This window comes from Bos indicus, chromosome 5 (genome assembly GCF_029378745.1).
Source record: "Bos indicus isolate NIAB-ARS_2022 breed Sahiwal x Tharparkar chromosome 5, NIAB-ARS_B.indTharparkar_mat_pri_1.0, whole genome shotgun sequence".
Classification (NCBI taxonomy): Eukaryota; Metazoa; Chordata; class Mammalia; order Artiodactyla; family Bovidae; genus Bos; species Bos indicus.
In genome coordinates, this window is record NC_091764.1 from 105625750 (window position 1) to 105697388 (window position 71639).

A 71639-nucleotide genomic window follows, 5' to 3' on the forward strand; every position below is an offset into this window, starting at 1 on the left:
ACCCGGGGTCTCTGCTGTCCTGAGCGATCTCACCCTAGCAGTGGAAGGAGATCCAGAGACAACCATTCCAGGTCTGAGACCAGAGGTTCAGGCATCGGGGTCCCACATGGGCTGCGAGGAGCTGGTTTTTCTCCTGCGTCACGTACTGGCCCGAGAGCAAGGCAGCCTCATGAGCAGCTCCCCTCCCTCGCCGGCCAAGGGTGTGGACTGAGTGCATCCATGTCCAAGACAGAGGCAATTGTCCCCCTTACGCTCATTTCATCCCAGGCGCTGACAGAGCCTCCTGGGCAGGGCTCCTGGCACCGCCCCGCTGGGGAGCTTCTCCAAGTCACTGCCCGTCCTCATCAAATACAGATTTATGAAGTGTGAGGCTGGAAGAGGCCCCTGGGAGGTCGGGGGACACATGGTCCACAGGCTTCTGGGAGCTCTGTTCTGACCGTGGGCCGCTTCCCAAGACACACTGGCCAAGCAGGTCAGTGTCAAGTTCTCATCTCTCGTTCAATGCCGAGGGGCAGGCTGTTTAACCAGCCGCTCAGCAGCTTCGCATCGCTGGTGGAACCGACCCCTGCATGACACGTAGATGATATTTGTATGTCACCTCCATCAGGAGACCACCAGTTCCACTCTGAGTGTGGGGAGGAAGAGAGCCTTGAATTCACAGAAATGACACCTTCTTTATACCAACAGACACTGGTTTAAGCAGTTATTCTACACCAGCTTTTATTCTGTGTGCTTTACATACCCCTTTGCTCCCTACAGTCATCCCTGAGTGGGTAGGATGGACCCCATTTTTCAGACAAAGTGTTAGTCGCTCAGTCATGTCTGACTCTTTGCAACCCCGTGGACTCTAGCCCACCAGGCTCCTCTGTCCATGGAGTTTTCCAGGCAAGAGTACTGGAGTGGGTTGCCATTTCCTCCTCCAAGGGAACTTCCAGACTCAGGGATCGAACCCAGGTCTCCCACATTGCAGGCAGATTCTTTACCATCTGAGCCACCAGGGAAGCCCCACAGACGAGAAAGCTGTGCCTTAAAGTGAGTAAGTTGCTTGCCCGGATTTGGACGAGGTCTGAGGCCTCCCTCTGGTCCACTGAACCCCAGCTTTAATGGGGTAATAAGTCACCCTGTGGTGCACAAAACCAGGGCAGACCACAGAAAGACTTATCAGTAAATGCTGGAATTAATCTCACAGCACGTGTGTGGGGTTGGGAGGAAGGAGAGAGCGGTGTGGGATGGATCTTTCATGAAGGTCCCCTGGGGAGGGTTGGGGTGTGGGCTGTGCCTCCAAGACAGTAAGATTTATCCAGATGAAGCAGGGAGATGGGTATGAACAGGAAGAACAAGAGTGTGAGGGGGCGTGGCATAGGAGCACCGGAAGAGAAGGTGGGGGACATTTCATTCTCACTCTTTCTACTCAGTGTCCGCATGGCTTGACTTCCAGATGCTTCTGAATCCCTGGGAGATGCTACCCTCTGAAGGGGTCATAGGCAAAAGCCTGCCTCCTGACGCCATTGGGAGACAGGAAGGTAAAGGCGATGGGACCCGAGGATGCTCTGTACTTACCTGCCAGGTTGTTCGACTGTGGTTTTCAACCATCTTTTCAGACCCTGGATTTGGGGGATTTGTAGATGTGAAGGGACTAAGCAGCACCCCCAGAGACTGCCCTTGTCTCCCAGTGACTTTGCAGCCCTGGTTTGCTCCCAGACACACACAGCGGAATTCCCATGTATTCTCACGCGGGCTCGTCCTCTCGCTGTGCCTCCCGTCTATGTCGTGTCTCAGGTCACCTGGGCACCACCTGGACAGGATGCATCCTCAAGGAGCACAATGCTAGTGGCATACGCTGTTCAAACTTCGGGCAGCACACCCGGGTAAAGGCTGGGGTGCATCTGGGCACTATGGCTGAGGATGAGAGCCGTGCCTCCAGCGTGTCTGAGAAACCAGAGTCCCACCGGTGAGGACCAGAGTGAGAGTAGATTGGTTGTTGTTCAGTTGCTCAGTCGTGTTTGACGCTTTATGTTGTGGAATCCGGAGTCGCAAAACACACCTCCGGGGACACTCAAGACAGTGGAGTACAGTTTATTATGCCAGCGGGCCCAAGGGGAATCAGTTCTCAACAAGGATCCTGATGTTTCTGAGAGGCCCAGTTTCATACCACCACCCACCCTGCCCCGCCGACCAGGCTTCCCTGGTGGCTCAGAGGGTTAAGCGTCTGCCTGCTATGTGGGAGACCCAAGTTCAATCCCTGGGTCAGGAAGATTCTCTGGAGAAGGAAATGGCAACCCACTCCAGTATTATTGCCTAGATAACCCCATGGACAGAGGAGCCTGGTAGGCTACAATCCATGGGGTCGCAAAGAATCGGACACGACTGAGCGACTTCACTTACCACTGTGTGACTGGTTACATGTTAACAACCACTTTGCTGTATATGACTGAGTTTTACAACAAGTAGGTGCTAGGAGAACAAGCAATTTAGGCTAAAGGGGGGGAACAATGATGATACATCAAGGGGGGATGGCTCCATGGTTAACCTAACAGGGGCAGCCTGACCTCAGCTACAATCTCCGTTTGTCACCTGCAGGGAGGGAAGTCTCCAGGAGACCTGGTTTCTACTAGCAACAGTTTCGTCACTCTTGGGCAGGGTTCAGGCCCAGTTCACATCCTGTCTTTAAGACGGATGACAGGCTTCAGGATGGAGTCTCTCCTGCTTTCCTCACACTGGCCCCAGCATTCCCCCTTCTTGATGTTCATCTCATCCTTAACGATGGGCATCAGTCATGGGTAGGTGTTGTACACGGGGACTATGTAACTGCAGCAGGGCTGTCGGTCTAGAGGTCACACATCGAGTTATACACTGGAGAATACAAGGCCCCCAAATTAATAATATGATTAACAAAATAATTACAAAAATATTTTCCACCAATCACCTTTGATCCAAGAAAATACTGACATCTAAAAGGGAGGAGACATAGCTTTTACCTGGCTTTTCATGTCCTCTAGAGTGGCTGATATATTGCCAGATAAATCAGGGATATAAACACAACGCTCAGTTTTAATTGGCACAGGTCCCTCCTTGCGTGGCTCTAAGTATCTAAAGCCATCCGATTTTGAATCACTGCCTTTCTCCTCTGTATTTGTTCTTCGTTTAAAGCTTGGAATGCCTTTGTGTTGTCCAGGAGGGCCTATTTCATGAAGTTACTTAGAGCGTGTATTTTAATCATCACAGGCCTTGCCCACTGCACATGTAAATAAGGCAAATTTACTGGGGCTTGTTGCAAGGATGGCTTAATGTTTCCATGAGCAAAGGCAAATCCTAAAGTGCAGCAGCTGACCCAACTGACCGGAAGCCAAGGCCATAAATGCGATCCACACAGCCATTGGGTGCCATTAGGGGCCACCCATTGGATTCCAGGGTTGCACTTTCAGTCTGAGCCAGGCCAGCGAGCTGGTAAATCTGGGCAATAAGTGACCTCTACTACTTGTTCACATTGCTCAGAGGACAAGTATCTCACATATTTTAATTCTTTTGGATCTATGGGACAGTCACCAAATTCAACTTCTTGTTCCTTTTGTTCCCCAACAGATAGGGGCAGGGACAACAGGTTGACCTTTTTCTGGGGTCATTCAAAAATATTCATCCCGTGTCTGCTAAAATTGTTCAAATTACCTGATGGATTGGCCCTTCTTACCGGCCGCTGAGTTCTCATTCTGTTTATTTTTTTAAAGTAAAAGGTATAGGCTTTGGTCACTTTTGCAAGGCTTACATTTACCTCAAATGTTACCCCATGGCCTTCATCAATTTGGTTAAAGTCCAGGTTACACCAAGTAAGAAGTGACAGGTTGTGAGTTACCAAGGAAGCAAACGCCTCTGATTGCTGTCTCAAAAACGAGCAGAGGGAGCTTAAGTCCGCTCTGCATAGGGGAGACACCCACCAAGGAAGTCCATCCATCACTGAGAAAGTCATGGCCCCACAAACCTAACAGTTAGAAGTATTATGAACGTTTGTATACAAGTGGGCCCAGACAGAAACACATTATCCTGAGTTTGCAGTCCCAGTAGGGTCATCGTACCAATCGGGAATAGCAGAATTGTTCACAGTGGCTCCATTCTGAATCCGTGGTCGCCAATGGAAGATGAGTTGGGTCTTCAAAGTTTCCCCTGGGTTAGGATGGGTGGTCCAAAGTCCCTTTTCCTCTGGTGCTGTCTTGAGCTGGATGTGGTGAATCTAGGGAGTAATACCTGCAACTTGCAACTTTAACTGCAGTGGGAGTAGTCAGTACAATTGTGTATGGCCCTTGCCAGGGGTGAGGTGGGGGGTGGTGCATGGACAGCATCTGTTGCTTCCAATCCTTTACCCATACTACATACCCGGTGAGTATGGGTGTACTGTAGTATCTAAAGAAAATGCAGTTTTTTTGAACATAAGGGATGATGTCATGGATCACCTTTCCCAACTGTTCCAGTTGCCGCCAACACCTCCATCCGTCCTCTTTGTAATAAATTTCCCTTTACTTCCTGAATAAGTGGGGGAGGCCTCCCAGACATTATTTCATAGGGGGAGTAACCTGGCAGTGGTCATTCTGATCCTCGTTAACGCTAATGGCAGCACATCCATCCAGGGGGTCCATCCAGGGGGTCACCAGTTCCTTGCACTCATTTTGCCAAAGTCACCTCGATGGTCTGGTTCGTTCTCTCAACCAGTCTTGAGCTTAGTGGCCTGTATGCTGTAAGTAGTTTCCATTTAACATTTACTGCTTTGCAGACTAGTTGGAGTAATTCAGCCACAGATGCGGGCCTATTATCTGAGTCTATACTCAGAGGGAACCCAAACTTGGGAATAATGTCTCTCAGCAAGAATCGGGCCACTTCCTTCGCTTTTTCAGTCTTGGTGGGGTCAGCGTCTACCCATCCCGTAAAAGTGCATCCCATCACCAGCAAATATTTGTATCCTCGGCTTGGCTTTACCTCAGTGAAGTCCACTTCTAGAAGTTTAAACGGAGTGGCCCCTTTAATTGTATTCCAGGAGGCACGGTCTCCTTGGGAGACAGGTTATTCTTGGCACAGTGGCTTGCATCTGCACACAAGGCTATTAGACACAGCATGACAAAATGGCGAGCTAAAACCTTGCTCAGTTCGTGCCCAGGTGGTGTTTTTTTTTTTTCCTTGTCATAGACTGGGGCCGCTTGGGCGGTTAATAGGCTAGACACCACAGGCGTCACCATAAGTTTGGTTGCTACAGTGTCCTGCACGGCTGCTTGCTTTGGCCACTGGGTTGGCCAGACAGTTCCCTTTCGCCTGAGGTGTGTCCGATCACTGGTGGCCCCTACAGTGCATTCCGGCCACTGCAGCGGGTTCCCACACTGCTTCCAACAGCAGCAGAATTTTCTCTTTATTTATTTTTTTTAATCTCTTTGTCAGTTGCAGTTAAGAGCCCCCTTTCCTTATATACGGAGAACGGCTGGTCATAAAGAGCAGTGGGACCAGGATGAATGTGCCCGTCTGACCCTACCTGCGGTTCCACCTAGACTTCCCTAAGAGGCATCTGCAAAACCTCTCTCTCAAGGTTTTTTTGTAGACCTCAGCTGCCTCTGAACACTCCGCTCTCTCTTTTTTCCTTCCTCTGAACTGGGGAGGGAGGGATATAATGCTGGCGCAGTCCCTCCCATCAACTCAAGGAGCCTCCTCCACCAGAGGAGGTGGGGGAGGAAAATGTCCCTCTTTTCTTACTTCCTCCTCCTGCTCTGGGAGTTGCTGTTGTGTTCTCCAGTGTAGGAGAGGAGATGGGAGCTCCTTTTCCTCTGGATCATTATATATATATATTTTTTTTTTTTTCCTTTTCTTTTTCAGTTTTTCTTTCCTGGGTTCTGCCTAAGCCAGCAAAATCTTGCTTTCCTCTTTTTTAAGGTAACAAACCTGGGCCCCAAGGATGTGGGTTTTGCACAATTAGTAGCCCTGAGTCAATGTATGGAAACTGATCTGGGTGGCCTGGCTGCCCGGTTACCACAGAGTACACAGCCCGAACTTGGTCCAGTTTTAGGGTTCCCTCTGAGGGCCATCCTACCCCCAAAGGATGGCCAGTCTATCTCACAAAAGGTTTCCCAGCTTGCTTGGGGCTAACTTTACGCCAGAGTCTCCTCCAAAGCCCTTCGTGAAGTTTTTAACCACGCATCCGAGAATGGCCGGCCTGGACCCTCGTCCGCCCATCCCGCTTTCACTTCCCTTTCATAATACCCCTCGTGCTCTCTTGCTCTCGGCAGCCTGCCAGATCCAGTCAATTAAGGCTTCCATGTACTCTTCTCTGCACATGTCAGATCCTTGCAGAATCCAAGACCGTCTCATCACTGGCTGGTGCAGGCAAATGTGCGTCCAAAGCCACAGTTCCCAATCCGACCCCAAGCAATGCTCGGAGATCCCTGAGTCCCCAAGGAGAACGGGAGGGTGTCACGGCAAAGGGGACAGTCCCTTGGAAACCAAAAGATACGTTGACAAACAATCAGTACAGGCCTAGTTAGCAGAGTACCACTAATTTCAGTAAAGAATTCCCCACCGAGCCGATGAGGACTTAGCCACGTAGACTCATCCAGCCCCAAGGGGTTGATCAGGCCCCTTCTTCCACTATTACAGCGGGACCTACCTGCGTGCTTCCCTTCGGTCGTCCACAGTCTTATGAAGTCCTCCTGGACGGGTGAGTTACTAAAACAACGCTGATCCAGAAGGGGAGGCGCCTTCCCCTCCTGGAGACCCCAGCCGCAGGCGGAGGCTCGATGGGCCTGTCTCTCCAAAGGCTTCCTGGCCAATGCACCAGAAATGCTGTGGAATCCGGAGTTGCAAAACACGCCTCGGAGGACACTCAAGACAGTGGAGTACAGTTTATTATGCCAGTGGGTCCAAGGGGAATCAGTTTCCAACAGGGACCCTGATGTTTCTGAAAGGCCCAGTTTTATACCCCCCACTATGTGACTGGTTACATGTTAGCAACCTCTTTGCTGTATATGATTGAGTTTCACAACAAGTAGGTGCTAGGAAAACAAGCAATTTATGTTAAAGGCGGGGAACAATGATGATACATCAAGGGGGGATGTCTCCACGGTTAATCTCACAGCGGCAGCCTGACCTCAACTACAGTCTCCGTTTATCTGCAGGGAGGGAAGTCTCCAGGAGACCTGGTTTTCACTAGCAACAGTTTCCTCACTCTTGGGCAGGGTTCAGGCCCAGTTCTTAAAGAAGAAGGATGACAGGCTTCAAGATGGAGTCTCTCCTGCTTTCCTCACACATTTGTGAGGCCCCAACATTTGTGACCCCAGGACTGTAGCACACCAGGCTCCTCTAACCTTCAATATCTCCCAGAGTTTACCCAAACTCATGTCCATCGAGTCGGTGGTGCCATCCAACCATCTCATCCTCTGTTGTCCCCTTCTCCCCCTGCCCTCAATCTTTCCCAGCATCGGGGTCTTTTCAAATGAGTCAGCTCTTCGCATCAGGTGGCCAAAGTATTGGAGCTTCAGCTTCAGCATCAGTCCTTTCGATGAATATTCAGGGCTGCTTTCCTTTAGGACTGACTGGTTCGGGTTAAAGGATGCTGAGTCCTTAGCCACCCAGCGCCGGCTCGGACTGGACTTGTGGCTTTCAGCTGCAGCATCACCACTAACCCACGTGGCCAAGTGTCCATGTCACCAGCGCAGCTTCTTAGAATCAGTCCGGAGACTCAGAGCTCCTCCTTTACATTCATCCCGCTTCCTGTCCCCACGACACGCTCGCATGTCACACACATTCAGAAATGGAAAAGGTCAAGCCGCAAATCCTGACCCACTGCTCAGTACCCTCGGAGTTATTTTTAGGTAAGAAAAGACCCTTTTCCTTCTGACTCACGGGCCTGCTGACAAAAACGCTCTGAATGGAGAAGCTAAATGCAAGGGTCATTCCTCGTGCCATTTCTCTTATCAAAGAGGCCCTTGTGGCTGCATCCTTCCCCGCCCTGCCTTTGCCCTAGAGGCAGTTCTGCAGACCAGGGCAGCAAGCCCACATAATCCTCTTTATGTGACCAAGCAGGACCCCATGGGACCTTCCTGGGACAGGCCTTCCCCCAAATCCTCTACTTTAGCTCCTCTCTGAAATACCCAGATAACAGTTGTTGTTGATGACAGTAAAAATCACCATCAAATGGAAGATGCTGCTACTTGATGGTCATGAGCACATAGGCCCAGGCCTCTTGGAGCTTAAAGACTGGTCAAGTTCACCCCTGGGACATCACCTGCTGCCTCACCATCGGCCAATCAGAGAATTGTGCAAGCTCATCCCAGACCCTGTGACACCCCCTCCATCACCAGGCTGTAATAAAGGCTTTCCTGAAACCCTTTGTGGATTTTCAGGTCAAGAGCCAGCCGTCTCCTTGCATGGCCCTGCAGTAAACCTGTCTCTTCTCCAGTCTTCCACGTTTCAGTTGGTTGGACTTCACTATGCATTGGGCACAGGAACTTGAGTTAAGAGTTACCCTCCCACTGCCCCCCACCCCAGCGCCCCCCACTCACCCTCAACACCCGCTTCAGCATATCCATTCATTTCTTAGATGATGTTGCTGGCTGTTCTGCTCCTTTGACTTAGAGTGCCCCATGGATGGAGATTAGGACTATAAAGAGGACAGGAAGCCAAGGTGAGTTGCTGGAAAATTACTGATTTCGTCACTAGTCTCTTAATATTGTCATAGCCCAGGGAGTTTACAAACTGTGCTGGAACCAAACCTCACTTGTTCATGGGAGCCAGAGGGCACGCCCTGCTCTAAACCAAGATTCTGGCTATCTCTGGTCCCTCTCCTGGACCTCGGCCAAATCCAATCCTTAGATCCAATCCAATCCTTAGGTCCGCTATCCCCACACCTGTCCTGTGAGTTTTCTTGTTTGTATGTGACTCACTGGTCCCTCTGTAGCGAGTGGACATGAAGGCATGGAGAGCCATCATGTCTGTGTGTGTGTGTGCTAAGCCTCTTCAGTCATGTCTAACTCTCTGTGACCCCATGAACTGCAACCCACCAGGCTCCTCTGTCCATGAGACACTGGAGTGGGTTGCCATGCCTTCCTCCAGGGGATCTTCCCAACAAAGGGATCAAACTCACGTCCTGCATGTCTCTCGCATCGGCAGTAGATTCTTTAACACTAGTGTGACCTCGGAAGCCTGTCACCATGTCTGGTTGCCCACTATTCATTTTCTAGAAAAGGGACTAGATGATTTTTTAAAGTTTGATACTAGACACCTGAACCTTCTGTGGGTTTCTGTCCTCCACATCCTCTGTCACTGTTGAGAACACATACGTAGTAAGCACCCCAAGCTCTATTTGAAATGATCGCATTTGCCACCAAAATGGCTCCTGTTTTTCTAACAAACTCATACATGTCAATGAGTTCATACAACGTTCATACCAATCCTGGGAGCAGGTGTTACTGTGCTCATTTTACAGATGAGCAAACTGAGTTTCAGAAGAGGCTGAATCTTTTGACCAAAACCACTGGGCTCTTGGGCTTTCCTGATGGCTTATTGCGTAAGGACTCTGCCTGCAATGCAGGAGACCCAGGCTCAGTCCTCGGGTTGGGAAGATCCCCCGGAGAAATGAATGGCAATCCACTCCAGTATTCTTGCCTGGCATATCCCTTGGACAGAGTTGCCTAGAGGGCTACAGTCCATGGGGTCACAAAGAGACAGACACGACTGAGTGACTAACACTTTTTTCCACCGGGTTTTTACATGACACGGAGCATCCTTAATCCCAGGTCTGCTAAGCTCGGGTGAAAGTCCTTCCACCCAGTCACCGTGGAACAGGCACCTGTGGGCGAGGAAATTCTCAGGAGGATGAGTAGCTAGAGTTTCTGGTGGGGAGCCATTGGTGTGCCCCCCAATTACAAAGTCTTCCAAACTCTTCCAGGCAACCCCCACCCCCAACTCGCCTGAGAATCTGTCCCCCATGGTCACCAGGACCCAAGATTTCAGGACTGAAAAGCCCAGGAGCACAGCTGGTGTTCTGCCACCCTCCCTCCTCCACTCCCATGGAAGAGAAATCCAATCTCCCCCGCCCAGTGTTTGGGGTCCTGGGAGCCTCGGCCTGGCAGTGGCCGATGGGATTATCTTTATTGGCCTCCCCGCCATTGTTAAGCCTCTGGGGAAGGGAACCAGATGTCCCCACTGGACCAGCCATTGCCATTGTGTCCAGCAAGGTCCAGCTGTTCCAGGCTCTCTTCACAGAGCATCCCATTTATCTTGGATTTCTTAGTGCCGTATCCAAGCTGCCGGAGGAGAAAAGGATGCTCCATTCCTGACATCAGGGGGAAAATATGAATTGGGAATCCAGGAAATGCTGTGAAGCAATTGTGTTTTCTCCCCAAACGTGCACCACCACCACCCCCTCCCCACTCCCTCCCCTCCCCACGGAACCAGGGAGGCAGGCTTTGTTTGCTTTCCCTGGAGAATGTGATCCAGGCATCTCTCCTTTCAGAAAAGATTTTCCAGCCATTTCTGAAAATCTGCTGCATTTTTGGGTCAATCCCATTAAGAGATCAGCTTTTGGGGTTTAAGTTCCATGTCACTAGAGAATTAGAGTAACACAGCTGGATGGATGACTTAGCTCCGCAGATCTACTAAGGAGAACCTTAGGTCCTGGGAATTATGAGGGACCTTCAGTCACTCAGTTCCTCTTCTGTGCTGCTTGTGTGTGTGCTAAGTCACTACAGTCATGTCCGACTCTGTGAGCCTATGGACTGTAGCCCGCCAGGCTCCTCTGTCCAAGGGATTCTCCAGGCAAGAATACTGGAGTAGGTTTCCATGCTCTCTTCCAGGGGATCTTTCAGACCCAGGGATCGAACCTGTGTCTCTTTATGTCTCCTGCATTGGCAGATGGGTTCTTTACCTCTAGTGCCACCTGGAAAGCCCACTTCCTCTCCCACCCAAGCGTAATTTCATATTTTTTCTTCCAAGCATTGGGATAAGATGCCACTCTAGCTTGAGACTGATCAGGACAGGAAGTGAATTTGTCTCAGATTAACATAGGTGGAGTGTTGAAGAGAAATTCACACTGCTTGGGAATCCTGAGTCCTGTGTTCTAGTCCTGTGTGTCTAGACTTGCTAAGTGAGCTGGGAGCCACTGGTTGCTCATCTCACAAAGATTTTTCATCCCATGCCAATACCAGGTGGGTTCCACAGGGCTTCCCTGGTGACTCAGTCAGTAAAGAATCCACCTGCAATGCAGGAAACCTGGGTTCAGTTCCTGTGTCAGAAAGATCCTCCGCAAGAGGAAATAGCAACCCACTCCAGTACCCTTGCCTGGGAAATTGCAGGACAGAGGAGCCTGGCAGGCTACAGCCCATGGGGTTGCAAGAGTCAAACAGGACTTAGTGACTAAACCTCCACCACCATACAGACATATGTAAGAACTCAATTTTGCATCCCTGGGTTCAAATAGATGGATCAGGGTCTGATGCCTGACCAAGACTGGACCAGTCAGAGTACTTTCCTCAGAAACTTGAGCTTGGCATTTAGAAGGTCCATCGCCCTTAGACTGCCTTCTTAAACTGACAAGAGGTGCCAATGGCAACCATGTTCTTCACCTCAAAACCTGGAGAGCAGAGACAGTCATGCAGAGAGAGAGGAATAAAGCAGATCTAAAGAGAAAAAGAAAAGTCAGCCCTCTGCATTTGTGCATTTTTCTTCAAGAGTTCATTTAATTCTGCTTTAAAGAGTTGATTTATGAGGCATGCTAAAATAAATGTAGAAAAAATGTCACTTGGATGATGTCAAAGTAAAAATCACCAATTACAAAGGGAAAATATTCACATTAGAGAGAAGAAACTCTGTAAACATCACCTTCAGGCAATGATCAAGATTACATCAACAGTAACGGATGTGAGAGTTGGACTATGAAGAAAGCTGAGCGCCAAAGAATTGATGCTTTTGAACTGTGGTGTTGAAGACTCTTGAGAGTCCCTTGGACTGCAAGGAGATCCAACCAGTCCATCCTAAAGGAGATCAGTCCTGGGGGTTCATTGGAAGGACTTATATTGAAGCTGAAACTCCAATACTTTGGCCACCTGATGCGAAGAGTTGACTCATTGGAAAAAACCCTGATGCTGGGAAATATTGGGGGCAGGAGGAGGGGATGACAGAGGATGAGATGGTTGGATGGCATCACTGACTCGATGGGCATGAGTCTGAGTGAACTCCGGGAGTTGGTGATGGACAGGGAGGCCTGACGTGCTGCGATTCATGGGGTCACAAAGAGTCGGACACAACTGAGCGACTGAACTGAACTGAACTGAACAATCCTAAAATGGACTGAGACAATACCCTGTACCTTAACTGTGGACATAATGTGACTTTTAACTTTACCGATTGTTCTGTTTTTGCTGTTTGCTCCCTGCATCTGTAACTGTGTGACTAGATTTGTTTCTAGCCCCATGAAGGCTTTTAAGTTTACAAATGTTTGCTCAAACTCCTGCCACAGAGGCAGCTTCTTCAAATTACCATTTGGGACCCCTGGATCAGAGACCCTCAATGTGAGGGTTAGAAGAATATGTTGCCTCACCAATTTAGGAATGACGCCCCTTTCCCTAGGCAACATAATTTTCCTAAAAGAAAAGGGGCAAATGAGAGGGTAACAGGTGGGAAGACTAGGAGTCTCCAAATGGAGGAAATAGGCTGCAAGTGTCAGACATTTTTTTATCTCTCTCTTAAAGTGGCAGGCGGAAACAAATTACAAGCGTCAGATTTTTGGCTTCCCTGACAGCTCAGTTGTTAAAGAATCCCCCTGCAATGCAGGAGACCCTGGTTCGATTTCTGGGTTGGGAAGATCCCCTGGAGAAGGGATAGGCTACCCACTTGAGTTTTCTTGGGCTTCCCTTGTGGCTCAGCTGGTAAAGAATCCACCCCCAATGCAGGAGACCTGGGTTCGATCCCTGGGTTGGGAAGATCCCCTGGAGAAGGAAAAGGCTACCCACTCCAGTATTCTGGCCTGGAGAATTCCATGGACTGTATAGTCCATGGGGTCGCAAAGTGTCGGACATGACTGAGTGACTTTAAATGTTAAATATAAATGTTAGACAGAAAGGAGAATATGTCATATGCAATGTTATATGTTATATGCAATATAGCATATGACCACCAGGTGGCAACCAAGGCCCTTGTCTAAGACTACACCAGCTTCTCGCGTTTGCTGGAAACTTCTCGCTCAGAGCTCTGTCCAGGGAAGACACTGCAGGCCTTGGTGAGCAGTGGGACATCACCCTAGATAGGACTAGGGACCAGGGTCCAAATGGCATCCTTGTGATGGATGGAAACAAGACTGGAATGAGAAAGTATTTTCTGCAATAACAGTAAACGAAGGATGGCAGTCATTAGCAGCTGCAGCCCTCCAGTGTAAGCTGGCGAGGCCCGAGGGAGCTCAGGGAGAAAACAAAGAATACCTGCCATCCGGCAGCCGTCAGACTGCAGCCGCTGCCCGCCGCTGAGCTCTGAGGAAGCTGAGGATGTGAAAACTGGATCCTGGCCCCAGATCGCTGAGGTGTGTATGAAAGGAATGATTTCTTTGAGGCATCTCTTGCGTCTTTCCATACAAAGAAAAGCACCAAATTCCTTAGCTTGGGCTGTCTGGTTTTGTTTGCTAAGTTATTTTGAAGTTTGACTGTGATCCTATGGTCTGTAGCCCTCCAGGCTCCTCCGTCCATGGGATTCTCCAGGCAAGAATACTGGAGTGGGTTGCCATTTCCTTCTCCAGGGCAATCTTCCCTACCCAGGGATCGAATTCTGGTCTCCTGCATTGCAGGCAGACGCTTTAACCTCTGAGCCACCAGGGAAGAGCTATTCCTCTCATTAGTAAAACCCCAAATATATGTTAGTAAAGACCCCTTTTCTATCATAATTTTGTTTGTGTCTTCCTCTTCTATGAACATAAAAAATACCATTTTTTATATCATCAAAGAAATCAAATTGAAGTCTACTGATCCTCAAAACAAAACACTCCAACCTAGGAGCTGGGCAGAAAGTGGACAGAAGAGCCACATCCTGGATGTGGGGACCAGTGAGCCTTAAGGAAAATGCATCTCATCTCCTGTCCCTGTTCTTCAGGTGGAAAATTCTTATTCCTTAAATAGTTGTCTTGGACGTGATATGAATGACCCTGAAACGAGCAAGTGGTGTCCCCAGCAGCCTGACCCCTTGACCTTCTTCCTTCACCTCCCCACCCCTGACTCCCCGCATCAGAAGGAGGAGTCTTATCAGCCGCCTCTTCTCCAGCTGTAATTTCAGGGGGAGCTGATCCTTCAGGGCCCCATCAGCTTTATCTTGCTTGAAAAGATAGATATGGCAGTGCTAGAAATCAAAACATCTCTCTGGCTGGATCTTGCTGACCAGAACCCAATTATCACTGACCCACCAGCCATGTTAAAAATGATTGTTATTACTGTAGAAATAATTGCATGCCCAGGATCTTAAGAATAGCTATTAATAGATTACAGAAAGACTCAAAATGAGGGCATTTTGCTTCCCCTGCCTCCTGGAAACCACCACTAACTCTGGTTTCTGGGTTTCACCCTCTTGGGGATGAATCGCAGCATAAAATAAAACATTTATGCCTCTATTTCTCGATTTATCAAAATTTGACCAAAAGCTTTGTCCCCACTGTCACAGATGAGGAACTGGGTGAATTCTAAACCACAATGCTTCCCCTCCCCAGCCATCTCTCAGTTTTTATTAGTTATGCTATTTAAAATTTTTTCCTGGTAGTTATCTTTGTGACGTTAAACCCCATGCTTAAAATAATTTCACATTTAAGATACTTTCAAGTATACTTAGAAGCATTATTTTAAGATAAACCTTTACTGCAAGTATGCCTATAATTAGAATTTTATTATTTAGACAGTATCTGTTTAGGTCTCTTTAGGAAAGATGAGGAGTACAATGCATTTAGGTTCTTTCCACCTTCCTCCATCCTTTGAAATCTTAATTTCTTGTGTTATTGTTCTTTCCACATTCAGAGAATGGCACCTGTAGTCCATGCCATCTATCTGAGATCTGAATATGAGTAAAACCCTGGTTTTAAGCCCAGAGATAGGTGGTCTTCAGGCGAGGCATTTACACCTGACCTCCTGTTTGCACTTAGAGATGGAAATAACCACAGGAACAAGGTCAATATCTGGACTTGGTCTCCTGAGGACACTTTAAGATAAGAGTCATGGTGGAGAGAGAGAAACAGGCCAAGCCCCTTGAGTAAAAGATCAAGAGGTCACATATTTCCCATCCTTGGGGCAAAGGGGACCCTGAACTTCTGCAGAAAGGCTCCTTGGGGGTCAAAAAGGAGGAGGTGCCACCCCATAATATGTGATGCCAAGACCCCCCTCCATAGGCCTCTGGACTGGAATCCATGTTAGAAAAAAGTTGTGCACGCATATTGGGGAGGGTTCTAGGGCAGGTCAGGTGTGGAAAAAGAAACCAGATAATTGGTGAAGGGTAAACAAAGACGAGGAAGAACTGTCCTATATAAATGACGTAACTGCTTCTTTACCGCTCCTCCTCACTGTAGGGATGCCCACACCCTTTCTCTCTGTGTGTGCATCTCTGCCTTGCTTCTGTCTTAACTAAACAAACTGTTTCTCTGTGAACTCTTCCCCTTAGGCTGTCTATAATAATAAACTTTGTACCTGGTTTTATGGTTTTTGCCTCTTGAGAAATGCAATTTCAAACCGGGCAAAGGCTACGGGAACTTTGCTTCTAGCCTCTAGCCCTTGCTGACGTGTCTAGTGGTTAGGATTCCTGGCTTTCCTTCACCCAGGCTCCCCAGGTTCAATTCCTGGGCAGGGGTACTAAGATCGCACTTGCTTCAAGCCACTGCTCACTGCTGTACTCACAAGATCAGTTTCTCATCATCAGTATAAATAAGGGTGGATCACATTAATAACAATTTTACAAAGAAAAATCCCCCAAACAGGCTGCTTCCCTCCTTTCTTTTCTTTAGCATCTCTATCTCTCCCCTCGATTAACTGATAACAACTAAAACTTCTGAATCTATCTGCTAATATCATAGAACACTAAGACAAACATCACCTATGGCTGCCAATGCAGGTGATATAAGAAACTCAGGTTCGATCCCTGGGTGGGGAAGATCCCCTGGAGGAGGGCATGGCAACCCACTCCAGTAGTCTTCCCTGGAGAATCCCATGGACAGAAGAGCCTGATGGGCTACAGTCCATGGGGTCACAAAGAGTCGGACATGACTGAGCATGTGCGCGTGTCACACACACACATGCACACACACACACACACACACACACATACACACGAGGAGGACCACGGGTATTATTCTGGCTGCACAGGCCCTGGCGAGTCAGCGCCTTCCTCCTTACTCATTGCTGCTGCTGCTGCTGCTGCTGCTAAGTCACTTCAGTCGTGTCCGACTCTGTGTGACCCCATAGATGGCAGCCCACCAGGCTCCCCCATCCCTGGGATTCTCCAGGCAAGAACACTGGAGTGGGTTGCCATTTCCTTCTCCAATGCATGAAAGTGAAAAGTGAAAGTGAAGTCGCTCATTAAGGGATCTTAAAGTGGAAGCTTGCTCTACATCAGGGGGTTCCCAAGCTCTCTTGTGGTTTTGAATCTTATGGAAGACACTGACACCCCGAGGGCTGAATCCTCGCCCTGGAGTTTCCAAGTCAGCAAGTCTGAGCCCAAGAATTTGCACTTATAACAAGTTCCCAAGTGATATTGATGCTCGCTGCTAGTCCAGGGACCACACTTTGAGAACCACTGAGCTGCAGCAGAAATCTTTATGGCAGAAAGTGAAGAAGAACTAAAGAGCCTCTTGATGAAAGTGAAAGAGGAGAGTGAAAACGTTGGCTTAAAGCTCAACATTCAGAAAACAAAGATCATGGCATCCGGTCCCATCACTTCATGGCAAATAGATGGAGAAATAGTGGCTGACTTTATTTTTCTGGGCTCCATAATCACTGCAGATGGTGACTGCAGCCATGAAATTAAAAGACACTTACTCCTTGGAAGGAAAATTATAACCAACCTAGACAGTATATGGCACCCCACTCCAGTACTCTTGCCTGGAAAACCCCATGGATGGAGGAGCCTGGTAGGCTGCACTCCATGGGGTCGCTAAGAGTCGGACACGACTGAGCGACTTCACTTTCACTTTTCACTTTCATGCATTGGAGAAGGAAATGGCAACCCACTCCAATGTTCTTGCCTGGAGAATCCCAGGGACGGGGGAGCCTGGTGGGCTGCCGTCTATGGGATCGCACAGAGTCAGACATGAATGAAGCGACTTAGCAGCAGCAGCAGCAGACAGTATATTAAAAAGCAGAGCCATTACTTTGTCAACAAATATCCGTCTAGTCAAGGCTATGGTTTTTCCAGTAGTCATGTATGGATGTGAGAGTTGGACTATAAAGAAAGCTGAGCACCAAAGAATTGATGCTTTTGTTTTTGTTTTTTTTTTTTTTGAATTGATGCTTTTGAACTGTGGTGTTGGAGAAGACTCTTGAGAGTCCCTTGGACTGCAAAGAGATCCAACCAGTCCATCCTAAAGGAGATCAGTCCTGGGTGTTCATTGGAAGGACTGATGTTGAAGCTGAAACTCCAATACTTTGGCCACCTGATGCAAAGAGCTGACTCATTTGAAAAGACCTTGATGCTGGGAAAGATTGAAGGAGGGAGGAGAAGTGGATGACAGAGGATGAGATGGTTGGATGGCATCACCGACTCAATGGACGTGAGTTTGGGTAAACTCCAGGAGTTGGTGACAGATAGGGAGGCCTGGCGTGCTGCAGTTCATGGGGTCGCAAGGAGTTGGACACGACTGAGTGACTGAACTGAACTGAGCTGCAGCAGTACTTGTCAAACTTTCATGGGTGTAAAGTCACCGGAGTATCTTATTTCACTTCTGATTCTGACTCAGTAGCTCTGAAATGGTGCTTGGGGTTTACCCGTCCAGCAGGTAACCAGGGGATGCCAACGCTGCTGGTCCTGGGACCTCACATTCAGCACCAAGCCTTGAGAAGTTATATTTCTGTAACCTGCTACCTGTCACCCACACCTATCATAGACAGATGGTAGAGAGAGAGAAAGAGAGAAAGGAACTACCAGAGTTCATCTTTGTGTCTGTTTTCCTGCAGAGAAGCTGTCTAGGCAGCCTGGGTCGCTCACAAGGATGCTGAGCATGTCTGTAAGGAGCCCAACCCACCAGCCCTGGGGGCTAAGAGTTCCTGTGAATAGTCCTGTGGGCATTAAGGACCCCAGGCCCGGTGATGCTGGGAGAAGGAACAGACAGTGTGATGCGGAAATCACGACTGGGATGGGGGAAATGGCCAAGGGCAGAGACGGTGGTCCAGGCTCGAGAAGGCTCAGGAGTACCTAGCCTGCGACCGGGGTAGAATGTCCTGTCCTACCATCAGCCTGCTTCGGAAAAAAAGGAAAGAAAGTAGTTTCTAAAATTGGCCTTTCTTCTCTTGGGAAAGTCAGATTCTTTCCCCACAACCGGCCGTCTGAGGGCGATTATGATGGGGGGAGGGGAGATAAATGCTTCCACGCACCATTACCTCCTGTGATGGATGGCTTTCCCTCCGGGCCTTGCTCCAAGCCAGCTCCTGGCTCAGGCCCAGGCCGTCTGGGAGCCCGGACAGCGCGTTGAGTGGCCAGGGCACCGGGAACCAGCGCCTGGGTTGTGTTCCCAGCTCCAGCCCTGGTTTTCTACTTTTAACTGCCCCTGGCTCTCAGGTGGCACAGAGCGCTTTCGGAGCTCTTCATTCAGGCCTCCATCCCTTTGTCAACCAATATTTCTGGGGGGCGTGCAATATACAGATCATTGTGTCATGCCCTCAAGGAAGGAGACGAGGATCTAAAAACTGTACAGATCCTTCGATCGTGAGACAGAGATATGCTTCATGCTGGTGTTCAGACCTCCCTCAGTGGCCATTCCTGATGACATCTTTATACCAAGGAAGGGACAGGGGAGTGCCTTTTTTAGCCCAGGGAGGAGCATCCAAGATCACAGGATGCCAGCATAGACAGGAGTTTTTGCAACAAAGACCAGTTAGTCAGGACATCAAAAGATTACTGTTACTTAAAGAAAACCGGACATCTCAAGGGATTTAGTTCTTTCTATGTGTGAGAAGATGCAAGAGTCTGGGCTCGCTGAAATCATTTATTTGATATGCACCTTAAACTATCTGGAAAAGACTCTGAATATGAGAAAGATTGAGGACAGAAGGAAAAGAGGGTGAGATGGTTGGATGGCCTCACCGACTCAGTGGGCATGAGTTTGAGCAAACTCTGGGAGATGGTGAAGGACAGGGAAGCCTGGAGTGCTGCAGTCCATGGGGTGGCAAACGGTCGGACAGGACTTAGTAACTGAACACCAACAATTAACTATCTGGTGTTGGTGACCTCTACTTTCTCATCCTGAGTTCCCTGAGGGCCCACCATTGGGTTGGCTATAATATGAAGGCTTGATGGCTGCATCATCCTTTGTTTACTGATACAGCTGGCAATATTTTTCATTCATAATCCATACAAGATTTCAAGGATTATTGAAACCTTAGTAATAGTGGTAATCCTTTATAGTTTATCTTCTTTCATCCAGATGAACTCATTAAGTTTATGAAACACATTACATTTGTTACAAAACAAACCCTGGGATATAAGATACCTCATTACTGTGTATCTAGCTCTTTGCAACCCCAGGGACTGTAGCCCACCAGACTCCTCTGTCCCTGGGATTCTCCAGGCAAGAATAGTGAAATGGGTTGTCATTTCCTTCTCCAGCGAATCTTTCCAACCCAGGGATCAAACTCAGGTCTCCTGTGTCTCCTGCATTGTCAGGTGGGTTCTCTATCTGCTGAGACATCAGGGAGCTATCTTTGAGCCCACACAGTTACTACTCCCCTCCTTATTTTTTAGTAGAAACTGTTCACAAGGATGTTAAGCAATCTCCATATAACTCTGAAAAGTTAGAAATATAATTTCAGCCTTCTGATTACAAATCCAACGGGATTTCCACTCTGCCTTACTGTCTTCCACATATTCTTTGCAGTCTATGAACATGGACAGTAACCACGCCAGAAGGGATAGACCGAGGCATGAAATTCTCTTGAAGGGCTTATAGCACTTCCAGTGACCTTGCAAGAGGGTGAGGGAGAGGGCACATTTGACAGACAATGTCTCCAAACTTAGAGAAAAATACCGCATTTAGTTGCATTGTCACAAATAGCTTATCATCGCTCTGAAGCAATCATGTGACAATAAGTCATCCAAGTATGCTCCGAGAGAGAACTGGGTCTGGGCATCCCAGACCAGTAAGGAACTGAATTGTCTCATTGTGTGGGATGCCCAGGCTGCAAGTCATTGGCCTAAAACTAGACCCAGGCACACCCGCCCTTGCCCTCTCTGGATTCTTTGTTTATGACATTCTCTGATCATCTTTCGTCCCAGCTATTGATGTTGGCTGAAGTCCTGGAAAGCCCTGTGTTCTTCAATGAGGCATGTAAGTCCTGCGTGATGTGTATTTGAGGGGCACTTTTGGCTAAATTAAGCCTCTTTTTAAACTGTATTTGTTGTTGTGTTTAAATCTTTCTTGAAACTAGAAAATAACTTCATGTGTACTCTTAAGGTAGCCACCTTCCTGACTTCAGGAAATGGAAAAATTGTAGTGGTCCCAATGCAAATTTGGCTCCACAGCTTTATTGGATCCACCCAACAAAGTCCATCTACTGACTCCAGGTCATGGTGCAGCGTTTCTTGTAGGTGCTGAGCGAGGAGTCCAGGCAGCTAGAGTTTAAAAGGCCTGAATTCTCTCAAGACTTTCAGGGAAAGGTTTTTAAAGACAGAGTGAGAGATGGGGGTTGTGGGAGTGTGATCAGCTCATGGACCTTCTTCTGACTGGTGGGCAGTGAGGTCACTGGGAGTGAGCATCCACCTCTGGTTCCACCCCATCTGGGGTCTATGCGTTTGTGGACAGTATGCAGTTTGCTTCCCCCACCTGCTAGGGGTTTCAGTGTCTGCAAAACAGCTCACAGGATTTGGCTCAGAATATTATCTATAGCCCTTGAGAAGGAACTAAAGGTCCTTGACTTTCTTCAATGGCTTACCTGTTATTATTGTGTCTTGTTTGACTGTTTTCCCTTTCATTCTGCCTTTTTCTCACTTATCTGATTAAATTTACCTTTTGCAACTCAGGGAAGGTCTAGGAGGCTAAAGTTTTTCTACAGACATGAGGCAGGCAGAGGACATGAGGGGAGGGGTCTGTTCTGGGAAGATCTCATAGGGTCCAGCTTGGTTACAGAGGTATTTGCATTGGGGCTGCTTTGATGACCCAAGGACCTTGAAGATTATAGAAGTAAAGTGAAAAGGAAATCCTGCGTCTCCCTGCCCATCTGCCTCCTGTGCCTTCTTCGGCTCCTAGTCCGAGTTTCTTGCACAGTAGCAGCATCCTCAAAAGCAGTTGATGCTTTTGAACTGTGGTGCTGAAGAAGACTCGTGAGAGTCCTTGGACTGCAAGGAGATCAAACGAATCAATCCTAATGGCAATCAACCCTGAATAATCATTGGAGGGACTGATGCTGAGGCTGAAGCTCCAGTACGTTGGCCACCGGATGCAAAGAGCCGATTCACTGGAAAAATACATTTCCTGATGCTGGGAAAGATTAAAGTCAGGGAAAGGGGACAACAGAGGACAAGATGGTTGAATGGCATCACTGACTCAGTGGACATGAGTTTGAGCAAGCTCCGGGAGATGGTGAAGGACAGGGAAGCCTGGCATGCTGCAGTCCACGGGGTTGCAAAGAGTTGGACACAACTGAGTGACTGAACAATGACTCCATCCACCCCTGCCCCCATTTGACTCTCTCCCACTGCATAAGCTCACAGGAGGAGAACTGGGAAAGCAGGTATGGTCTAGAGGTGATCCAATGAGGAATCGCACTGGGTGAGGCAAAGCTGAACGAAAATGGGATCTATCTGCTCTACTTCCCAGGTAATCGTGACTCATGGGAAAGTGAGCACCATCTGGGTTTTTAAACGTGGAGGAGGAGATGCCCGGGGAAGAGGAGAGGGTTCCTCAGACAGCCCCACGTGTCCCATTCCCAGAGTGAAATTCTTGGACGCATTCTCTTGAAGCAGGGCAGGCGTGCCTGAATTGGAACTCTGGCTCCTCCAGGGACAGCTGCCTGGACCTGTCACAGCACCGGGCACTCAGGCATGTCCCCTCCACGGCTCCCCCAGGACAGTCACACTAGGAAACACTGCCATCTGGTGGGCATTTTGCAGTTTTCCCCCTTTTCCAGGCCCCCTGCCAAGGAATGGGGAGCATCTCAAAACTGCTGAAAGGGGGAGCCTTGGAGCCTCCAAGGTCTTCCAGACCTTCCAAGGCTGGCTATCGTCATAGCCCAAAGCTCTCTAGAGTGTGAGTGTCCAGGGCTACCGCCTGAGGTTCTGGGCTGTGAGATCAGAGTGTCATATACTCAGGCTCTCTCCTGCCACCCTTCCCCATTCCATGATACATCCCACCTCTGTGTCTTCCCCTCTGTGTCTTTGCCTGGGAAGTGCCCTCTTCCCAAGGCTCTGACATAGGGACCGTTTATTCTTTAAGGCACAGCTCACTGTCTCACGGTATCCCAGCCCCCAGCCTTTGCGCCCTCCGATTTGATCCGCCTCACCCTTACACATCCTGCAAGTCATCTTACGTTCCTGTATCCTCTCTCCACGCTGGCACACGGCTCAGCAGTTAGAAGGCGCTCAGTGCAGAAATATCGTATGACATCCCTTATACGTGGAATCTAAAAAGAAATGATACAAATGAACTTACTTATAAAATTGAAACAGACTCACAGACCTAGAGAAATGAACTGGGGTGGAGGGAAGGATGGAGGGGAGGGATATTTAGGGAGTTTGGGATGGGCAGGTACACACTGCTATACTTAAAAAGGACCTACTGTAAAGCATAGGCGACTCTGCTCAATATCAAGTGGCAGCCTGGATGGGAGGGGAATTTGGGGGAGAACGGATCCATGTATATATATGACTGAGTCCCTTCACTGTTCACCTGAAACTATCACAACATTGTTAAAATAAAAATTAAAAAAAGAAGCAGCTCAGTGGATGACTGATGTCCAGCTTACATCCTTCTGGTTACGATAAGCATAGTTCTTGAATTAAACTCTGGCTGCACCCTACTCTTAGTAGCAGAAGAAGAACTGGAGACCCTCTTTAAAAAAAATGTTTAATGAATGAGAGTGTGCATTTTATTTATTTCTTCACCGCATCATGAGGCATATGGGATCTCAGTTCTTCACCCAGGGATTGAACTTACACCCTCTGCACAGGAAGCGTGGAATCTTAACCACTGGACCACCGGGGAAATCCCCAGAGACCCTCTTGATTCCATTTTTAAAGATGAGAGTGCAGGCAGGGGCTTCCCAGGTGGTGCTAGCGGTGAAAAACCTGCCCGCCAGTGCAGGAGACATGAGTTTGATCCCTGGGTGGGGAAGACCCCCTGGAGAAGAGAATGGCAACCCACTCCAGTATTCTTGCTTGGAGAATCCCATGGACAGAGAGGTCTGGCAGCCTACAGTCCGTGGGGTCGCAATGAGTCGGACATGATTGCCAGCTACTTCACGACCACATGTTGACCAATGAGAATTTCTTGATTCCAATGCCCACTTCCAGTCACAGAGTGAGAACTCAATAAATATTTGTCCAAAGGAAAAAAAAAAAAAAAAAGCCTACCTAATGTGGACAACCACATTAGATGAGGGAACGTGGGAGCAGTGAGCCGCCTGTGGAAGGTCCCTGAGCCTCAGTCTGCTCCGTGCTGGGGAGAGTCCACAGGGGACGCCTCTGGGGCTCTCAGCACCAACCCCTCCCATCTCCTCCTAAACAAGCCTTCCTGCGTGCTTGCCCCTCTCTCCATGTCTCTCTTTCTGTCTCTCTCCATCTCTGTCTCCCCCTCTGTCTCTGTCTTCCTTATCTTTCTGTCTCTCTGTCTCTCTCTACATCTCTGTCTCTCCCTGTCTCTTTCTGTCTCTCTGTCTCTCTCTCCCTATCTCAGTCTTCCCTATCTCTGTCTTTCTGTCTCTCTGTCTCTCTCTACATGTCTCTCTCTCCACCTCTGTCTCTGTCTCTCCCTGTCTCTCCTTGTCTCTGGTTCTCTCCTTCCGTCTCTGTCACCCTGGCTTTTCTTTGGAGGACAGGCCATGTTCAGCGAGGTCTCTCTGACAGCTGAGGGTCCCAGGCAGAAAGCCCCACCCTCATCTGTGCAGGCTGAGGCCCCTCTGGTCTGTGTCTGGGAAGAGAGCATGTGGGGCAGTCCTCCCCCACAACCCTGAGAGCCCGGCGGGTGCTCCCCGCCCACTCCTCCCCTGTAAGTAGGTCGCCGCTGCCAGATCCTCGTGAGGCCGGCTGCTGAAGCATCCTCAGGCCAACACAGCCCGGCTGCTCCAGCGCCTGCTGTCTCTGTGCCAGTGAGCAGCCCGGGGCAGTGCAGAGCAGGCTGTCTGCAAGGCCACCTTCAGGCCAGGAGCAGGCAGAGGGGAGGGCGAGAGGAACTCCAGTGCCTGGGGACCTGCTTCAGGCCCCAGAGGCACCATGGTGTCCAGAGACCTCATCCTCAGGTCTTCCTCATCCTCAGATGTGAAAGGAGAGGTTTAACCACAGCTTAAACTGGAGAAAGTCAACTTCCCTCCCATTCCTCCCTGTGGCTCTGCCCAACTCACCCTAACTCCTTGGCTTGGACTCAGCATCTGAGACGTGTTGTCTGCTCAGGGTCAGGGAGCTAGGAGCCCCACAGGCTTCAGGCTTCGAGCTGGGGTCCTGGTACGACTCTCAGAAGGGGCAGAGTTGCATGGGGGGCTCCGCATTTAGGGACCTGGGGTTTGAATGCCACCTGGTCACCCCCTTCCTGCTGGACAGTGTGGACATAATCACAGTTTTCACTTCCGGGGGTTATTCAGAAAATTAGATGAATATGTGAGGATTGTTATTAACATCAACTACCTTATGGGGCTCGCTCAGTTTTAAATTAAATACATGTGACAATGGAAAGCACAGTGTCTGATAAACAAGACTAGTCAACAAGTGTTCATTCCTTTCTCACCCATCTGTTACGTAGTTTGGCCACATTACAATTCCAAGATGATGACAAAGGTGGTGTTATTTCTATGTACTCACGGTCCAAGGCACATAGCAGAAGCTCCATAAACGCTTGATGAAACGGAGAAAAGAAAAAGGAAGAGAAAAGAGAGGAAAGAAAGGCTTGCAATTCTAAAACGTATTTTGAAAGATGAAAACAGAGTCATTTGTCAATCACACTATCAGTGCAATCTATTATTAACACCATATGAAAGAATCACTGTGCATTTTTTAAAAGCTCCATCAAAAGGCAACTCCTTTGTTTCTAGCTGCTGGAAGGATGTGAACCAGGAGGCTCTGATTTCTGTCCCACTGGCTCTGTGATCTGGGTTTCCAGCTCAGCCCTTGGCCTCGGGCCTTGTAAGTCCTATTGCCTGGGGGCAGGAGGGGACCTCCGTCCCCAGGAGGCCCACTCAACCCCAGATGTTCCTGTGCTCATGAGACCAGACACCAGAGGGTGTGAGAAGAGCAAGACTGGCCAGAGGAATCACACACAGGTCAGAACTTGGGAGATAAAGCCTCTGCCTGTCTCCTCACACTGGCTGCAGTCAGCAGGGTTGGCCGGGCCCACCCGCTGAAATAGCGACTGTCTGGAAACTGTCACCCCCATCCCCCGTCACTGCCTGAGTCCTCCAGAACTTACCCCTCCAGAGGCACAGAGTGTCAGGGCAAAAATGACGAAACACCAACTCAGCTTAGAAAGGGCCCGAGTTTTACAAAGACTTCTGCAGAGATGCCCAGCAGACAGGAGCCTCTGGAAAGAAGAGGGTCCCTTCCACCTCACTTTGGGGTCTGCAAACCAAGGCCAGTGTGATTAAACACTCTGGGACAGAGATGGGACCCAAGTCCTGACATTTTCCTTCTAAGTTTAAAGTCACACGATTCCCGTTAACAGTGACAAGAATACACGGAATTTCTGTAGTTCCTCTCCCTTGAAAGACCTCAGAGATTTTAATTCTTAAACATTTTTTAAATATTTATTTCTATTCATGTGTTTATTTGGCTGCTGCTAGGTCTTATTAATAGTTGAGGCATGTGGGATCTAGTTCCCCCACCAGGAATCAAACCCGGGCCCCTTGCATTGGGAGCACAGAGTCTTAAACCCTGGACCAACTAGGGAATTCCCTTAAATATATTTTGATCCTCATACCCTCTCTAGTGACTAGGGAAGGCTACAGCCCCGTATTTTACAGACAAAGAGAACTAAGGCAGGAAATAGGATTTGACCAATTTAAGACTCAAGTATACATACAACTTTTGTATTTTCTGTGCGGCCTTCAAACCACCCTGCACCTCTCTTTAAATGGGGTTTGATGGTGGGATTTTCCACATATTCCATCTTTTCTCACCCATAAACTTTGAGTTCTGAGCCCCTAAAAGGCAGCTCCAGTGAGTTATTTGTTGCCCAAACCTCCAGGTACCTATAGGGGAGGAAACGTTTTCCTTGACTCCATTAGGGTCCTTGGCCGGGTCTGAAAATTGACCTAGTGAGGATAGATAAAGAGTTGACGGCATACAACTTTCATGGAATTTTTACATGTCCATGGGAGCACCCACAAAAGAATGAAGACTCAAAGAATCAACCAGAACAGGAGGCTTCTAGACAAAGAAATGAAGCATTGTAAAGAAATGACAAGGCAGAGGAGTCTGGGCTCGGGTAGCAAATGGTAAACATGTAATGGGAAGAGAGGAGTTTTACAGGGTTTGCATGTGCACATTTCTTGCCCCAAATTCCATCGCAATTGATAAGAATGTCTTCCTCCTTCTGGTCCGAGGAAGGCATTCTTCACACGGGAGATTCCAGATGACCCATTTCAGGGAAGGAGGGAGAGGAGGGAAGGTCAGAGGGTTCCTCCTGCTTCTTGTCTTTTTCTCAGACTCCTTGAGTTTAAGATGTTCAGCATTCCCAAGGGCCCTATTTTGGGGTTGTGTGCCCTGAACCCCATCAGAAGCAAACCAACAACTACAGACATGAAAGATTCAGCCCTTTCAGCCACTGTTCAGATGGGAACTCGTCAAACAGCAAACAAATCATGACACAATGGCTTGAAGAAAGCATATGAGGATAAACTTTCTATAACCCCCCAGCAATTTTCTCTATATTAAAAATCACTATCAGAAAAGGAAGCCCTCCTACTGTGTTGGTGGGAACGTAAGCTGGCATGGCCACTATGGAGAACAGTATGGAGGTTTCTCAGAAAACTAATTAGAGAGGCCATATGATTCTGCAATCCCACTTCTGGGCATACATCTGGACAAAACTGTAATTCAAAAAGATATTGATACGTGCCCCCTATGTTCATAGCAGTACTATTGACAATAGCTAAGGCATGGAAGCAACCTAAGCGTCCATCAACAGAGGAATGGATAAGGAAGATGGGAGATATAGATATATATATGCAGGCTGCATATGTATACATATATATGTATATATGTGTGTGTGTGTATATATATATATATATATATATATATTATGTAGCCATAGAACAGAATGAAATAATAGCATCTGCAGCAACATGGATGGACCTAGAAATGATCATACTAAGTGAAGTAAGTCAGAAAAATAAAGACACACACCACATGAAATCACTTATATGTGGAATCTAAAATACGACACAAATAAACTTACCTACGAAAGAGAAACAGACTCGCAGATACAGAAACCAGACCTGGCGGAGGGGGTTGGAAGAGGGAAGCACTAGGAGTCTGGGGTTAGCAGATGCTAACTATTATACACAGGATGTATAAGCAACAGGTTCTTACTGTATAGCACAGGGAAGTGTATTCAATATCTTGTAATAAACCATAATGGAAGAGAACATGTAAATGAATACATGTAGGTATAACTGAAACATTTTGCCATACAGAAGAAACTAACACAATATTACAAACCAACTATACTTCAATAAGATAATTTTTTTTTTAAAAGATGGGGCTGTATAATTGTCACCCTTGGTCTCTGAGTGACTGGGATGAACAAAGCCTGTGCTGTCCCATGAAGGCCATGTAATATCAATAAGAAAGAAAACTCTGCTTAAAGATCTTGGGATCTGAGGGGTTATCTTGTTTCTGCAGCACAGTCTCACCTATTCTTGCTGACGCATGCTTCCTATGAATGTTTTACTGACCTCACAAATTCACAGCACAGAGAGGGGAACCATAAACTAAAATGCTTCTCGTGTGAACCTGACTTCCTTCTACCTGACTTGGTACTGCTGCAGCTGCTACGAGAAACACCATTCACTGCGGCTCCTGGAGGTGCCATTCCTGTGGAACACGACGTATGCGAGGTAAATAAAGCACTCCACTTTCTGTTTTTACTTCACTGATTTTCAGGTTACTGGAAATAATCCTTTCTATTTGCAAAGCATTTTATAGTTTTAAAAGCGCTTTCATTCAAAACATGTCCTTTATGAAATAGTCACAACCCTGTAGGGCAGATAGCAGTCACTTTATTTTAAAATCAAAGGGGTTGAGAGCCCTATAGTTTAAGGGATTGTGTGAGGGTGCCAGTTAGTAAGCGGTAGAGCTGGATTTGCTCTTTTGTCTGCTGGCTCCCAGTGTGGGACTGAGTCAAGCACGCCCTATTCCTGCAGCTCCTGACTCTGACAGAAGCTTCGTTCTGTTTTCTTGTTGTTGTTCAGTCGCTCTGTCGTGTCCGACTCTTTGACACCCCATGGACTGCAGCACACCAGGCTTCCCTGCCCTTCACAATCTCCCAGAGTTTGCTCAAACTCATGTCCATTGAGTCAGTGATGCCCTCCAACCATCTCATCCTCTGCCCCCCTCTTCTCCTTTTGCCTTCGATCTTTCCCATCAGCAAGGTCTTTTCCAACGAGTTGGCTCTTTGCATCAGGTGGCCAAAGTATTGGCACTTCAGCATCAGTCCTTCCAATGAATATTCATGGTTGATTTCCTTTAGAACTGACTGCTTTGATTTCCTTGCTGTCCAAGGGACTCTCAAGACTCTTCTCCAGCACCACAATTTGAAAGCATCAATTCTTTGGCACTGAGCCTTCTTTATGGTCCAACTCTCAAATCCGTACATTCCTTTTGTTTCCATCTACTGCAAGGAGATCCAACCAGTCCATTCTGAAGGAGATCAGCCCTGGGATTTCTTTGGAAGGAATGATGCTAAAGCTGAAACTCCAGTACTTTGGCCACCTCATGCGAAGAGTTGACTCATTGGAAAAGACTCTGATGCTGGGAGGGATTGGGGGCAGGAGGAGAAGGGGAGGACAGAGGATGAGATGGCTGGATGGCATCACTGACTCGATGGACGTGAATCTGGGTGAACTCTGGGAGTTGGTGATGAACAGGGAGGCCTGGCGTGCTGCGATTCATGGGGTCGCAAAGAGTCGGACACGACTGAGCAACTGAACTGAACTGAACTGAACTAATTCTTATCAGGTCTCTCTTAAGCGCAGGCACTCTGTACTGATCAGCTCCTCATCATTTTTGGTTTTCTGCAATCTGATTGTTCAAAAGACAGTCCGCTGGCAGAAACCATCCATCACACACCCTTAGGGCAGTGGAGCCACCCTGGCTGGTGCGTCCAGAAGAAACTGTCATCCTCTAGCTTGATAAATTAGAGGTTGACTATCTGGTCAGCCCTGAACTCCCAGCACCCTGCCTTGGTTATCAGTCCTGGCCCTGATCTTGAAGCGGCTGACAGCCTGGGCTCTGAGTCATCTCACACTTGGACTTGGCGAAGTGACTCAACTATATGAAGTGTGGGGACAGTGAGGACCATATTACTTCTCACCTCCTCTCCCCAAACCTTCAGGAACTGTTCCTCTTCCATCACACTCCATCTGCTTTTTCTTTCCCCTCCACGTTTCTGTGTCTGCCCCTCTGGGAAATCTTTTGGGTTGATCAGGCTTCTTTCTTTAATAACTGGCTTTAAGCAACTGAAATCTCCCTTTTCTGGGTCCCTGAGCCCTGAGATGTCAGCTGGGCTAGGGCTGAAGGACTCAAAACTTGGAAACCCTCCTCCATCTAGGGTCTTCAAGTTGACATAGAGAGAGGCCTCCTCCACACTCCCCCCACTTAGCACACTGGACCCACGTTGTAAAGTGTAAAGGAAACCACCCGTGTGGTTCCTGTGGTTCCTAATCTCTCCCATGTATACATGAGGTGACGCTTAACTCAGTCTTTGGAAGTAAATGTCATCAGGGGCCCACACTTGTCTTCATGTCACCATAGAGACACACCTGGCAAACAGAGAAGGAGGGCCACGTCCATCTCTCTAGGACCTGCTGCCAGGACCGCAGCTCCCCTGAGGTCCGTGTGCCTGACGCCCATCACTCTCCCAGCAAACCCGAAGTGGTCGGTGCGGCTGATTCTCTTCAAGAATCACGGCCGATGCTGAGTCCCTCTCCTGGGAAACAGACAGCTTTCAGGGTGACCTCTGGGAGACCCAGCTGCTTTGCTGCCCTCAGGAGCTCAATCTCAAGGCTGGAAAGAGCAGCAGGTCAGAGAGGGAGGGAGAGGAGTTACTTGTGAGAGAGGCTGGGACCTGACACCCTTGGCTGCAAAGCTTGCACCTGGACACATCTCTCCTCCAACAACAGAATACAAAGAAACTGCATGGGACTAAAAATAACCATGTGCCTAAACAGTTGGGGCAAATTCTGGACCCAAAAGATACAAAGAGACCCAACAAATGCACTGTCACTTTTGAAGAGCCTGGAGCCAAAACAGGGGATCAGGAGCAAAAGTAGGGTCCTACACAAGCCCCCAGCACACAACACCATCAAGGGGTGGGCAAAGCAACCAAGCCACCCCTCAGGCCTGACCCCTGGACACACCCCTACCCTCACCCAAAAGAAGGAAAGGCTCTCCGCCTCTCAGGAAGTGGATGAGCAAGGGAACCTGCTGTTCATTCTCGCCCTCTGCTGCTGCAGCTGGGGTCCCAGTAAAGGCTGGCCTAAATTTCTTTGCTGGTCTCTAATCAATTTCTATTGATTAAGGAGGCCAAAAACCCTAGTCGGTAACACCCCCAAAGAAGCATCTTCTCCTGCTGCTTCTTTCCTCCTTCTTCCCAAAGCTCCCAAAGCTGGAGTTGGGTCACTGAGTCCTTTGCAGCCAGGGGTGCAAATAGGCAGGTCCTTTGTCCTAAGGTCCCTTTGTAGTTTCCAGTTCCAGCTCTGACCTACATGACCAGGTAAGAATCCTCCCATGATATACCTACCTGGCACAGTTGACCTGTCTTTTGTGTTTTTCCACACATCCAATTTCACATAGATTCGTATGTTCATTTGATCAATGTCTTTCTCCCCATTAGGCTAAGCTGCTTGAAGGCAGAGACCAGCCAGTTTTCCTTACCTGGCAAAGAGTGGGCACTCAATAAATATTTGTCGAATGGATAAATTAATCTTTTCTGCTGACATTGCAGGAGAGAATGAGCTTAAGCTCTGGCAAGAAGGATTAGCTCAGTGCTAGCTCTGGAGCTGGGCTGCTTGGCTGTAAATTCTGACTCTACCATTTACTTCCCATGAGACCTTCTGCAAACATCCCCGATCTGTTCACTGCCTGGTCCCAAACGGCCATAATAGCAGTACCCGCTCCCGCTCGATACAATTGTTTGGAGAGCTGCTTGAGCTAACCCATGTGACTGTTTCAAACAGCTTCTGGGAAACGGAGATGTTCAGTCGACATTCGCTAACTCCAGCCTACCTGCCGATGGTGAGACATGCCTTTGATTTTGCCTTTTGCAAGACACAGGAGAAGCATGATACCTTACACTTATTCAAGGAGGCAGTCTTGAGAGTTAAGACAAAAAAAAAAAAAGATGCTCCAACTATAATTATTCAATGAAGATCCTGGATATCTAGAGATGGTGATCTTGTAACTAGAGCCAAGGGCAGGGTTACCATAATACAGATAATGAAGATTGTTGATGGAATCAGGATGGAAGCTGTGGGGAAACTCTGGTGGTGAATAATTGGCCACAGGGACCTAGGGTCTAAAGAGATTCAGTGGGCATCCCTGGCAAAGCCCATTTTAAAGATATTTTTGCTGTGGGCCATTTTTTAAGTCGTTATTGAATTTGCACAATATTGCTTCTGTTTTATGGATTTTCTGGTTTGTTTCTGGCATACGGGATCTTAGTTCCCTGACCAGGGATCAAACCTGTACGCTCTGCACTGGAAGGCGAAGTCTTAACCGTTGGCCCACCAGGAGAGTCCCAAAGCCCATTTTATTAAAAAAAAAAAAAATCTTCTAGATTTGATGAATTGAGATTTGCCCTTTATCACAAGCTCAGAGCTCGTCCAAGAAAGGAGTGTCCAGGTAAAGCACACGTGGTTAGGAGGACACCCAGCTACCTTTGCTGTGTATCCTGGGCGTGTGACTCAACCTCTCTGAGTTTCAGCTTCCTCATCGGTAAAGTGGGAATGGTAACGGGACACCAGTTTGCCACTGTAAGGATTGAATATATAATAGCCCACAACAACACTCCGTAAGCGTCAGGACTTAAAGGGATCAAAAAACACCCCAGGCTTGGAGCACAAACCTCTCTCGAGTCAATGGACCAACGATGGTCCGTTTTTCCTGAAAGGGAGATCATCTGAAACGAGAGTCTACATAACATCACAGGTCATGGACAGACGTTGGGTCTCATAGTTAAGGACCTAGAATGGTCCAGTTCAGAAGGCTGGTGATGAGGAGGTCTGAGGAAAGACCCTATGAAGGGGCACAGAGTGTGAGACCACCCCAGGGCCCTCAGGTAGGGGTGCCGTCTGGTGGAGCAGGTGGCCATCTCTGGGAGGTCCTTCCTCGCTGGAGTCTTCAGGCCCAGAGCGCACCTGCCCTCCAGCTTCCCAGCTCCAGGTGCACAAGTTTTCACACCATAAGCTCCTTTTCTGCTTGAATCAGACAAATTCAGTTCCCATCACTTGCAACAAAGAGTTGCAACTCCTAATGCAGACTCCCCAGACCTACAGTCAGGACCACTAGGGAGAGGCTCATGAATCTGCATCTTGGGAAGCATCCCAGGTCATTCATACATCCTGCAGTTTGAGACTCCCTGCTCCTCCTGGACTCTGAGACTGCAGCCAGCTCTGATACTCTCTGATGCTGTGGTTCTTTGGTTGTACCAACTCCTGGCCCTGCTCCATGCTGCCTGATCCCTCAGGCAGTCTTCAGAGGCTGAAGCCCTCTCTCTGATGAGGAGAGAACAGGGAAGCAGATGGCCCAGACTCCCCCCAGCCTTCTCCACACGCCACACTCATTTCTGCCCTGAGTGTGTCACCTGACCCTGGGTGCTTGCTTGTATTAATCCATAGTTAGAGACTGGACATCTTCTTTCTTGGTAAAAAGTAACTGCCTTTTCCAGGAGCCCTGACTACATTGTAGGGAGAAAAAATCATGACATACTGACTGTACTTTCTGGACAACTTTCCAGCATGAGATAAGTACGATGTCATGGAATATGGGATGTTGATCTCCCATTAAAAATAAGCACCATCTTGCCACCCAATGGGACAAGGGTAATAAATTCTGTTCTACAGCATCCAAGTTGTTTCTATACTGCTCTAGCATTTTGAGCAAGAGAGCAATGATGTATTGCACCCCTCTCCCCCAGTGATGGCAACACACTGGCATATTTCCCTCCAGTGCAGCATTGTGTTGTGTTTGGCTCTGCGAGCCAAACTGAGCCACCTTGGACATCATGGTGACGCCCTTGGCCTGAGAGAGTCACCCACAGGCCCAGTGGGAGCCAGGAGAGCCCCTGGGAAGGGCAGGACTGCCTTGGCTATGTTGAGGTGGGGGGTCTTCAACAACTGTGCTGAAATGGAGATAAGTGGAGAGGGAGGGGATTGTTCTCAGTCAGTCAGGATGCTGAGCTGTCTCACGCCTCCACCGCTGCACAAGCTCACTGCTGGTTCTCTGTCCCCAGATCTCCTGGGGGACAGTCCTCCTAAAAATACCACTGTCATCAGGTTTATTCTCCCTCCCCAAACCTGCACAGCTGCCCTCCCCCCTCCCCAAGTGTTAGATGGTTTCCAAGCCCCACATGATATGCAAAGCCTACCCGTACCTCAACACCTCAACTCATCTTGAATTTGGCTCTAAACTCAGTTAGTCAGTTCAGTCACTCAGTCACGTCTGACTCTTTGCAACCCCGTGGACTGAAGCAAGCTTCCCTGTCCATCACCAACTCCTGGAGCTTGCTCAAACTCATGGTCAAACTTGAGTCCAAACTCAAACTCGAATCAGTGATGCCGTCTAAGGATCCCACACACCCACTCCAAGGATCATAAACTTTCTGCTCCAGCAAAGTGGGCCATCCTTCTCTTTCCCATGCCTGCCCCGCATACTTACCTGTGGGCTCTCACTACCAGGCTATTTCCTGCTACTCATCTCTACTTTCCCCAATCTGGCCCCTCCCTCCAACTCTCCAAACTCAGCTTTTGTATTCAAGATGCCTCTTCCTTGCTCCACTTTGACCCCCGCCCACATGGATCATCACTCCTCTGGGGTCAACCCTTGACAGCCTCGCCCCCGGCCCAGTGGAAAGGAGCGCTCAGTCTGGAGGCGGAGAGCACAGGTTCAGACCCCACTCTGGCAGTTCTTAGTGGTGTGGTTTCTCCAAATACTGTTGACTCTACAACTGGAAAAGTTATTTCTGCAATCGAGGATCGGGTAATAAGACGTACCCCAGGAGGCATGGCACACAGTAGGCGCCCAGCAAGGGGTGATGAGCAGTAACAATAGCGCTTTGGAGTGTGAAGTCTCATCTGTATAGGGCTGGTGGTGCGCTTGGATTTTGTTTTCACTATGCACCCCTCCCCATGGGGCTTAGCTGCCCTTCTGAGTTCTTGAAAAGGACTCAGAGCCTATTTCCTGTGGTCTCTGGGGGTTTGTGCAGTGAGTTCACTGAGTTTTTTTCCAGGAAAAGAGCTAAAAGAGCTTTGTACTCAACGGACAAGCCAGCTTCACAGAGCCCAGATGAATCCTACTAACAGTCTGAGGATGAACTCAGCCAGTGCTCCTGAGACAGGAAGGCCATTGAGAGTTCCGTCCTCATCAAAAAGCCAAAGCTTTCTCTACTGAGTCGCCTGAGGACACCAGCAGCTTGCTAAGGAAACCACTGTGTTGTCAAAACACATCTTGGCTTGCCCTGTCGGAGGTGTCTGCCGACATCTCAGGGAACAGCAGGGCAAACTCTGGGAACTCAGTGCTGATAAGTGATTTGTAAATGGCATGTAGGCTCCAGGGTGGGGGACCTCGTACATGCAAGTCACCTCTGTTTCCAAGCAATGGAGGCTTATGAAACCTCCAACTTTCACACAGAAGCTCACGTACCATATTCTTAAACTTATAAATAGTAAATATGACTATAAATCCCCTGTCCTTAACATTACCACAGTATAAAAAATTGCCCCTATACTAAAAACAATTTCTTATGTTTTTAAAGACCCATAATTTTTTTAATTGATTGATTAATTCCACATCCCTTATATATGTGGAATCTAAAAAGAAATGATACAAATGAACTTACTTATAGGACAGAAGGAGACTCACAGACTTAGAAACCGAACTTATGATTGCCAGAGGGAAGTATTGAGGGAAGGGATAGTTGGGGAGTTTGGGATGGCCATGTACACGCTGCTGTAATTAAAATGGATCACCAAGGAACTGCTGTATAGCACAGGGAGCTCCGCTTAATGCTATGTGGCAGCCCGGAGGGGAGGGGAGTCTGGGGGAGAATGGATAAATGCATACGTATGGCTGAGTCCCTTTGCTGTCCACTTGGAACTATCACAACATTGTTAATCGGCTCCGTGTTCAGTTGCTTCAGTGGTGTCCAGCTCTTTGTGATGCTATAGACTGTAGTCTGTCTGACTCTTCTGTCCATAAGATTTTCCAGGCAAGAATACTGGAGTGGGTTGCCATGCCCTCCTCCAGGGTTATGCCTCAATATAAAATAGAAGTTAGTTTTGTTTTTTTTTTCTAAAGACCTATGAAACAAAATTGGAAAAAAAAAACATACATTTTTCAGTGTCCATACCATATAAATTCCTCCTGCTGCCCACGGCACGGGGTGGTCCAGGTGTAGTGTCAGGACAGGGTGATCACTAATTCACAGCAGAGACTTAATCCTCGGGTCTGCTCTTGGTATTTTCCCAGAAAAGATGCAATTAACCATGCCTCGCAGAGGGTGGCATCAGAGAAGCCCCTTCAGAGCCCTCTGTGTGGCTCTGCAAAAGCCCAGGTCTGCCCTGGTGGCCTCCAGCTGACCACATCTGGAACCATTTCCCACTGGAAAAAGCCACCCAGATAGAACCGCCTGTCCCCAGGACTGGGCCCAAGGATGTGGCCATGGGGGGCACAGGGAGGGTGGGTCCTGATTATCCAACAAGAAGGGTCAACCTGAGCCAGGGAAGCACCAGCTCAGCAGCGGGCATCACAACCTTTTTTTTTTTTTAATGACACGATATTTCAACAAAATCATCAAAGAAAGTATTAGCAGGTTTGGGAACTCTCTTCAATGTATATTTCAGTCATTCTTGTTATTTAGTTGTAAGTTGCGTCTGTCTCTTTTGTGACCCCATGGACTGTAGCCCACCACCCTCCTCTGTCCATGGGATTTGCCAGGCAAGAATACTGGAGTGGGTTCCTGACCCAGGGATAAAATCCGTGTCTCATACATCGGCAGGTGGATTCTTTACCACTGAGCCACCAGGGAAGCCCCCATGTTTCAGTTAGTCCTGTTTTTATTTTGAATTACAGATCAGAAAGCATCACACTGTTTTCTCTGCTTAGGACTTTACCCATATATTACCCAGTCCTGGGCTAGGGGGTGGAGACCCATATTATATGGACTGGAATTTTTATTATTGTTGTTTAGTGTCTTAGTCGTGTCCATCTCTTGCAACTGTAGTCCACCAGGCTCCTCTGCCCATGAGATTCTCCAGGCAAGAATACTGGAGTGGGTTGCCATTCTCTTCTCCCGGGGATCTTCCTGACCCAGGGATCAAACCCACATCTCCTGCATTTCAAGGGGACTCTTTACTACTGAGCCACTGGGGAAGCCCAGGGAATGGGGTTAAGGACATGGATTAACACCATAGGGGTCCCCTAAAGTTTTACAGGGGCCTAGGCACCAGCATCTAGCATGGCACCTGGTCATCTGGGGACTGAGAAAACCCCCAATGGCCTGATTGCCCCTGGCCCTGCAGGCACCACTGCTGTGGGTCAAGCATCTTGGGGACCCAGTGGTCCCCCTGAAAATGACAGCAGAGAATGATGGAGAGAGACTGTCCCCTACCACTCTTACATCACTTGGGTAACCATTCAATTCATCTTCCAGACGGGGACATTGGGGGAGTGAGACAACTGGAGTGTCAGAAATACCTGATAAAACATCATTGATCAACCGCAAGTATACAGCGGGTATCCTGGCAGGTGAGATGTAGAGTCACCCTATCCTCACCAACATCTTTTGGCCCAGTGACAATTTCCCCAGTCTTCCATTTCTACCCTTCAGTCCATCTTCTCTCAGCTCCTATTCTGGCTCTTTCCTGGTCTCTTAAGTGAAGTGAAAATGTTAGTCGCTTAGCTGTATCTGATTCTTTGTGACCCATGGACTGTTGCCCACCAGGCTCCTCTGTCCATGGAATTCTCCAGGCAAGAATACTGAAGTGGGTAGCCTTTCCCTTCTCCACGGGATCTTCCTGACCAGGGGTCAAACCCAGGTCTCCCGCATCGCAAGTAGATTCTTTACTCTCTGAGCCATCGTCTGAGCCACTCCCCTGAATCCTCACCCACAGAGTGTCTCATCTTTCTACTGCCAGGAGTCCCTGTTCAAGTGAAATGTCATCACCCATTTGGACTATGAAGGCAAGGTGACCTTGGAGCAAAGCAGGGTGACCGCAATTGTCCAATGAAGTCCCGCAGCTCCCTGGCTGCCCCAGAAGTGTCTGTATCAAGGATTTCAGTGCCATCCCCCAGAGGGAGTGTATCTGATTGCACATCCAAACAGCCTGCCAAGGTCTTCACCCAGCTCCCTCCCTACAGCAGCTGCCTCATCAGCACATCACATATGGAGATAATGATGCCAGCCTGTACATCCAGCAGCTTGAGAGGGACCTAATTTCATGGTCCAGGCAAGTCATCAAAGAGGGATCAGTTCAGTCCAAACAGCATTTCCTTGAGTGCCTGCTGTATTCCAGGGCCGATTCTAGGCACTGAGATGATTAGGAAGATGACGAACAAGCCAGTTCCTGCTCTGAGGGAAGAGTGTGAACTGGGGTGGACCAGAGGTTGGGAAGCAACTACCCCATGGGGCAAAGTGTGTTTATGATAAGAGCTCCAGAGAAGGGGACAGTGCCTTGGACTGCACGGGCTGAGGATGGCCCCTTGAGGAGCAGACATTGGAGGTGTACGTTGAAGGATGAGTAGGATTTCAATGGGTGAACGTAAGGCAGGCATTCCAAGAGATAACTGATGGGAAGCCAGGCCATTGGGGTCAGATGCCACCGTGACTCTTTCCAGAGTAGATATGAAGTGCAGGTGTCTTCAGTGGTAGATAAGGTAGACAAAGGAGAGTCTGGAAAGGAAGCTTTAGCATCGCATCCCTGATAGCTCAGTTGGTAAAGAATCCGTCTGCAATGCAGGAGACCCTGGTCCGATTCCTGGATTGGGAATATCTGCTGGAAAAGGGATATGCTACCCACTCCAGTATTCTTGGACTTCCTTTGTGGCTCAGCTGGTAAAGAACCTGCCTGCAATCCAGGAAGACCTGGGTTCGATCCCTAGGTTGGGAAGATCCCCTGGAGAAGGGAAAGGCTACCCACTCCAGTTTTCTGGCCTGGAGAATTCCACAGAGTGTATAGTCCCTGGGGTCACAAAGAGTCGGACATGACTGAGCCACTGTCAGTTTTTTCATGGGAGGACTTCAAAAGTCAGGCTGAAGGGACTGGATTTATTCTGTTTAGGAACACAAGAGTGACTGGACCGTATCAATTGTACTCTGGGGAGATTAATAGGGAAGCCATATGAGTCTGGGCTTCCCTGGTGGCTCAGAAGGTAAAGAATCTGCCTACAGTGTAGGAGACCTGGGTAGGGAAGATCCCTTGGAGAAGGGAATGGCAACCCACTTCAATATTCTTGCCTGAAGAATTCCACGGACAGAAGAGCCTGGCAGGCTGCAGTCCATAGGGTGGCAAAGAATGGAGCGACTAATACTTTCACTTTTCATGTAGAATGGACCAGAGGCAGACAGTGAAAGCAACACAGAGGGATCAAGAGGAGGTAACTATGCCATCTCAGACCATTTCAAATTGGTGTCGAGGGATTTCCCTGGAGGTCCAGTGGTTGAGACTCTGCACTTCCATTGTAGGAGGTGTGGGTTTGATCCCTGGTTGGTGAACTAGGAGCTTGCATGCTGTGAAGCATGGCCAAAATAAAAAACTGGTGTCAAAATGATGTGGACTTTATAGGTGACTTTACTACAACCAAAGAATAATAATAAATAATAATAATAGCATGTCACTAAGGAGAGAAGAATAGACGCATAAACGCTGTCAGCTGTCCAACCTGGACATTCTTGCAACTGGATGCCTTGGCCACCTAAGCACAATTGGGACCACTCGTCTCCATTTCCCAGATGACAGCTTTTTAAAAACGCAAATTGTTACAGGAATAGAAAGTTTAATCAGCTGGGGAGGAACAAACGCAAGTGTGCACGGGCATCTTTTCTGTGTGTGTTTCCTGTGACTGGCATGGGTCACCACGAGGACAGGCATCTTTTCTGTGTGTTTCCTGTGACTGGCATGGGTCACCACGAGGACAGGCATCTTTTCTGTGTGTTTCCTGTGACTGGCATGGGTCACCACGAGGCACCCATCCAGGTTCGAGTCATCTCAATTGTTTACAAAACAAGTCACTGGGCAGCTGTTCGCACTCCTTAGAGCAAACCTGCTGTCTAAATCCTCAGTCTTGGTATTGAAACGATTTGGAAATTTCTGATAAACATGACATTGCAACTGTGTCGCTTCACCAGCTCTCAGAAGTTTCCAAAGAGCAGGTCTTCCAATATAACACGATTTATAGCATCATCAAAACATGAGGCCTCAGACTCCCAAGAGCAGCCCTCATATGCGGCAGAACACAGATCACTGAAAACTGCAGACTTAAGTGAAAGTGAAAGTCACTCAGTCGTGTCCGACTCTTTGTGACCCCGTACAGTCCATGGAATTCTCCAGGCCAGAACGCTGGAGCGGGTAGCCTTTCCCTTAAGAAATAAAGGCAAAGCTCATTTTTTCAATGTCAAACCCAAGGTTCAGCAAGATCACTATCAGGTCTCATTGTGGGATCACCTGGCTTTGATCTATTACCAGCGAGACACGAGGCACCACGTGCTGTGAGCTGGCCACCTAACCAGAGAGACTCAAGGGACAGAGAGACAAGTGACACAGGAGGGCTGCAGGAGTTGACAGAAGGCTCCCGGGGGCAGGAGGGTGGGCAGTGGGGAAGACGTAAGATTAATACGCATTAAATGATGTTCTCCCGTAGTCAAACTTATGGTTACTTACTGGGGGGAGAGATAAAGTGGGAGATTTGGATTGACATGTACATACTGCTGCTGCTGCTGCTGCTGCTGCTAAGTCGCTTCAGTCGTGTCCGACTCTGTGCGACCCCATAGACGGCAGCCCACCAGGCTCCCCCATCCCTGGGATTCTCCAGGCAAGAACACTGGAGTGGGTTGCCATTTCCTTCTCCAATGCATGAAAGTGAAAAGTGAAAGTGAAGTCGTTCAGTTGTGTCCAACTCTTAGCAACCCCATGGACTGCAGCCTACCAGGCTCCTCCATCCATGGGATTTTCCAGGCAAGAGTACTGGAGTGGGGTGCCATTGCCTTCTCCGATGTACACACTACTACATACAAAATAGATAACTAATTAGGACCTGCTATATAACACAGGCTTAGTGTTACTTGCTCAGTTATGTGTAACTCTTTGCAACCCCTGGTAGTATGCCAGGCTCCTCTGTCCATGGGATTCTCCAGGCAAGAATACCAGAATGGATAGTCATTCCCTTCTCCAGGGGATATTCCCAACCCAGGGATCGAACCTGTGTCTCCCTCACTGCTGGCAGATTCTTTACCGTCTGAGCCAACAGAGAAGCCCATACCACAGGCAACTCTATTCAATACTCTGTAACATCCTATATAAGATAAGAATCTTAAAAAGAGCCTATACATATGTATATATGTATATGCATAATTGATTCACTTTGTTGTACAGCAGAAACTTACAGCACATTGCAAATCAACTATACTCCAATTTTAAGAAAATGTTTTTAAATAATGCTCTCTCTCCTTCACTTTGCTTCTGAGATCACTTCTCCCAGGAGTCCTTGTCCAAATAACTCCCTTGGGCTTAGATTAACCCCTCCCCCAAAATCTTTAAGCACAACCACACTTCGAAGGGACATTTCAAGCTGGTTTTCTTTGGCTTTATTTTTAGCTTTGTTACCATTCTCACATTCTTGCACGTGTCTCCTCGTGCATAGGCGGGTGTCACCTGCCCACACCTGTCTCTGAGCATGCTGAGGACAAAATCGGTCTTCTTTCTGTCCCCACTGCAGCATCCAAGACCGGCCGGTTTGTGACAGCAGATGCCAGACCTCTAGAGGAGGCAGAGGCGACTCCCCCGGAACACAGAAGTCTCACAGGCAGGAAGACACAGAGAACACGGGGGTGGGGGTGGGGGGGGGGCAGGGTCAGGGAGGGGGGGAGGCCTGGAGCTGGCCTCGTGGGAGGTCAGCACTTCCCTCCAGCTCCTTCTGAGCCCCATTTCTCCGTGTCTCCCCAGGGAGGGCTCATACACATGGAAGAAAGACCTGGTGCCCACCAGTGAGATCCCAGAAGGAGCAGAGAGTGTGGGCAGACTGAACGGAGACCCTGCTGTCCTCCAGGGCCCTTTGGTCCTGAAAGATCCATGGAGGAGCCACTCGTGGGGTCCAAACCAAGGGCCCCATCCAGTTGCGCGTGCAGCTCCATTCTGAACTTCCTGAACGCTCTGCACACAGAAATTCGGCTTTCCCCCCGGGGTTTCTTCTGGACCCTCTGCAGCCCTTCGTAGCTTTTTCCATTCCTGTTCCTGGTGGTAGAATAGTCAGGAGAAACTCTAGCCTCCAGGGCTTTTGGCTGCCCTGCCCCCACCTCCCGCCCTTCAGTCCACGGCCAAGGATGACTCCTGCTGATTTTTTGGCAAAGGCTCCAAAACATCTGCTGGGTCTCCTGCCCGTTGGCTGAACAACCAAGGGGGTCATCATCTAAGGGCCTTTGCTTGTCCCCTAAAATTTTTTAAAACTCAGATTGGGACCCATTGCCAGCCTTCTAGCAGAAATTCACAAGGCGTCTCCCTTGGGGATGTGGTCCTCTGTGTTTCTTCTGGGGCTGCCACCGGGAAGGCAGAGGCCGGCTCCTGCTCCAAGCTGGTGAGTGGCCCATGGGTGTCTCCAGGGGAAATCTTGGTGTCTCCACCCCCACCAGCGCCTGCCTCCACCCCTCTGCAGGATAACAGACGCAGAGCCCCTGCATCCCCGTCCCCAACTCTTCACCTCCTCTTATGTCTTCCTCCACCTCGAGCATTGTTCATCCTTCTCTAAAGCAGCACGTCACTCTCCCGGTTACAACGCTGTCCAGCTCCTCCTTGGCTCTTGTGTGTTAGTTGCTCAGTCGTGTCTGACTCTTTGCTCTTCCTTCTATTTAAAAGTGACTCAGTGCTCAGTGGTGACCTAAATGGGAAAGAAATCTAAAAAAGGGGGGAAGGGTATATGTATACATATAGCTGACTCACTTTGCTGTACAACAGAAACTAACACAATGTTGTAAAGCGATTATGTGTGTGCTTGGTCGCTCAGTCAAGTCTGACTATGTGAGACGCTATGGACTGTAGCCCACCAGGCTCCTCTGTCCATAGGATTCTCCAGGCAAGAAAACTGGAGTGGGTTGCCATTCCCTGCTCCAAGGGATCTTCCCCACCCAGGGATTGAACCCAGGTCTCCCACATTGCAGGCAGATTCTTTACCAGCTGAGCCACCAGGGAAGCCCATAGCGTGGTGCCTGCCCCTTAGTAAATAATGTTGTCAAATAAAGATTTAACAAATGAATGGAGAGATGAATTAGTGAGCGCTTTAAGGACACTAGATTATAAAGGTTTTTGTTTCCCTCCTGCTTGCTCATGGGCGCTAGGCCATGGCACTCCCACAAGTCCATTGCTCACACGGGTTGACATTCACAGCAAATGCAGGTTGAGTGGAGTCAAATCAAATTGGAGGAGACAGATCAGGGTTTAGTGAGCACGGCTGGACACCCAGGAGGCTCCCCACACCTAGCCACCCAAGTAAAATAGATACAAATGAACTGACATGGCAGGAACCTGCCTCGGGAGGTGGGATGGCCATGGGGAGATGGGGCAGGGGCGGCGGGGGTGGGGGAGGAGGGGAGAGGGGGGAAGTCAGCTTTAATGAGAACAGGGAGCAGACAAATCCAGCCAAGGAGCTGGGGAGACGATTCCAGTCCCAGTGGGCTTTATGGTGACCTTGGTTGAGTAAGGAGCCTCTTCCCTCTGGGCCTCAGTCTGCTCATCTATAAAATGATTAGAACCCACCAGATGATCTGTAACATTCCTTCCTGCCAAAACATCGCCTGCTGCAAAGTCTGACATTAGAAGTCACCGGCCAATTAAAAAGGAAACTGGCAAGTGTCTTGCTCTGTCCGGAGGCCTGTGGCTGGAATGGATTCATACGTTTCCCTCCATGCACATCACACGGGTCCTGTCCCCCGCAAACTCAGGCCCATCTCTACAATAGGAAGAGGCAGCTGAAGAGGGCCAAGGTAAGGAAGGACTGCCTCAAGGCTCCCAGGGTGATGTCACACCCAGGAAAACACGTAGGGCCAAAGGAGGAGGAGGCTATGCCCTGGCCCCTGGGCCCCCTCCACCAGGTGCAGGGGGAGAAGCCGATGCCCAGACCCCTGGGCAGGATGTCCAGCTTGGCATTTTCTTCCTCCTCCCTAGAAATAAAGCTGTCCCACAGCCACTTAGAGAATCCTAATGTTCAAAGGGAGATAGAAATGAGCTCCAGTCTTCGATGGTCTGGGAAACCCCAGCCTGTGATCCCCTTCTTAAGCCAGGGCTGGCATTTGCAAGAAACGCAAGTTCAGTGAAGGAAAATCAAATCAGGGAGCCAGGTCCAGGCTTCACAGCCATGCCTGGATGCCCAGGAGGCGGCCGTGGTGTGACAGATAAATGGTTATGACAGGGAAATACAGCTCTTGAGCTAAGACTGGTTCTAACATTTTTAAATGACTACATGTTCAATGATTATATAAGTATCTACAACAATAGCTTCAATTTTGCCTTTTGGACTACGAAGCTTAAAATAGTCACTATCTGGCTCTTTTCAGAGTTTTTGCCAATCCCTGCTTTAAATAATTGCTGAGTCCTTCTGCCATTGATAAAATCAGGACTCCTACTATGGTCCGCTCCTGGGGAGAGGCAAGTGTGTGCGCATGCTAAGTCATTTCCATCATGTCCCACTCTTTCCAATCTTACGGACTGTAGCCCGCCAGGTACCTCTGTTCGTGGGATGTCCCAGGCAAGAATACTGGAGAGGATTGCCATGCCCTCCTCCCCTGGGAGAGGCACCAGCCTGCAACCCTGGACTCCATCCCCACATGACAATGATGTGGACACGGTGGCCATTCTCCAGCTCACTCCTCCCACCCACTTCCCCCAATCCGAATGTCCTTCTCTCTACCCAGCTACCCTTCAAAGTTTCCAGAGGCCTGTCTCTCTCTATTCCTCTTTGGCCCTCCCACTCCTGACCCATCCCACTTCATTTTGGAATCAGTACAAGGCACTTGATCACCCTCTGTCCTGCATGACTTGATCTGTTGAACACTGATTGCCTCTCCAATGGGACTGGAAGCAGATGAAGGCAAGGACAGCATCTTAATACACATCCCAGGATGCCCAGCATGCAGAGCAGCTGTAGAGCAGATGTTCGCTGCTGAGGTCAGGCCCAAAGGAGAGCACGCCAGGGTCACACTCAGTGTGCATGGGCTGCCATCTCTGGAGGGGGCCCTCTACACCCAGAGAGACACTTTGCTGTGGCTCCTCCCCGCCAGGAAGTGCTTCCATCATTAACAAGAGAATAAGTCACAGCCTAACCCCACAAGAAGATTTCCCAAGGGCTGGTCTTCTGTTTCATTTTCCCTCCAGGGAGTACTCCAGGCAGGGAAGGTCAGGGAGCTGGGGCTTTAAAGCATAAGACTTTTTCTTTCTGAACCTGTCCTTGATTAGGGTTCACCCAGCATATGGGCAGGAGAAGAAAAAGTAGGTGGTAAAAAAAACCAGGGCCACATGCTCTGCAGGAGAGCAGCTGTCCTTAGATAAAGGCACCACACCGGTCCATCCCTGCTGGGCAGGTGTGTGCCAAGTCGCGTCAGTCATGTCCGACTTTTTGCAACCCTACAGACTGTAGCCCGCCAGGCAACTCTGTCTGTGGGATGCTTCAGGCAAGAATACTGGAGTGGGTTGTTGCCATGCCCTCCTCCAGGGCATCTTCCCTACTCAGGGATTGAACTCGAGTCGCCTTCTCTGGCAGGTGAGTTCTTTACCACTAGCGCCACCTGGGAAGCCTGGAGGCTGCCAAGGCTGGTAGATTCTAAACCCAGGGATGGTTTCCTGCTGTGGGAGCCAAGAAGCAACATCTGAATAAAGGTTTGGCCGGGACTATTAGATCTAATCTCCTCCGGAAGGAAAATCAAGGACGGCAGTGAAGGGGAGGGGGGAGAGAGGACAGGAAGAGCCTCCTTGCCTCAGGTGACCTGGGTAAGACTTGACATTCACACTCCTTTCCTGCCAATCACGTAAACAGAGAAACCACCATGATGGTGGGAGTGAAACTGGGGGACCCATTTCCAGAACCATAGCAACAGGTGCACTGAGAAGACAGAGAGATTGAAATACCTTCACTGCCCTTGGGGGCCCTCCCAGTGCCCCAAGATGGGTACCACTAGCCTCGGGGATGCAACAGGGGACTGAGGTCCCTCTGGAACCACCTGCATCCCCTTCGTAAACCTGTGGACAGCGCCCCTCATCCCACACAAAATAGAGACACAACGCTCTCATTCCTGCCCCCTCCATCCCCAAGGTTTTGTATAAGCTTGTACCTTTTACCGGACAATCTAAAGAGCCGTTCAGTCTCTTTGGACCAACACCTGACAGGTACCTGGACTCATCTGAGGCCTGGGTGGCCACAGTTCTCTTTGTGGCTCGATCCTAAAGGAAACGGCCTTCAGGGCAAGGGCGGCGCCTTCTCTTTTATCTTCAAGGGAGAGTGGAACCGAAGGGGTGACCGCATCCCAGCCAGGAAGGGTGCATTAAACCACATCAGTTGGGAAGCCACAGAGGGGTTGGAGGTGAGATGGTGTGGAGGAGAGCTCGGGCAAGAGGCCCCGCTTTTAGGAGGATTGTAAATTATAAATAAACAGCGAGTCCCCACTCGCCCTCCTTGATTTCTGCGTGTAATGTGAAACAACAGAGCCCCAGGCACAGTCCTTCTGCTTCCTTCTCCGATGTGATGTTCACAGTTCCCGGCTGGAAATGACTCCAGGCGGTCACAGACAGGCTTTTACTCCTGCGTGGGCATCTCGTTTAAATCCACAAACCTAAGACATCAATCTCCTAGATCCTCCTCCTCCCCTCCGTCTCCCAAACTTGAATGTGCCCCGCAACTAGCCATCAGGCTCGCTGTGGTCATGGGGGCTATGTGGTTGTGGACCACCAGCCCACCCTGGTGAGGATGCCAAACCACCAGTCTTTGGATTGTTCAGCAGAAAAAAATAAAAACAACAGCAGGAATCAGGAACCCCTGGTGGATAACTAAGCCCAGAGAGACGTTGCAGCCAGCGTTACACCTGCTGCGATGTTTTGTCAGTATCATCCGATGACAAGGGAACAAAGGGATTTGTTGTGAATTTAGAGATTACTCAGGGCAAGGTTACAATCTGTAGAAATCAGCCCTTAATGTGGACAAACAAATCCTTCCAGCCTCTCTCTGCCTCCATCTGCTACAAAGGCAATTCATCCTTCTCTGCTTCACCATGGTTTGGTAGGGTGGGAATATAATAATAAGGTGTTGCCTCCTCCCTCTGTGATTTTCCCATCAGGGCTACACTTTTTCGGAGAGGTCTCCTGTTTGGGAGAACCAAGCTTTTTTCTCAGAGCTGAGAATCATGTTCAGTAGGGCTTAAAACCTGCAGACAAAGGCTGGGAAACCCAGCCCCAGGAGACAGCAGCGGGGCTGCAGGCAGGAGGGAGGAGGGGAGGGTCTGGTCATCGTTTGCCTTTTAACTCCATCCACACACCACGCTGACAGCTGGGTCTAAAGCCATCTGGGAGTGTGTGTGTTCTAACCACCTGAGACAAACAGAATCCACCCCTTTGTTTTCAAGGCACAGAGGGGGCCCAGCAAAGAGATGTCAATGATCAAACCATGAACTTTCCAAGCCCTCCTCCACCCCAGTCAAGTTTGCTCTGACTCCAGAACCATAAACAGTGAGGGACAGACTATTTTTTTTTTAAATTTCCAAAGATACATCAGCTGTGGAAAAACTAACACTTGCCTTAATCGAGTAACATTTTATTTCCTGGGATAAAAATTCAAAAGGATGAATTATCAGAAGTCTTCCTCCTACATCATTAAAATGCTTTTTGAAGAAAGTTACAAGAATTGTTTAAGGCGCACAGAAAAAAGTTAGACTTGCCTTTCTTCCAGAGCATTGCCTGCCTTAGACACGAAGCACCAACACTACATCTCAGAAAAGAGAGGCTTACTGACACAGGAACTAGAACGGCCGGAAGTATCGCAGGAGAACACCACAAAACCCATCTCTTCCATAAATACAACATACGTCTTGAAAATATATCCAAAATATCTCCATCTGAACTGCGGTACAAAAATCCACTCTCCAGCCATAAAAATAATATTTCCCCTTATACACAAATATAATCATCTGTAAAGCAAATCTAGAACACAGAGATGTGAGGAGGGGTTTTACAAAATCCCTGGAGATCTGGGCTATTTAAAGTCATTTTTGTTTGGGTTGTCCCTCTGCTGGGTGTAGGAAACTGGCTACAAAGACGTCCATCTTACAGCGCTCACCATTTCAACAGCTCCTGCGTCATGGAATGTGGTAGTTTTTAAAAATAGGCGACCCTTGGGGTCATGGAAAGAAGAGGAAAAATGAGGGGATCAAGGTGGAGGGGGAGGCAGGAGGGGAGCAGTGAGAGAAGAGGGACAGACCCAGGTACAAGGGTGGGCTTGAAATACTCTGCGGTGTCAAGTAGATCCCCAGGGTCAGAAGGCCTCTGCTGTCCCCAGCCCGTGGCCAGATGTCTGCCTGGGACCCCCTTACAAATCCGTCTCCCGGCTGGTGTCCAGGCAGAGGGCATACAGCGATCTCCGCAAATCCACATTGCTCTTGGCCTTGAGGTTACACTTCTCCAGGGAGCAACTGCCCCTTCGAGAGCCATCCGCGTTTTCCAAGGACCCTGCCACCTTGCAGAGGGACCCCTTGCTCCAGCTGGCCTTTCGCTGGCCCCCGCCCGCCGATCCAGTCCCCTGGCTCTGACTGCCCTGTTCTTCCTTAACGGCTGCCGGCTCCTCGTGGTCCGTCTCCCGGTGGTAGAAGTAGTTGAAGTTGGAGACAATGACCGGCACGGGCAGGGCGATGGTGAGGACCCCAGCGATGGCACACAGGGAGCCCACGATCTTGCCCCCCACGGTGACGGGCCTCATGTCCCCATAGCCCACTGTAGTCATGGTGACCACCGCCCACCAGAAGGCATCTGGGATGCTGGAGAAATGGGTCTCCTGGTTGTCGGCCTCTGCGAAGTAGACGGCGCTGGAGAAGAGGATGACCCCAATGAAGAGGAAGAAGATGAGCAGGCCCAGCTCCCGCATGGAGGCCTGCAGCGTCTTGCCCAGGATCTGTAGCCCCTTGGAGTGGCGGGACAACTTGAAGATGCGGAACACGCGGACCAGGCGGATCACTCTGAGGATGGCCAGGGACATGGCCTGCTGCCCGTTCTGGCCGCCCCCGCCCCCCGGCTGCTGCTGCTCCACCAGCTCGGTGCCCAGGGTGATGAAGTAGGGGAAGATGGCCACCACGTCGATGATGTTCATGATGTTCCGAGAGAACTCGGCCTTGCTGGGGCAGGCGAAGAAGCGCACCAGCAGCTCAAAGGTGAACCAGATGACACACGTGGTCTCCACGATGAAGAAGGGGTCAGCGAGGGTCCTGGGCAAGAGAGGCGCCACCGTGGGGCCGGAAGGGGGCGCTGCGGCCCCGCTGCCATTGGGCCCCCTGTGGGGTCCCGGGGGCTGGTGGGGGACCGGGGGATGGCGCAGCAGCTCGCGTTCATCCCGGAACTCGGGCAGCGTCTCCAAGCAGAAGGTGATGATGGAGATGAGGATGACTAGGACCGAGACGATGGCAATGGCCCGTGCAGAGCCCGAGCTCTCCGGGTACTCGAAAATCAGCCACACCTGGCGCTGGAACTCGTTGCGGGGCAGGGGCTTCTCCTCTTCCTTGATGAAGCCCTCGTCCTCCCGGAAGCGCTCCATGGCCTCCTCCCCCAGCTGGTAGAAGCGGATCTCGTCTGCGAACACGTCCAGGGAGACGTTGACTGGCCTGCGAAGCCGGCCCCCCGACTGGTAGTAGTAGAGGATGCCGTCGAAGCTGGGCCGATTGCGGTCGAAGAAGTACTCGTTTCTCAGCGGGTCGAAGTAGCGCAGGCGCTTGGCCGGGTCCCCGAGGAGCGTGTTGGGGAACTGCGCCAGGGTGCCCAGCTGCGTCTCAAAGCGCAGCCCCGAGATGTTGATGAGGACGCGCTGGTGATGGAGGGACCCCGGGCCCAGCACCTGGTCCCCCGCCACGCCCAGGGCGGGGTCGTCTTCTCCGTCCTCTTCCTCCGGAGGCCGCGGGCTAGCCTGGGGCAGCTCCTGGCGCGGTGGTGGCGCCGGCCGGCCTCCCGGGTCCGCGCCCCTCTCCCCGCCGCTGCGCCTCCTGGGCGCCGGCTGCTTGGGTCCGTCGCTGAGCGCGGCCGTCGTGGGACAGCGGAGCTGACCCGCCGTGGTCCGGGCCTCCTCTTCTCCCCTGACGGTCATGGCACCGCCGTTCTCCAGGGGCACCAGGGCGATCTCCATGGCCCGGGGGCGGGGGGCATGCTGCGCCCCTGCGGACCGGTTCCCGCGCCCCCCTCACCCCGCAGGGCGCCCCGCGCTGGACTCCTCTCCCTCCGGCGGCCGGCCCCGCTGTGGGCCGGCCCTGCTGTGGCTGGCGCGGTCCCCTCGCTGGGTCCTGACGTCAAGAAGCCGCTGCCCTGCGCTCTGCCTTGCTCGGCTCTGGCAGCCCGTTACCAAGCAGCCAAAAGCCGCCTTCCAGCCGAGGCAACCTCCAGCCGCAGGCCCGGCCTCCACCCCGCGTGGCTCCCCGCCTCTACCCCCCCGCCCCCCGCCCTCCCCTTCTCCTCCCGGCTCCCCTCGGGGCACGGAGGCCGCGAGTGTCTCCCCGAGGGCGAGCGCAGCTGGGGCCCCCGGGCGAGGGCGGGAGGAACTGAGCTGGGCGCAGCCTGGGAGGGGAGGGGAGAGGATGGAGGAACAGGTTGTACCGAGAGCGCTGCAACCAACTCCCAGGGCGGCCAGATGAGAATAGTTCTGGATTTCAGTTCACCTGGGAACCCGCTGATTGCCGGGTGGACTCTCGGGAAATGAATTCTCCTGTGTTGGAGAGATGCGACTTCAGGATGAGCCGGTGTTCGAGAGAAGGCGGTCCTTTGAAGAAATAACGGTTCTCTCTTCTTTGGGAAAAATTACAAACAGGAGGATGAGAGGCGGAGCTATGGGCCTTGAGAAGAAAAAAAAAAAAAAAAAAATATATATATATATATATATATGGGCTTCCCCGGTGACTCAGAAGGTAAAGAATCTGCCTGCAATGTGGGAGACCCCTGTTCAATCCCTGGGTCAGGAAGATCCCCTGGAGAAGGGAACGGCTACCCACTCCAGTATTCTAGATATATGTGTATCTTCAGACGAGTGGAGAAGCCTGTCTCTTCCCATCTCCCTACTTATATTTGCACCAGAAGGTAACTGACGGAGAATTCACCATACAGCACCTCCCTGCCCTTGCCCTTGGGAAAGCCCTGATTCCCAGGACAGACAGGGGTGGTCAGCCAAGCACGCCGAGCCTGGCAGCTCCCCAGGCAGGCAGCTGAGACTGGAGACTGGCTGCCCGGCTTACTATTCCTACACACACAACCACTGCTCTCTCCACCAATCTCATTTGTAGGAACCAGGAACAGGGAAGGGGAGGAGGGAGAAGGACCCAGGAGAGAGCGGTTCCTGCTGGTGGAAGCTAGAAGCTGGCGGTTGCAAGGAGGCTTGTGTAGGGAGATGGGGTGGGGCGCTCCAGGGGATGGAGCCTTGGAACCCCCGGGTGGAGAATTCTCAGGAGTAGAATAAAAACCAATACTCACTTTGCTCTTCTGCTGTAGCAGGCCCATTATCAGCACTTCACAAATATTGGCTGGTCTAGTCTCTCAGCAACCCATTTTCTCGGTAATATTATTATCCCCGCTTTTATAGGCGAGGAAAATGAGACACAGAGAAGTTGATTAACTTGCCTGAGGTCACACAGTAGAAAGTGGTGAAGCTGGGATTTAAACCCAGCCTTGCCTGGAAAATCCCATGGACGGAGGAGCCTGGTAGGCTGCAGTCCATGGGGTCTCTAAGAGTTGGGCACAACTGAGAGACTTCACTTTCACTTTTCACTTTGATGCATTGGAGAAGGAAGTGGCAACCCACTCCAGTATTCTTGCCTGGAGAATCCCAGGGACAGAGGAGCGTAGTGGGCTGCCGTCTATGGGGTCGCACAGAGTTGGACAAGACTGAAATGACTTAGCAGCAGCAAGCAGAGTTTAGGCCCCTGTTCCCCAACTCTGCTCCTCTATAGAAATATGCGACCCCCTTTCCAGAATACAAGGATATGGGTGCTCTCTCCCCCTCACCATCTGACTTAATGGCTTTAGTCCCTTCTGCAGGAGGCTGGAGGATGGCTAAGATGACCCCCTAAGTGCTTCTGGGTTAGCATCAGGTATTCTGCTCTGCCCCAGCCCTGGGTGTTAGCATCTGTAGCCAAGAGAGAAATAGCCTTCGAGGCATATTTTCAAGCCATTCCAGGCACAGCCTCCAGATATTTTTAATTTACCCTAAAATCTCTGTGTTTTTGAATGTCTGTTTGATTGTCTATTTCTGTTTCTGTAGGTTGTTGGGGCTTTTGTATGTAATGTTATAGTCTCTTGTTCGTGTAAGCATCGCACACAAAGGATTTTTTGAAAGCTTGGTGCTAGGTGCATGAGTGTGGGTTGGAATAGCAGAGTGTAAACTCACAAGCTTGTGTCAGGGTCAGAGGAGTGTGTGTCCACGTGGTTTTGTTAAGTGAACTCGAGGGTGAATATCCATTTGGCATAGACAAACATTTGCATTGTGTGCAACTCTGCATGTGTGGTGGTGGGCTGTCCATGCAGATGTGCACAAGTGAGAAAAGGGCATGAAAGTGAAAATGAGCGTGTAAAGGCATCATTGGTTATCATCAGGACCTTGCACGCCCCTCCCCAGATCTGTGCTGTTTCTGCTCCATCTGTTTGGGTTTGTTTGTTTTTTCTTCTCTGACTCTGACGTTGCCAGTCGAGATCAGGTCTGCCCTGGGAAGCCTGGAACTAACTGCAGAACGGTAGGAGACGGGCTCAGAGACCTTTGGGTCCTCTCTTGTTCACTGACCCACACATCTTATAAATAGAGAGATGCCATGTTGGTTCACACGGGCTGTCCCCAAGCTCCCTAAGGGGAAGGGTTCCCTGGACCTTGTCTTCCAGGGGCCTCAGGGAGACTGTGTCCTGAAGAATAAGAGCTCCATATAAACAGTCCTAGAAGGGCACGTAAGTCAGGCCTTTAATGTGGCACTTTCTTAAATCTGCTTTCCAGACATTTCCTAGCCTTCATAGGTTTCTTGTAAAATTACCTTCAGATGTCACAGTGTCTGCCGTGGGGAATACAGCAGGATTGTCCTTAGAGAAAGAACTTGCTTTTTAGCTTCAAAGACGCAGTTGGCTGACAGCCCCCAGCTGCTGTCACCTCCTGACTCTGCCTGGTTTCCAACCTCCCGAGGAGCCCCCTGGCAATGACAGAGCACTGCAGAGTTACAGGGACCTGGCTGGTTTGGTTTCTGCTCAGTGCAGAACTCTGCAAACCTGAGAGTCTTTGTTCTTTGCTCTAGAGCTCCCCTGCTGGGTCTGCCAAGACTTTGTAAGAAAAACTGCCACCTGAGAGACTTCCCTGGTGGTCCAGTGGCTAACACTCTGCACTCCCAATGCAGGGGGTCTCGGGCTAGAGCCCACAGGCTGCAACTACAGATCCTGCGTGTCACAACTAAGACTTGGTGCAGCTAAATAAATAAATAAAATAAATAATAAGTAATAAGTAAATAAACAAATCCCATCTGAGACTCCCCCATCCAACCTTTCCTCCTCCCCTTTCCTTTCCCAGGTGTCAGAAGAGCATCTTGGTCTGAAGATGTCCCCTTCTGAGTTCTGCAAGTTCTCTTATCTTTCTTTCATTGCCTCCCAATCAACCTTCAGCTGATGCTGAAGCTGAAGCTCCAGGACTTTGGCCATCTGATGTGAAGAGCTGACTCATTGGAAAAGACCTGATCCCGGGAAAGATTGAGGGCAGGAGGAGAAGGGGGCAACAGAGGATGAGATGGTTAGATAGCTTCACTGACTCAATAGACAGGAGTTTGAGCAAACTCTGGGAGATGGCAAAGGACAGGGAAGCCTGGCATGCTGCAATCTGTCTATCGGGTCGCAGAGTCAAATATGACTTAGTGACTAACACATATGCACACATCACTGCAGGGGGCGCAGTTTCAGTCCTTGGTCAGGGAACTAAGATTCTGCATGCCTCAAAGAAAAGCAAAACAAAATAAATAAGTAAATAATGCAAGATTGAGCCCCTGCCTCACAGGCAGGCTTAGACTCAAACAAGCTCCCCTGTGGTGCTGCTGCTCCTGTCCTCAAGTCACAGTTTGAGCAGCATCTCCTCTTAGACAAACCCCAAGGGGTATCTTTGAATGAATGACTTGCAACACCTACGTTATTATCTCCCAGAATGAGACCTCCAGAAGTAAACAAAGGAGGGATCGTCTCTCAATTCACAGGACAGCTCCCAGCAGACCACAGCGAGATTCTTAAACTGTGCAGAACCAAGAGAAAAGAACATTATGAGAGGTAAGGGGTCAAAAAAAAAAAAAAAAGGAGAACTGGGCTGGAAGAGAGAGAAAAGGGAGAAGATAGAAAGGAGAAGGAATCTTAAATGCCATGTTTATTAATCCCTTCAAAAATATTCAGTGAGTACCTACTATGTACAAGATGTTGTTCCAGGGTCTGGGAGTATATTGATGACCAGGACAGACATCTTTCCTCTGAGCAAGGCCAGAGTCTCTGAGCATCTAATTTTACGTTGGTTGTTTAACACATTTGTGAGGAGTACGGCCAGGCTGTAGGGGGCTGTGAGAATAGTGGGAGTCTGACGCCTGCCCTAGGACCCAGGGAAGCTTTCTGAGGTGATGATGAGTAAGGGATACTGTTCCAGGTGGAGGGAAGCGTGTGTTCCAAGGTCCTGGGGTGGAAGGGTCAGGGTTGGTTAGAAGAACTGAAAGAGGGCTTCCCTGGTGGCTCAGTGGTACAAAATCTGCCTGCCAATACAGGAGATTCAGTTTCGATCCCTGATCTGGGAAGATCCCACATGCCATGGAGCAACCAAGCTCATGCAGCACAGAACTATTTGCCCTGTGCTCTTGAGCCTGGGAGCTACAACTGCTGAAGCCCGAGCATTCTAGAGCCCGTGCTCCACAAGAGAAGCCACTGCAATGAGGAGCCCATGCACCTCAACTAGTGAAGACCCAGGACAGTCAAAATAAATAAAACTATTTTCTTTTTTAAAATAGAAGACGAAGAACTGAAAGAAAGTGAACGTAGCTGACACAGGGCTGGGGGGATGTCTGTGAGACTGGGCTGGAGAAGAGGAGGAAGGCAGATCATGAAGAGCTGGTGAGGTCACGATCCCCCAGCAGTATTACACATGCATACTCCTTTCCTGAACACCCAGGCACTTTTGTGTGTGTCTGTAAAGCATATGTGCCAAGAGGCTTCCATTTTATTTCTCCATTAATTCTTTTAGCCTCTTCTCCCCCTCTACTCTCATTAGAATATATATCTCTATGTGTGTGTCTGTATTTATTTTTATATGTATGTATGTATCTATCCCATATATAAATATATGTACCACACTATTTATCTTTCTATAGATAGAGATCGTAGGTAGGAAGATATTAATAGATAATTAATAGATAGATAGGCTTCCCTGGTGGCTCAGACGGTAAAGAGTCTGCCTGCAATGCAGGAGACCTGGGTTCGATCCCTGGGTGGGGACGATCCCCTAGAGAGGGGAATGGCAACCCACTCCAGTATTCTTGTCTGGAGAATTCCATGGACAGAGGAGCCTGGCAGGCTATATGGTCCATGGAGTTGCAAAGAGTAGGACACGACTGAGTGACTAACACTTTCACTTTCAGATAATAGAGATAGAGATAGCTTGAAATCAAGGACCAAACTCATCTCTGATTTGCCTTCCAACAGCAAACGTGGTACCTTGGCCGTATTGTGAATATCAACTAGTAAGTGTTGAATGTAATCAAACCGAGAGAAAGGAATTCAACTCTGGAGTAGTGAGGAAGGGGGAACTGTGGGCTAGGAATTGAAAGAGGATTTCTGAGATAAGCCAGACACTCCAAGTGGTTGTGGAAATGGAACCTAAACAGGCAGTGGATGGTCAAATATGGGAAGTCCTGAATTAAATCTGCTTTGGCCCTTCATTCAGGTTCTTGACTTCTGCATTATCTTTTACTACACAAACGGCCTCCACTTTGTGGGTTAAAACAAGTTTGTGGCTAGAAGCAATTTAACATTTTGGACTGGGTGCTTTCATTCCTAAATTAGGAGCGTGTTTGAGACCTAAAGGTAGTGCAGCTCTGTTTTATTATGTAAGAAAATGGACCAAAACAACACGGAGATCTCCTGGATTTTTATCCAGGTCAAGGGAAAAGCTTCCCCCATTAGACAAAATGTAAAGGGGCAGGAGAGGGCAAAAATAAAATTCTGTCCTAACTAAGTCAGGAGTCTTTCCTGTCAAATATAGATTTTTGCCCCTCTACCTTGGAGGAGGGCTTCCCCAGTGGCTCAGTGGTAAAGAATCTGCCTGCAGTGCAGGAGCTACAGGAGACACAGGTTTGATCCCTGGGTCAGGAAGATCCCCTGGAGAAGGGCATGGCAACCCACTCCAGTATTCTTGGCTGAAGAATCCCATGGACAGAGAAGCCTGGTGGGCTGCAGTCCATGGGGTCGCAAGGAGTCGGACACGACTGAAGCGACTTAGCAATCAACAACAACCTTGGATGAGGTTATAGGCATGAAAACCCTATCAGAAATGTGATGAGAGTTTCCAGTGAAGGGACTGGACAGACACACCCTACAAGCCAGCCAGAGTGCTCCCCATGGGCCAGAGCTCAGCTCAGCCTCTGCCCCTTCTTGCCAAGGGGAAGAGAGCTCTGCTGTGGGGACCCCATCTCTAAAGCAACCCTAGGCACTCTGGCAGGGCTTCTCCAGCACATCCCTGGGCACTGCGGAGAGATCTCCGATTTCTTTTTTAATTTATTATTTTTGCCTGTGCTGGGTCTTCATTGCTGCACGGGCTTTTCTCTAGTTGTGGCCAGCAGGGGCTACCCTTCATGGAAGCGGGCTTCTCCTAGCTGTGGCTTCTCTTGCTGGGAGTATAGGCTCTAGGGGACAAGGGCTTCATTAGTTAAGGCCCCCGGGCTCTAGAGCAGAGGTTACAGATGTGGCACACCGACTTAGTTGCTCTGCGGCGTGTGGAATCTTCCCAGACCAGGGATCAAACTCATGTTTCCTGCGTTGGCAGGCAGATTCTTTACCACTGAGCCACCAGGGAAACCCCTGCCCAAGACTCATTAGTCAGCATCTTTCTAAGGAAACACCAAGGTGTCCAGAGTCTGGGGAGAGGGCTTGGGACTTCTTAGACTGGACCAGGGAGAGTCAAACAGAAGGAAACATGGTTGAAATAAACCAAAGTAACTTCTTAAAAAGTTAGGAGGAAAAGGCCATTAGTAAGTCTTGGATAGACTGAGTCTTACTACTGAGTGTTACAAAGTATTAATATATGATCCTGTGGTTCTTACTATTAAATAATAGACCTCAGGATATGTAAGCATGCAATAATGAATAATAGAGTATTAATCAGCAAAGCCCTCTCTCACCTAATCCTCTCTCCCAGATGCATCCCGCTTGCAGATCTGGGGTGAAAAACATCTTAATGAGAGGAGCAGCTGTTCTCCCCCTCCCCCCACCCCACCCACTTCTTTCTCACTTGCCGCTCAATCCGACACCTTGGGGAGGAAATTCTGGAAATGGCCTTTCTTTCCTGTTTGATAGAGTGGACAAGGCAGAGTCAGACAAAACATGTGTGCAAAACAAGTGAGTTTGTGTTTGTGGGGTGTTCGGAGTGGGGGAGGATGTCTTTGCTGCTTTAAGAGATGAAAGCAGGAGGCCAGGCTGAGGGTTAGAGGAAAGGAGAGATTACACTGAAATTGACCTAGATCCTGAGAGAAACCACAGAGTCTGTTACAGTGGTTTCCTGTTCAGAGGGATTAAAAGGAGAGACAGTCACAAATCAAGGTTCTCATCTGGAGAGTGGCTTTTTCTCTCCCTCCCTCCTGCCCTAATATAATCCAGGAATAAATTCATTAATGGGTCCTGGGCTTTTCAGAGGCCAAAGAGAGAAAGGAAAGTGACCCAGATGGACAGGGCTTCAAGGTTCAAAGGAGGACTAGCCCTGGTGAGTGAGGGTGTCCGCTCCCTCTGGCTAGAGGGTTAGGGATGCATTAGTGAAAGTTGCTCAGTAGTGTCCAACTCTTTGTGATCCATGGACTATACAGTCCATGGAATTCTCCAGGCCAGAATACTGGAGTGGGTAGCCTTTCCCTTCTCCAGGGGATCTTCCCAACCCAGGGATCGAACCCAGGTATCCCGCATTGGAGGTGGATTCTTTACCAGCTGAGCCACAAGGGAAGCCAGGGATGCACTGGGACTCTATCTCAGTTTCTCTTTTTCTAACGTCCATCTTTCCTTCCTCAACCCATCTCATTGTGGTATTCACTGATATAACATGAAAGCCTTCTAATTTTGAAATCGTGAACCGGGAGCTTCATAGATCTTTAGGGTTAGAGCCATTTGCATTGGATTTTTCCCTTTCTCAGTAATGACTGCAACTCTGATTTCTCTGCCTAGGCCTCCAGATCAAGGAAGGCATTCTTTGAGTATTTTATATTTCATGGCTTGTTGAGCTAGATTATGGCCCACATGGTGTGAAGATATATTTATGAGTTTAGGTTATGTATCCAGGTATATGAAAAGAACATTTTATTTTTAAAGTGCTAAACAAATGTAAAACAGTTTTATATAAGAACTATCCCTTCTAAGTCTGGGAAGAAAACATGTGGTCACTACATGATTCATGCAGGCCAGACAGTCCCCATTTTTCTCAATGTCTCTCAAAATAAATCCTCTTTATTCTAATTTGATTAAAAGATGCTTTGGTCATTGAACAGGATTAGGGCTCAGTCACAGTTTCAATGTGACTAGACCTGGAGGTGGGAGAAGGCAATGGCACCCCACTCCAGTACTGTTGCCCGGAAAATCCCATGGATGGAGGAGCCTGGTAGGCTGCAGTCCATGGGGTCGCTAAGAGTCAGACATGACTGAGTTACTTCACTTTCACTTTCCACTTTCATGCATTGGAGAAGGAAATGGCAACCCACTCCAGTGTTCTTGCCTGGAGAATCCCATGGAGGGAAAAGCCTGGTAGGCTGCAGTCCACGGGGTCACACAGAGTCAGACACGACTGAAGCAACTTAGCAGCAGCAGCAGCAGACCTGGAGGTAGGGGCTGAGGTGGGGTGGCTTCCAGGGGCTTGCTACTCAAAGTGTGGTCCATGGACGAGCAGAGACCAGAAGATCTGGAGGCTAATTAGAAATATAATGTCCAAGCCCCTCCCAGACCTACTGGATCAGAATACGGGTGGATCAAGCCCAAGAATCTGTATTTTAACAAGCTCTCCAGGTGATTCTGATGTAACCAAAGCTTGAGAACCACTGTCCTGGAGAATGAGCCTCCCTAGGAGTCTGGTCCTTTTACTGGATGCTGTGGGGCATGAGGAATTCAGGGGCTGGGAGCTACATTCTCCAGGATATGAGCTCGGATCCCGACTGAGCTAGGTCTGGTCCGAGAACTGGCAACACCACCTATTCAGCATGACACTCAACCTCCCTAAGGCTCAGTTTCTCCATCTGTCCAATAAAGACACTAATAGAATCTTGTTGTTGCTTAGTCACTCAGTTGTATCCGACTCTTTGCGACCCAATGGACTATAGCTTGCCAGGCTCCTCTGTCTATGGGATTTCCCAGGCAAGAATAATGGAGTGGGTTACCGTTGCCTTCTCCAGGGGATTTTCTCCGCCCAGGGATCAAATCTGTGTCTCCTGCATTGGCAGGCAGATTCTCTACCACTGAGCTACCAGGGAAGCCCTACCTTCATATTAAATGCCTGAAGAATCATAAGCACTCAATAACTATTAGTAAGTATTGTTAGTGTTTGACTCTTTGTGACCCCCATGGAATGCAGCATTCCAGGCTCCTCTGTCCTCCACTATCTCCTGGAGTTTGCTCAAATTCATGTCCGTTGATTTAGTGATGCTATCTAACCATCTCATCCTCTGTTGCCCATTTCTCCTCCTGCCCTCAATCTTTCCCAGCGTCAGGATCTTTTCCAATGAGTTGGCTCTTTGCATCAGATGGCCAAATATTGGAGCTTCAGCTTCAGCATCAGTCCTTACAATGAGTATTTGGGCTTGACTCTCTCCAGCAAGGGGCGGGGGTCGGGGGGGACAAAAACTCAAGAGGTCAATAGGGTTAAGCCATCATTTTTCAGATCCAGACTTGCTCTGAAGACTGAGTCATTCCATAAGCATCTCAGTCTCCCTGTCTGTGGAGTACGGTTTATTATGTTTTCTTCTTGGGAGCTGTCTCTCTATTCCTGAAAGTCCCCAACTCTAGGTGAAAGATTTGCAAATCTCAAGCCTAGTCTCTCATTAATCACTGCCACGTTTCAAGAGGCTAAAGGCAGCATGCTGTTGCACACACAGCAATCATTTCTTTCTCTGGTAAAGACAGTAATCTGGGGAACGGCAATTATCTCCGTAGAACCACCAACCTTGCACTGTGCCATTATCAACTGTTGGAAATTACGCAGTGTTCATCGGCTTCTATTTTAATGTCCGTCGTCTTCTAGTTCCCCTTCCCCAGACCAATGCCGAAACCCTCACCCTCCCAGCCTCTTCCTTTTGTTTTTAAATTAATCTTGGGAAATAGCTATCTTATTTTTAGCAGGCTTATGCTGCTGGGTAGGAATATGATATTGAGGGTCATAATAAGGACTTTCACACTTTCTGATGGTACTCAGCCACCACCCATCGGACTCTTCAACTCAGCTTCAAGCCTTTATCTCTGCCACGGGAGAAATGGCTGGCAAACTCCCCATGATGTTTCACCTCTTGAACTGCATGGCTCACCTCAGCTGCCTAGGGTTATTCTACTACACTGGGTAATATTGAAAACCAACGACCAAGTTGTAAAGACTGCTCTCCTGGAGCTCAGGAACAAGATGCAGTGTGTATGCATGTGTTTTGGTGGAGGAAGGTTACTGCTAACACTGTCTCCAGGCAATATAATAAGCAGAAAACCAAGACTTTGAGTCGCGCTTTGCATATCTGACTATCAGCTACATGGCCTGGGAAACTGAGTTATCCTACACCTTTTTTTTAATCTGTAAAATGGGAAATACAACTTGGGGTTCATAGGTGTAATGGGGCTCACATAAAATAGCAACTGTTCTATGATACATAGAATGGATAAACAACAAAGCCCTGCTGTAGAGCACAGGCTTTCCGGGTGGCACTAGTGGTAAAGAGCCCACCTGCCACTGCAAGAGATCTAAGAGACGTGGGTTCGATCCCTGGGCCTGGAAGCTCCCCTGGAGAATGAAATGGCAACCTACTCCAGTATTCTTGCCTGGGAAATCCCATGGACAGAGGAGCCTGGTGGGCTACAGTACATAGCGTTACAAAGAGTTGGACATGACTGAAGTGACTTTGCACCCATGTATAGCTCGGGGAAATATATTCAATATCCTGTGTTAAACCATAATGGAAGAGAATATGAAAAAGAATGCGTGTGTGTGTGTGTGTATAACTGAATTAGTTTGCTGTACAGCAGAAGTAGCATGACACTGTGAATCATCGGTACTTCACTACCCGGCCACTCACCTTGGACTGTTACCTGGGAGAAAAATAAGCTTCATTGTTCTTTGATTCACTGCACTTTGCCTCTTTTTCTTAGAGCAGCTTAGCCTACTCCATAAAACTACTACAGAGATCACTTTACAAGATGCCCTATTGTATTTTACCAAGACATGCTGAGTAATAAAAAAAGTTATACTTCAATAAAGTGAATTTTAAAAATAGCAAATTGCATTAAGCTGGTGTCTGTTACATAGCCATAGTTCACATTTCTTGAGTTCTTGTTATGTGGCTTGAACTATGCCTTTTACATACACTATGGCGTTTAATCCTCAATAACAGCCCTAAGAGGTAGCTGCCATTATTGATCCTAATATATAGATGGCACTGGTGGTAAAGCATCTGCCTGCCAAGGAGAAGCAGATGCAGGTTTGGTCCCTAGCTCAGAAAGATCCACTGGAGGAGTGCGTGGCAACCCATTCCAGTATTCTTGCCAGGAGAATCCCATGGACAAAGAAGTCTGGTGGGGAAGCAAGGAGTTGGACATGACTGAGCGTCTGAGCACAGACATGGAAGCTGAGAGCTCATGCAGTTAAGCAAATTGCCCGAGGTTGGTTGAGAAGTGAGTGGTGAGGCCCAGCAGCTACTGGTTATTGTTGTGCATTATTAGGGCATCTCCTCTGATCCAGTGTAGAGCAGAGGGAGTTTCCACTGGGTTTCTCTTTCTAATTTCCTCTACCCGTCTCCCATTCTGCTCTTGGTCATGCCAGGTCCCTGATAAGACCTGATGGGGAAAAGCCAGTGACAAAGATATAAATGACTGAGGAGTTCAGAGGACACTGCCTGTTAGCACACAAGAATCTCTGAAAGGTGGGATGTCCAGCATCTTGCCAAAACCAAGTGACTCCAAGAGGCAGAGATTTTCCGCTGGTTGCTGTGTCTTCCCAGCTGAGGTCAGCTGACTGTGTGCTTAAAGCAGACACTGCCAGGCGGCTCCTCCGTCCCCTGCAAGGGTCCTTGTCTGAGATCACAGGGCATGTCGGGGAGAGGAAGCTATTGCGATGAGGGTTAATAACACCAAGACTAGAGATTTGGTTTTCAGTCTCAAAAGAAGGAGGCTTGGGACTTCCCTGGTTGTCTGGTAGTTAAGAGTCCATGCTTCCAATGCAGGGGGCCTGGGTTCGATCCCTGGTCAGGCAACTAGTTCCCACATGCCTAAACAAAGATCAAAATTTCTGCATGCTGCAAATAAGACTTGGTGCAGCCAAATAGATAAATGTTTAGGGAAAAAAAAGAAAGAAGGAGGTTTCTTAGAGGCCATAAGAATTTCCCAAACACTAAAAATTTTAAATGGCCTGTTTTTTTTTGTTTTTTTTGTTTTTTTTTTTAACCAGAACTGAGAGTTGCCAGGAGTTATAGCTGTACCAAGCCAGTTTTCACTTACGATACGTGTATATGTACTTTTAACATTATTTATTTGTTTAATATTTCTGTTTGGCTATGCTGGGTCTTCGAGGCTGCACACAGGCTTTCTCCAGCTGTGGCGAGCAGGGGCTACTCTCTAGCTGTGGCCCTTGCCTTCTTGCTGCGGTGGCTTCACCGCAGAGCATGAGCTCAAAGCATGAGGGCTCAGAAGTTGTGACAAATGGGCTAACCACCAGGGAAGTGTCACATTTGTAATTTTTACTGGAGTATAGTTAACTTGTGATGTTGTGTTATTTTCAGGTGTACAACAAAGTGAATCAGTTGTACACACGTATATATCCGCTTTTTTAGCTTCTTTTCCCATATATGTTATTACAGAATATTGAGTAGAGTTCCCTGTGCTGTACAGTAGGTCCTTATCAGTTACCTTTTTTTATACCTAGTAGTGTGTATATGTGTCAGTCCCAATCTCCTAATATATCACTTCCTTCCACGTTTCCCCTTGGGTAATCACGAGTTTGATTTTGAGATCTGTGAGTCAATTTGTTTTGTAAATAAGCTTTTTTTTATATCATTTTTTATTAGATTCCACATATAAAGGGTATCATATGACATTTATCTTAAGATACATATTTTTTAAAGATTTGGGCTTTTCCTGAAACTTTCTTTGGGGGCGTTCCAAGTCCTTGACCTCCCCTATGTCAGCACTTATAGGAGGTAGTCAGGTTAGAGGTTAGGATGAAAAGTCTGAATCTCTAAAAGGAAAGGGGGGTCACACTGCATGGCAATTGATGTGAATCCTGGTTTTGCAAAACTTACCGGCTGTGTGACCTTGGGCCAGTCAGTTAACTTCTCTGTACCTTTGTTTCATTACCTGTAAGATGATAGCAATAATAATGGTGCTTGACTAGCACTTATTTTCATGACCATTTATTGTTATAGAAATTGAGTTAATGTGTGTACACTGCCCGAACTCAGAGTCTGGCACACAGAAGCAGGATTATGTAAGTGTTTATTAATAAATGAAATGTTAAAGACGCCTGGCATTCCCAGCGAGGTGCAGTTCATGCCAGGAAGAAGGCCCAGCACATTCCTTTTTAGAAAGACTATAATTAGAGCCAACCAAGGGATGCAGGAATTTCTCGTGAAATAGAGAAATGTGGTGGCTGGGCGGTCAGGCAGTGTGGGAAAACCACAGGCTTTGGAATCAGAGAAATCTGGGTTTATTTATTTTTACTGAAGTATAGTTGACTTATTAATATAGTGCAGTGTTAATTTCTATGTACAGCAAAGTGCAGTTATATGTATATGTGCACACTTTTGTAAAAAAGTATTTTCCATTGTGGTTTATCACAAGATACTGAATATAATTCCCTGTTCTCTAGAGTAGGACCTTGTTGCTCATCCATTCTATACATAATAGCTTGCATCTGCTAATCCCGAATTCCCACTTCATCCGTTCCCCTGTCCCCCATCTGCCTTAGTCTGTCCTCTATGTCCGTGAGTCTGTCTCTCTTTCATAGATATGTTCATTTGTGTCATAGCTTAGATTCCACGTGTAAGTCATATCATACAGTATTTATCTTTGTCTTTCTGATTTACTTCACTTGGTAAGATAATCTCTAGTAGTATCCATGTTGCTGCAAATGGCATTATCTCATTCTTTTGATGGCTGAGTAATATTCCATTGTCTATATGGGCCACATCTTCTTTATCCATTCATCCATAAAGTTAAAAAAAAAAGAAGTCATGGACCTCCAGTCAGTGCTTAAAAAGACTTGAAGCCCATATATATGGTGAGTATGAATTTTCAAATGCCTCACAGACACCAGACTTGTATGTGCAAAGTGTTAAATCCTAAAAATGTTCTGATCACTGGATTTGCTTTTTAATATTATGAGGCTTCATGCTAACTGCAGAAAAATAATGTCTTTTCCAGGTAAACCAATTAAATTCGGCAATGTCAACACACTCCCCTAGAAGGCCTGAAACATCATTTCAGCTTGATAACAATTGTATTCAGTCTCTCCCTCCCATCCCCTTTCCTCTTCATGGGTTGGTGTGAAGCTTGGGGTGGGTGTGTGGGGACCAGTGCTTACAGAAATGCCGCTGCGGCCCTGGTGAGAAGCAGGCCTCCACTTCCAGGTCTAGATGTGTCTTGATCGCATACTCCTGCAGCAGAATAATCACTCCATTTCTCTCTTTAAAAAATTTTTTAACTTTATGTTGAAGTATAGCCAGTTTCTGGAGGAGGGCAGGGCAACCCACTCCAGTATGCTTACCTGGAGAATCCCATGGGCAGAGGAGCCTGGCAAGCTACAGACCAAGGGAATGCAGAGTCAGACACAACTGAAGCAACTTAGCACACATGCATAGCCAATTTACAGGTTTCCAGGGTGGTTCAGTTAGAACCTGACATGGAACAATAGACTGGTTCCAAATAGGGACAGGGGTACGTCAAGGCTGTGTATTGTCACCCTGCTTATTTAACTTATATGAAGAGTACATCATAAGAAATGTTGGGCTGGATGAAGCACAAGCTGAATCAAGATTGCTGGGAGAAATTTCAATAACCTCAGATAAGAAGAACTAAAGAGCCTCTTGTTGAAAGTGAAAGAGGAGAGTGAAAAGGTTGGCTTAAAGCTCAACATTCAGAAAACTAAGATCAAGGCATCTGGTCCCATCACTTCAAGGCAAATAGATGGGGAAACAGTGGAAACAGTGGCAGACTTTATTTTTTGGGGCTCCAAAATCACTGCAGATGGTGATTGCAGCCATGAAATTAAAAGATGCTTGCTCCTTGGAAGAAAAGCTATGACCAACCTAGACAGCATATTAAAAAGAAGAGACATTACTTTGCCAACAAAGACATTACTTCGTCTAGTCAAGGCTATGGTTTTTCCAGTAGTCATGTATGGATGAGAGAGTTGGACTATAAAGAAACCTGAGCGCCGAAGAATTGATGCTTTTGAACTGTGGAGTTGGAGAAGACTCTTGAGAGTCCCTTGGACTGCAAGGAGATCCAACCAGTCTATCCTAAAGGAAATAAGTCCTGAATATTCATTGGAAGGACTGATGTTGAAGCTTAAGTTCCAATATTTTGGCCACCTGATGTGAAGAACTGATTAATTGGGAAAGACCCTGATGCTGGTAAATATTGCACGTGGGAGGAGAAAGGGATGACAGAGGATGAGATGGTTGGATGGCATCATGACTTGATGGACATGAGTTTGAGCAAGCTCTGGGGGTGATGGACAGGGAGCTCTGGCGTGCTGCAGTCCATGGGGTCGCAAAGAGTTGGACACGACTAAGCAACTGAACTGAACTGAACTGAACTGAACTGGGGTGGTTCAGACAGTAAAGAATCTGCCTGTAGTGCAAGAGACTGGATTGGATCAATTGGGTTCAATCCCTGGGTCAGAAAGGATCTCCTGGAGGAAATGGCAATCCACTTCAGTATTATTGCCTGGAGAATCCCATGGACAGAGGAGCCTGGCAGGCTGCAGTCCATGGGCTCGAAAAGAGTCGGAGATGACACTTTCACTTTCACAGCCAATTAGCAATGTTGTGATAGTTCCAGGTAGACAACAAAGGGACTCATCCATGCATATGCATATATCCATTCTCCCCCAGTCTCCCGTCCCATCCAGGCTGCCACATAACACTGAGAAGAGTTCCTTGTGCTATACAGTAGGTCCTTGCTGTTGATCCATTTTAAATATAGCAGTGTGTACATGTCCATCCCAAACTCCCTAATTCTCCCTTTCCCCCATCCTTCCCCTTCGGTAACCATGAGTTCAGTCTCTGAGTCTGTGAGTCTCTTTCTGTTTTATAAATAAGTTCATTTGTATCATTTCTTTTTAGGTTCTGCATACAAGGGATGCCATTTGATATCTCTCTTTCTCCGTCTGACTTCACTCAGTATGACCATCTCTAAGTCCATCTATGTAGCTGCAAACGGCATGATTTCATTCTTTTTAGTGGCTGGGTGATACTCCATTCGGAGAAGGCAATGGCACCCACTCCAGTCCTCTTACCTGGAAACTCCCATGGACGGAAGAGCCTGGTAGGCTGCAGTCCATGGGGTCGCAAAGAGTCGGACACGACTGAGCGACTTCACTTTCACTTTTCACTTTCCTGCATTGGAGAAGGAAATGGCAACCCACTCCATCGTTCTTGCCTGGAGAATCCCAAGGACGGAGGGGGCTGCCGTCTACGGGGTCACACAGAGTCGGACACGACTGAATCGACTTAGCAATACTCCATTATATATACACACCACGTCTTCTTTATCCGTTCCTCTGCTGGTGGGCATTTGGGTTGTTTCCACATCTTGGCTATTCTAATCAGTGCTGCAGTGAACCGGAAGAGTCACTTCTCTCTGGCATCCCTTCTCCAGCCTGGAAATCCCTTGAGATGATGCTGAATCCTCATTCAATCCTGGAAGGGCTTCCTGCATCACCTCCAATGTGTTCTCCCTCCTGTTAGCTCTGAAACTTCTTGTAGCCCCACCAGGTCACCTCTCTTTCTTTTCCTTAACTTTTTATTTCCACCTGTGAGAGTGGAGCCTGAGAATGCTTCATTGCTTCTATAGGATGACCAGATTTAGCAAATAAACATATAGGATACCTACTGCCAAGTCGCTTCAGTCGTGTCCAACTCTGTGAGACCCCATGGACGGCAGCCCACCAGGCTTCTCCGTCCATGGGATTCTCCAGGCAAGAACACTGGAGTGGGTTGCCATTTCCTTCTCCAATTGGATACCTAGTTATATCTTATTTGAATTTCAGATAAACAACAAATACATTTTTTATCATAGATCAGATCAGATCAGATCAGATCAGTCGCTCAGTTGTGTCCGACTCTTTGCGACCCCATGAATCGCAGCACGCCAGGCCTCCCTGTCCATCACCAACTCCCGGAGTTCATCCAGACTCAAGTCCATCGAGTCAGTGATGCCATCCAGCCATCTCATCCTCTGTCGTCCCCTTCTCCTCCTGCCACCAATCCCTCCCAGCAACAGAGTCTTTTCCAATGAGTCAACTCTTCGCATGAGGTGGCCAAAGTACTGGAGTTCAGCTTCAGCATCATTCCTTCCAAAGAACTCCCAGGGCTGATCTCCTTCAGAATGGACTGGTTGGATCTCCTTGCAGTCCAAGGGACTCTCAAGAGTCTTCTCCAACACCACAGTTCAAAAGCATCAATTCTTCGGTGCTCAGCCTTCTTCACAGTCCAAATCTCACATCCATACATGACCACAGGAAAAACCATAGCCTTGACGAGACGGACCTTTGTTGGCAAAGTAATGTCTCTGCTTTTGAATATGCTATCTAGGTTGCTCGTAACTTTCCTTCCAAGGAGTAAGTGTCTTTTAATTTCATGGCTGCAGTCACCATCTGCAGTGATTTTGGAGCCCCCCAAAATAAAGTCTGACACTGTTTGCACTGTTTCCCCATCTATTTCCCATGAAGTGATGGGACAAGATGTCATGATTTTCGTTTTCTGAATGTTGAGTTTTAAGCCAACTTTTTCACTCTCCACTTTCATCAAGAGACTTTTTAGTTCCTCTTCACTTTCTGCCATAAGGGTGGTGTCATCTGCATATCTGAGGTTATTGATATTTCTCCCGGCAGTCTTGATTCCAGCTTGTGTTTCTTCCAGTCCATCGTTTCTCATGATGTACTCTGCATATAAGTTAAATAAACAGGGTGACAATATACAGCCTTGACGTACTCCTTTTCCTATTTGGAACCAGTCTGTTGTTCCATGTCCAGTTCTAACTGTTGCTTCCTGACCTGCATACAGATTTCTCAAGAGGCAGATCAGGTGGTCTCGTATTCCCATCTCTCTCAGAATTTTCCACAGTTTATTGTGATGCACACAGTCAAAGGCTTTGGCATAGTCAATAAAGCAGAAATAGATGTTTTTGTGGAATTCTCTTGCTTTTTCCATGATCCAGCGGATGTTGGCAATTTGATCTCTGGTTCCTCTGCATTTTCTAAAACCAGCTTGAACATCAGGAAGTTCACGGTTCACATATTGCTGAAGCCTGGCTTGGAGAATTTTGAGCATTACTTTACTAGCGTGTGAGATGAGTGCAATTGTGCATACTGCTTGGAACATATTTACACTAAAAATTTTCTTTTTTTTTTTTTAAGTTCAAGTGTATCTAGGAACCCTCCTTTTATCTGGCAAGCCTACCACCTGGGCTAGAGGAAAGTGATAGGAAAATTTGGGGCAATGTCTGGGATCCTCCCTAGTGTAGGTAGACCATAACACCCTCTGGTCTTAAGGTGCAGGCCCAGAAGACTTCTCGATGTGGAAATAACCAAAGCCAGACCCAATGGGAACAAGTAAAGGCTGTTTATTCAGAGCTGGCTGGGGCAGGAATCACTGTATTTTGGCAGTGATTCAAAGGCAGACAGATAGGAAAGCTCCATAGCGGGAAAAGGGAAGGCTTTAAGTATGGCCTGGTTGGAGGCTGTTGGCTTGGAGAACATTTTAATAGAAGTGCAACATCCTATGTGATTGGAGAAGGAAATGGCAACCCACTGCAGTATTCTTGCCTGGAGAATCCCATGGACAGAGGAGCCTGGTGGGCTACAGTCCATGGGGTCGAAAAGAGTTGGACACAACTGAAGCCATGCAGCGTGAATTCACGCTATATATTTAAAAATCTAACCAGCACTCTTGCTTCCCATTATCTTTAAACGTTCATAGAGACGAACTCCCACCGTATTAATTAGGAATCTGGCAGTGTTTTGACAAATCCAAATAACTTTGTTTTGTAATCTCACACAGCCTTTGTACCCTGATGTACAATATCCTGCTCAGCAGCCCTGAACCAGGTAGGGTCATCACAACAAAGCGTGGGATTGAAAAAAAAAGGATGGACACCTTCAGCTCCCTGAGAATTTTTCCCCAAACCCTCTCCACCGTGCTTTCTCATACCGGGCTCTCCCCGCCAAAATCTTATTTCATTCAGACGTGACCCAGGACATACAGCACTTCCTCTTGCGCTGCTTAATCAGGAGAGGCGGTCACGAAGGGCAAGTATTAGCTCTGAACTCTGGGATGACTCATCCTTCCTTTATCCTGGCTGCTAAGCAAACCAACAGACCTTGCTCCGGTGTGGGCGTTTTTTTTTTTTTTTTAAGATTGCCTTAAAATAAGCGCCCCCCCTTCAACCTGCAAAGACACTCAACCTGCTGTGCAAAAGTGTGTGGGAGGCATTCATATCCTGCGTAACTAGGAGGGAATTTTCTCTGAGCATTTTGTCCACAGGATACAGCCCTGCCTAGCTTGAGTTAATTAACTAGAGTACCTGATGGATAAATAGTCCCCAAATAGCCCTGCAGAAGCTTCAGTGGGTCTTTAACGTCCTTAACTGTTGAGGCATCACAAAATAAAAACCTCCTCGGTGAAGGAAAGGGTTAAGGGGAGAGATTATAAAGGAGAAACAGCATCTTGCAGGCATAGCGGAGTGTGTGCTCACACGTGGTCAGTCACTCAGTCCTGTCTGTCAACCCCACGGACTGTAGCCGGCCAGGCTCCTCTGTCCATGGGATTTCCCAGGCAAGAATACTGGAGTGGGCTGCCACTTCCTCCTCCAGGGGATCTTCCCAACACAGGGAAAGAACCCACGTCTTCTGTGTCTCTTGCACTGGCAGGTGGATTCTTTACCACTGCGCCAAGTGTTCTCTGTCGGTTCCCAGGAAAACCGCATTCCAGACACCCATTCAGTTGCAGCCTTAAACAGCCCAGCAGACGTTTGCTCCCAACATCCCACCTGATCCCAATTGTACACTTCTTTTTGCTAGTCCTCCGTTTCTCTCTCTGTGAAGTGGATGGCATTTGTTTTACCCCATCCCTCGTTTGTTTCACATACCTGTTTGGAGGCTGTCAGTGAAACATGTATTCAGAGGCTTCTCATGGACTTCTGTGTCTCCCACTGGGACAGAATGGATCCCAGCAGCTTTTATTTGCCAGAGTGGCACTTTCTAAGATTTACAGAAGAGCCAATTAAAAATACCAACAAAGAAAATCATAAATGGAAGCATATACATGTATTTGAAAACAAGTGTTCAGACATATGGGGCTTCCCAGGTGGCGCTAGTGGTAAAGAACCTGCCTACCAAAGAGGGAGACATAAGAGACGAGAGTTCAATACCTGGGCTGGGAAGATCCCCTGGTGGTGAGCAATGGCAACCCACTCCAGTATTCCCTCCTGGAGAATCCCACGGACAGAGTAGCCTGGTGGGCTACAGTCCACAGGGTCGCAAAGAGTCAGACACGACTGAAGTGACTTAGCACACACATTCAGACATATATGTGTAGCCCCGTCTGCCACCCCACTCACACACATAGAAATATACAACTTGGTAAATACATATGCAGGCACTAGTGAACAGAGAGATATGCCGGGGAAATGTCTGCACATCCATACTAGAAATCACACAGACCCACTTCCTGGGTAGACATTCTC

General features: G+C 48.6%; 1 protein-coding gene and 1 long non-coding RNA gene across 2 annotated transcripts; one reads left to right on the forward strand and one right to left on the reverse strand.

The window, feature by feature from the left end:
* Positions 1–20326: 20326 nt before the first annotated feature.
* Positions 20327–43296, forward strand: LOC139183221 (uncharacterized). Its single transcript, XR_011566775.1, has 4 exons — positions 20327–20515; positions 28299–28445; positions 41755–41841; positions 41982–43296. It is a non-coding gene; the product is annotated as an uncharacterized lncRNA (long non-coding RNA).
* A 4511-nt stretch (positions 43297–47807) lies between these two features.
* On the reverse strand, positions 47808–50662 carry KCNA5 (potassium voltage-gated channel subfamily A member 5). The gene has a single exon (XM_019961670.2). The coding sequence runs from the start codon at positions 50389–50391 to the stop codon at positions 48595–48597; it is 1797 nt and encodes a 598-aa protein (XP_019817229.2). The 5' UTR covers positions 50392–50662; the 3' UTR covers positions 47808–48594.
* Between the last annotated feature and the right edge of the window lie 20977 nt (positions 50663–71639).

Coding starts and splice junctions, on each gene's coding strand:
- KCNA5 (XM_019961670.2), bottom strand. CDS start 50,391: ATGGAGATCGCCCTGGTGCCCCTGGAGAACGGCGGTGCCATGACCGTC.